The 69,920-nt window shown below is 47.7% G+C and overlaps 2 protein-coding genes and 1 non-coding gene across 6 annotated transcripts; 2 read left to right on the top strand and 1 right to left on the bottom strand.

Annotated features, from left to right (window-relative positions):
* The first annotated feature begins 855 nt into the window (after nt 1-855).
* WDR5 (WD repeat domain 5) lies at nt 856-15,213 on the top strand. Of its 4 annotated transcripts, XM_069873679.1 has the most exons (13): nt 1,100-1,321; nt 2,172-2,280; nt 3,602-3,675; nt 4,592-4,681; nt 5,314-5,403; nt 6,598-6,681; nt 7,773-7,828; nt 7,973-8,019; nt 10,703-10,778; nt 11,400-11,433; nt 12,197-12,271; nt 12,886-12,973; nt 14,106-15,213. In XM_069873679.1, the coding sequence occupies exons 1-13, from the start codon at nt 1,241-1,243 to the stop codon at nt 14,204-14,206; spliced, it is 1,005 nt and encodes a 334-aa protein (XP_069729780.1). In that variant the 5' UTR covers nt 1,100-1,240; the 3' UTR covers nt 14,207-15,213. The 4 variants fall into 4 exon arrangements, with proteins under 4 accessions (XP_069729782.1, XP_069729779.1, XP_069729780.1 ...); XM_069873678.1 differs by lacking the exon at nt 2,172-2,280 and having other exon boundaries at nt 858-1,321; XM_069873680.1 differs by lacking the exon at nt 2,172-2,280 and having other exon boundaries at nt 1,100-1,287; nt 3,600-3,675.
* A 1,643-nt stretch (nt 15,214-16,856) lies between these two features.
* LOC138729457 (U6atac minor spliceosomal RNA) lies at nt 16,857-16,984 on the bottom strand. The gene has a single exon (XR_011338894.1). It is a non-coding gene; the product is annotated as a U6atac minor spliceosomal RNA (small nuclear RNA).
* Nucleotides 16,985-19,562: 2,578 nt separating this feature from the next.
* On the top strand, nt 19,563-21,819 carry LOC138729315 (ly6/PLAUR domain-containing protein 1-like). The gene is made up of 3 exons (XM_069873416.1): nt 19,563-20,136; nt 21,324-21,464; nt 21,620-21,819. Exons 1-3 carry the CDS (start codon nt 20,061-20,063, stop codon nt 21,817-21,819), a joined length of 417 nt encoding a protein of 138 aa, XP_069729517.1. The 5' UTR covers nt 19,563-20,060.
* The last annotated feature ends 48,101 nt before the right edge of the window (nt 21,820-69,920 follow it).

The raw sequence follows: 69,920 nt of genomic DNA on the forward strand, positions 1-69,920 counted from the left end.
CTGGATGTCCCATCTCCACAGGTGTTCAAGGCCAGGTTGGATGGGGCCTTGAGCAATCTGATGCAGTAAGAGGTGTCCCCACCCGTGGCAGGGGGTGGAACTGGATGGGCTTTTGAGATCTGTTCCAATCCAAATCGTTCTGCAATTCTACAAAATAAATTTCATCTGCGTTAGGAAACTCTGATATCTTACTCTTTCCACCAGTGATTTATCCACCCTGTGGAGAGGGCTTGTTAAAGCAGACAAGCAGCTGGTAACACTTTGCTCCACACCCTTCCTTTCCCCTTCTGAGAAGGAGACGCTTAAAATGCCAGTAGGTAGTGGAAGTGCAAATGCTCTTGCTCCCAAATCTGCTGCCACCAGCAAAAAGAATGGCAGTGGTGGTGAGATATTGCGAGTGTCGTTTGAAGGCAAACCCGTGCAGTGTAAGCTGGAGGTTATTCTTTTATTAAGCTGAAATGTAGCTGAGCTGCAATGGAGATAGTTCTGTCTGCAGCATCAGCCTGGATTGCTGAATACTGGCACAGCGCTTTATCTGGTTTTGTTACAGAAAGCAAGTCTGGCGAGGCTCACACAAGGGCAGTGTTCAGTTGGGTAAAAGTCTCGGCAGAGATGGGTATGATTTGATACTCAAACCAGTCAGGAGAGAAATACGAGACTGAAATGCTTACATGCCGAGATTAAAGGAATCTAGTGGGGTTTTAAGCTTTGGAAATGCCTGTTATTTTTGTGTTCGTCGTGATCTTGTGTTCTGTACCTTAATAAATTGGGGGAAAAGGGCCTTGGGCTGTTCCTTCCACCTTCAGTACATAGTAAATATAACAATTTGTACAAAGTGCTTCTTAAAAATATTTTGGGGAATAGGATATGAAAACCCTGCCACAATTAAATGATTTATTTCTGTCCGGAATGGAGTGGAGAAAAGCTTTTGAAGAAGTGATAGAAGGCGATGGCTTGGGTTCTTGATCTTGCACATTAGGAGGATCTGAGGGCCAGAAATACTGCTGAGTTGCTGAACAGATAGAGAATGTAGGGTTTCTTACTAACCTGCAGTTAGGTTACTCTCATTCTTCTCACTGCTGAGAATCTTTTTTTTGACAGCTAATGAGAATATTTTGTTTCTCTTGCAGGTTTTCATTTCGGTGCGGGTCTCCTCTTGGTGGCAAGCGCTGCCTTTTGAAGCAGCACATTCATTCTCCCCCTTCAAGCACCATAAGTCTCGTTTGCCAGCCTCAGAACCATGGCAACAGAAGAAAAGAAGCCAGATGCAGAATCCACCAAAACACAATCTACTCCTTCCTCCTCAACCAATCAGAGCAAGGTGTGTGTGGGGCTCCGAACAATATCTGTGTAAATACACATGGCAGCTACCTGCATATTCAACAGGCAACCCGGAGTTAGAGGATTGAATTCTAATGTAGATTTAGAAGTTCTCCAGATTTCTGCTTCTGTTTTCTTGAGCTGAATGTGTGCCGAGGATTTTATGGGAGAAGCGGGTGGAATATGACCTCTTTTGTCATGCTGGGATTTTTTTGGTTTAGTGGAAATTCTTGCTAATGAAATACTTGTGTCACTTTGAGCATTAGCAAGGCAGTTTGTATCCTTGGGATGCCTCGAGGTGACTGAAGAGTTGGTGAACTTATGATTGTAGTTGTGAAGTCGGGAGGCAGTCATTATTCAGATTCTCTAAAGCCTGCAGATTCTCAAAGAGGATGTTTCCAAAAGTGAAGCCTTCTCAAAGGGTGGAAAGTGAAAAAATTGGGCTTTGGGAAATGTGAGGAATTGGCCTGTGATTTGATTCATGAGAAGAAAGAAAACTGCAAACACTTAAAAGCACTACACAGATCACTACCAAGAGTATTATTTTCATCTGCCAAGCACAGGATTACTTTCACCTGTTAGTGACTTGGGTGGAATTCATATCAAGGCTGAGTTTGGTGTTGTGCGTGCAACAGTGAGGCACTGCTGGTCCAGACAGCAAGGGTGGTTGTTTGTTTGTTTGCTTTGTAGTTTTGTTTTTTGAGTTTGGAATGGGGAAAAAAATGCTAGAATCTCTATTGGTGAACATCTATGCAGTCTGTCTCCATGTACTGGCCTGGTCTGATACAGAGCTTGTCACTGAGATACTAAATTTGGGATTCATTCAACTCATTGGTGTATTTTTCTTGCAGCCTGCGCCAGTAAAACCAAACTATGCTCTAAAGTTCACGTTAGCGGGGCACACGAAGGCAGTCTCATCAGTAAAGTTTAGTCCTAATGGAGAGTGGCTAGCCAGCTCTTGTAAGTATTGATATTTTTTATTTTCTCTAAAACATCCAAGTGTGGGTCATGGAGAACTGCCTGTCTTCAGTGGTACCTTCATCAGACAGAGAGGGGGATGTAGTGTTGTGTGTTTTCTTAAAAGGAGCAATACCAAAGCTGTCAGTCTTTCAGATATTCTGCTTTCAGCTTTTTAAGTTCTGTTACTTGGGACACTGAATCTTTTACGTGTTGTCGGGTTGGAGAGTCCTCATCAGTTCAGCTTTTTTTACTGAGCAAATGGGAGAAATCAAACGCAGGATTCTTGCTTTGTGCTTTGCTATATAGCTAAAGACATAGCTTAAGCTTTCAAATTAAACATTGTGTGCAGTGCCTGAAGGAAATAGCTCTGGGAAATAAAAGTAGTTTTGCGCTGCTAGACTGGACTGTGGAGTGTGGTGTGGAGGACTGGCCATGTGCTTCTGGTTGGTGTGTGATAGGTGTTTAATAAATCAGAGCCTTTGGTTACCCTAGTGAGATGGGCAGAAGGTTATTATAAACAGTGTTTCATTACTTGCTCTTTTAAGTGATAGATCGAATCCTCTTCCTGTCAGCTTTGGTATCTTTTTGGTAGTCAACACAGTTCAACAGCTTTCATTTGAAAATGCGTTCATGGACCCTCAATAATCCAGAGAGGATCCACGAATCGGGAAAGAGCAATTGAAAAGAATGTTGTTTGTAATGGTGAGGGACACTCAAACATCTTCTGGACTTGGGAATGACTTAGGTCTTTGGATTAACTGCAAATGGCATTAATAAGACCAGTGCAATGTGCCATGTATAAATCATTGTTATGTTTAAACGTACTCATGAAAGTCCCCTCCTCGCCCTGCCCAGATTTTCCAAGCTCTATCTCTGGCAAATATCAGCTTTTTTTCTCTGGCATGCTTCGCAAGTTAAAGGGAATAATAGTGTTTGCGTTTTTCCAGGCATTAATTCAGTCAAGCTTGTGGTGTCATTTTTGTTCTCTGTGGGCAAAAGCATTTCAGCATTCCTATGGAATGGTTCTACTTTTACCACTGGCAATCTAAAACAAAAGTAGAAATCCAAGTTGTTGTCAGGAAAGTCTAAAGCGGCTGGAGACTCTGCGTTCCAGGCAGTTTGTCTTCTCAGCTGCTGCAGCTTGGTGTGCATGAAACCCTTCTTTACCAATTCTATCTTGCCTTATACACCTAGGTCTGCTTGGGGAAGGAGAACTGCCCAGGGTTTGCAGACAGAGTTAACATGTATTTCTTTCCAACCTGAAGGGACAGCTGTGTCCGTAAGCGCCGTTAATCTCTTAACTGGCATGTTTCTTTTCCAGCTGCTGACAAACTCATTAAAATTTGGGGAGCATACGATGGCAAGTTTGAAAAAACAATATCTGGTCATAAACTGGTAAGTGTGAGGAGATTGCTGTGTGCTTGAATGCCAATCTTGGCATGAATTTTGCTTGCTTTTCCTCATTCAGAAATTTCCATTCTTGTTAGGCTTGTCTAGAAGGCTTGTGGTTTGGTTTTGTACTTCGTTTATACAGCCCTGCACATCAGCCTGGGACTGGAATTGCTGAAGTAATACCGAGTCAGGCTGGAAATAGGGGTGAAGCACAGGCTGCTAATGGAATACCTGTGTGCATGCTACCTAGCCATTTTCTTGAGTCCCCCCATTTCAGGAACACCAACCTCAGGCACGAGGCAGTGCATTCTTGGGTGAAAATCCCTGTAAGCTGTAACACCCTGTCCTTTTCCATCTTTCCTTTGTGTATGGGGCAGAATGGCTTGCCTTTTAAGGAGACTGAATTTTTCTTGTGGGTTTGCCTACATAAACATAACACTTATTCTGCAAAGTTCTAAAGAAAACACAAACTCCCAAGCCCTTTAGTTTTTTTGTTTGCTGAAGTTTCTTACATGCTGAAGTTTCATAAGCAAAAATGAAAAACCAAAAGAAAAGCCAGTAGAATCTTATTCTCCTCCAGCCTTTAGGGACTTGGACCATACAGAGCAAGCCATTTGTCATGAAGAAAAGCCACTTAATTGGATTAGTTTGTGCTGTTGATGAATTCCAAGAAAGGGTGTTGGTAGCCAAAGTTCGAGCCATGTGAACAAGCCGTTGACATTTTTGGAGTATATGGCTCAGCTTAAAATGAACAAGTGTCTAAGGAGCTCTTAACCCAGTCAAATCAGTGAATCCTCAACTCAGTGCAGAATTTTCTTTCAAGCTTTAGCTGTGAATATAATATGCCGTCTGTGTTTTGCGTTTTTCTGTGTCAGTGAAAAACCAGAGCTGAGTAGAGAATTGTTTTCCTTTGTTTTAGGGAATCTCTGATGTTGCTTGGTCATCAGATTCCAACCTTCTTGTCTCTGCCTCTGATGATAAAACTCTCAAAATATGGGATGTAAGCTCGGTAAGGGTGAAACTGTTCTTTACCTTCCTTCTCCCCAGCCCTGGCATCTTAACTTTTGTTTTTCCAAGAGGCAGCCTTGATGTGCTATGAGAGGAGGTAGAGTTTTAAGCACTGGCTTCTCTTTGGGTAATAGTCTTTCCTGTTTGTAATGAGCTGCTGGTTGAATGGGCTGTGAGGAGGAGTGAGTTCTGCTGTCTGCTCTTAAAAAGAAGGGGATGCTTATGGGTACCATGAAGAGTCTGGTTATATTCTGAGAGCGCTTAAGCCTTACGATGGCAATGCAACCGCAGGCTTCATTTCTGAAAGCAGCCTCTCAGATAAAACCTTTCTGTAACTACTTATCACAGTTTCACTTGTTTTTGCTTCTCTTCCCTTTCCTTTTCTGAGACTGCAATGAAAGCTGCATGATTTGGTTGAATTCTGATTAACTATATTAAACTGCTTGCTTCTCTTGAGTTGTGCAAAGGCTTTGCACCTTGGCTGCAGTCATTAAAAATATGGGATTTTTTTTTCTCTGGGGCTAGAGATGGTGGCTTTGTGCTCCACAGTGATTAACCTTAATGCAGCGCTTCTGAATGCATTTATGGCGCTGAAGGATGCTGTATATTCAACTGTGCTAATTCTTATTTCAGGGTAAGTGCTTAAAGACTTTGAAAGGGCACAGTAACTACGTTTTCTGCTGCAACTTCAACCCTCAGTCAAACCTCATCGTTTCTGGATCAGTAAGTGATTGGATTTTTTCTTTGTACAAAGTAAGCACTGCACACCCCTGTCGGCCAGCACTGAGGGGACAGGCCAGGTTCTTTTAGGGATCCTTGGCGGATTAATGACAGCTCTATATTGCAGTTACAAATAAAGCTTTATTTTCTTAGTAGGATATTATGGTTAGGATAGCACAGAATTTGATTAGGATTTCTACGGGCAGAATCAGTGTAGTAAAATTTATAGGTAGTATAATACAGGATATATAATACAACTTTACTTAAAGTCTCTAATCTGTTAGATTCTAACTTAACTCAAAGTGAGATTTCTAATCACCTGGACCCTCTGCAGATTGGGTCAGATCTCAGTACATGATTTGCTGACTTGAAAATCATATAACATAAAAGAACGAGTAACTCACCTGGTCATCGGAGGAAGCAGACAATGGTAGGGGCATCCCTGGCAGTGGGGGGGATCACGGTCTCCCTGTCCTGCATGAGTTCTTGTCCAAGTTCCCCACTCTGGACTTGTAACTGCTTGATTTTGTAGGCAGTGCTCTGTGTGCTGTTATGATTCCTTGTTCTGGGATGGAGTGCTCACCACCAGCAGATTGGCTGGGTGCCTGAGATTTCAAGGCCAGGGAGGAAGGGAGTAATCAGCCTGGCACCCACGAATCTTGAGGCTGATAGGGAGGGGAAGAAGAAATCTGTTTGGTTTGTCTACTAGGTTCTGAAGACCTTCAGGGCCTGATAATGAGGGAAAAGAAATTTGATCTTTGATGTCATTAAAAGTGACCTGCTCAGTCTCAAAGAATGACTGTTTACCTTATAAAGTGGTGTTTAGTTATGCTAACCATGTTACCAGGGGATGGGAGCAGGGGCTAGCAGTCACTTACCCTTTACCATTTTAATTCTGTCTTCCTCAACAAACACAGCTTGTAGTCAGGTGAACTGTGCGGTGCTGGTGCTGTCTTTGTGTGGGGCCACAGTCAAGCCCTTAACCCATCCCCAGCATGCAGATTTCCTGCATGGAGAGGAAGAGTTTAGGGAGCTGTTTTCCCAGCCTGTTATTTGTGTGGTGCTTGTGTCCTAGGCTTTCTGACGCAGCTGCAGTGCAGCTGGAGGAAGGCACGTGCATCTAGCCAAGTTATAACACCTTGCATGCCTCGAATAGGTCCATCATTAAACCACCTTGTGCATTTCTTCAATCTTCAGTTTGACGAAAGCGTGAGGATATGGGATGTGAAAACAGGGAAGTGCCTCAAGACGTTGCCTGCTCATTCTGACCCAGTTTCAGCCGTAAGTCCCTTCTGATAAGTGAATGCAGTAATGTGCTTATTTTGTTTAGCAGAGCTCCACTCCTGTCTCTGTAGAGGGGTGAGTTTGTGCCCTGACTCTTATCCCACCTTTGCACAGTGTAGTGGATGAGTCGTGGTTGATTTACCAGTGTCTCAATGAGAATGAAATGAACAGTGTTTTCTGTAAGATCGATACTTGTGGGTCTTTTCCAACCTTGTGATTCTGTGTTTTGATCTTGGGCGTTAATGTGGGGAGCAGTGAGGAGCACTGTGCCAGTTGTGCCTGAGTCTGGTGGTCTGGACATAGCACAAGTCTATGGTCACTCGAGGACAGGAGAACAGCCTTTGTGTCTGTTGCTTCTGTGTTCTGAGCTGTTACTAAACTCTAGAGCGAAGTAGTTCCATATTATGCTGTTACAAATCTCGTTCATTTAGTAGGTAAAAGGAGTTAGGAAAAAAGCAACATCCATTCAAATGAAGGAAAACCAGAAGCTGTTCAACCTTGTGTTTTGGAAATGAAGGAAACAAAACTTGAGCCTCAGATGTGCTAAAACATGGCTGTTGAAGCATTGTTCTGCCTTACGTAGAAGGTGCTTCGCTCTTACAATTGTATGTTATTAGTGATTATTCTTGAAAATAGTAGTATTTTGAGGGTTAGTTCAAGACAAAAATTGATCTTAAAACATGTATGTGGCTTCATATTCAAATTCCATACACTTAAGATTATAAACTACTTATCTCCAGATGTGATATTACTATTATTCGAGCAGCTAATGCTGTCTGGACAGAATATATGTGCTTGTGTGTTGTTCTTAGCTTCTGAAGAAACATATATTCCAGTTCCTGATGCTTGAATGATCAGCTGTAGTTCACATCCATTCCTCTTTATAACTGGCAGACTGGAGGAAAGAGTCTTGGTCTTGATCATGTTTCCCATCCAAACTCATACCTCTTGTTTGGATGTCGTGTTGTTTTTCTGCTTCTATCCACATGAATTGTGGTGGCAGTAATGGAAGATAAGTACTTTCAGGAAAGCTTGGAAGTTTGATCTTTGTCAGTAAAGTTATTTTCCCTTTCTGTAATATATTCCAGGTGCATTTTAATCGTGATGGATCCCTGATAGTGTCAAGTAGCTATGATGGACTCTGGTAAGTGATTATTTCTTGTCTGCAGCACTGTTCAAACCTTGTGCATTTACAAAATGACATTTTTTTTTAGGAAAGCTTGTATTTGTAGTATTAACATAGAAGCAAAGACTTGAATAGTAATGATTCTCCTTTGTTTTTTATTAGTCGAATCTGGGATACAGCATCAGGCCAGTGCTTGAAAACACTGATTGGTAAGTAGGACTACTTCTTGTTTGTGCTGATTTTTTGCTGTTAAGTTGTGACATAGATATTCTGCATCATTGCTGTGAACACTGGCTTCTGTAAGCACTCCTTTATCATCTTCCTACTGTTCTGTTAATGTACTGTTGCCCTCCTTCTGCATCTGAGCAGGCAGCAACCTGCATCTTGACAAGACTGCAGCTCTCCAGACGTGGTCTGCTGCTGGTAAAGCTAGCCTCTGCCTACCAAAGGTTTGTGTAGGTGCCTGAGCTGCCTTCCTGTGCTGCAAACATCATCTCAGTGCGGGTATTCGTCGTGGAGGCGCTCGTTAGCTGGAACATGCAGGAGTTGGAGGAGGGCAGCACCGTTAACTGGCAGTGGTGTGACTGAGGCAGAAGCAGCCAGGCTGTTCTCACCAACATTTGGAACCAGCAAGCGGTTTTCTCTACATCCAAATAAGAATCTGTACAGAGGGTGTGTAGGAGGTATGAGCGCTGATCCTTCTCTGGCTTGCCATTGGGGTGGTGGAGGAAGCACAAACCACCCCCCAGCAACTGTTCCCTCAAGCACGTACACTCCAGTTCCACGTGAATTCTGGGCTTCCTTGCTGGTAGCTGGCTTGTGGTGTCTCTCTCCAGGCTGAAACAGTGCCCGGGGGGTGGCAGCAGGATCACGAGCAGGCGGTAGGCGACAGTGTTCTCCTGGATGCTCCAGGTTTCATGGGTGCCATCCATCTCGGTGGCCGAGTGCATCTGTGGCATGGAAGTGCTCTTGCAGATCACTCTGCAGACACCCAGGAGGTCATCTACCAGTTGTTTCAGCATGTTGTGTGTGTTGGGCAGGTCCTGCATTGGTGAAAGGGTGGACACAGCCAAAGACCTCACACCACCATGTGCACTATTGAGGTCTTCCTCCTCCTTGTGGTCCTCTTTCTTGCTGATGGAGCCGTGCTGCTCGCTGCACCTATCAAAGTTATGTTTCATTTTTCTGACTAGCCAGCAGACCATAGTAAGCAGGACTAGGACTCCTGCAGCAATCCAAAGCTGATACACAGAAAGGAGCGAGGCTTCCTTTGCAGCCCTGATCCGTTCAATCTCCTCCATCAGCTCAATTATCTTCTGCTGATTCTCTTCATGCTGCTTCATCTGCTCAGCTGTGGTTGTATCAATGTGCTGATTGGGTTTCAGCCCATGCTGGGCAGCCAACACAGCCACGATGAGGGCAGTTATCAGAGACATGGCCTGGAGGAGGTGGGAAGAAATGGAGTTGAGTGGGATTTGTGAGCACTGCCTGCCGCATAACAGCATCCCATGGAGCCACTGGGCACCCACCGTATCCCCGCAGGCTCTCTGGGCACCTGCCACCCCTGGGAGCCCCAAACACCTCTGCCCCCAGCGCTGAGGGTGGCACTGTGCCCTGCCCAGAGGCTGTTCCTCTGGGTTAGAAACCCCTTGGACACCTGCCCTGTCCTAATCCATCCTAGCCCTCCCCTGGTGTGCTGCACTCACCGATGACTGAAGTTAAATGGCAGTGGGGCTTCCTGGTGGTGTCCTCGGTGACAGCCCCTGTTGTGATCTCGCCACAGCAGCACCATCTTTGAAGGATGGAGAACAGGAGAGGTGCCTAAGGACTGGAGCAAAACTAATATCACTCCAGTCTTCAAAAAGAAGGATGGAAACTACAGGTGGATGTCAAGTTAACCATGAGCCAGCAATGTGCCCTTGTGGCCAAGAAGCTGAAGGGGATCCTGGGGTTGCCTTAAGAAGAGTGTGGCCGGCAGGGTGAGGGAGGTTCTTCTCCCCCTCTGCTATGCCCTAACAAGACCCCATCTGGAAATCTGTGTCCAGTTCTGGGCTCCCTAGCTCAGAAAAGACAAGGAACAACTGGAGAGAGTCCAGCAGAAGCCACAAAGATGATGAGGTGACTGGAGCATCGCTCTCAGGAGGAGAGGCTGAATGAGGTCAAGTCTGTTTAGTCTGGAGAAGAGAAGACTGAGAGGGGATCTCATCAGTGCTGATGAATATCTGAAGGGTAGGGGCAAGAGGGTGCCAGACTCATCTCAACGTTGCCGAGCGACAGGACAAGGGGAGGGACTGTGGGCATAAACTGTAGCACGAGAAGTTCCATTCACTGCAACCAGTTGCCCAGGGAGAATGTGGAATCTCTTTTGGAGAAACTCAAAACCTGCTTGAGGTGACCCTCCTTTAGGAGGGTTGGGCTGGATGATCTCCAGAGGGTTCTTTCCACTCCCACCATCCTGTGAGTCTGTGATACACAAGCTGCCTTTTTACTGCAAGAGGCATGAAGGCATCTTGTGCCCATAGCTACTAAAAAGAAACTGCATGCTGGGTGTACGTTCCCTAGCCCTTCATATTCTTACAAAGCATTATCTGGCACTGCCGGCTGGTGGCCTGTGTTCTGATAGGATGATTTTTAAAAGGTCTTGCTTGGGTAAGTGTTGGTGCAAGGAAGGAAAATACAGTTGCAAAGGGTTATTTAAAACGTGTGTGAGAAAAATGCTTAATATCCTTTTTAAAATGACTGAAAACACTTTTCTTAGCCCTGGCTTTTTCTAGAAGTACCAAGGGACAACAAAACTGGAAGCTCATTGCAGTGGAATAATTAACAACAAATTATTGTCAATGAGACAATTCAACTGCACACTGCTTAACGTGGCTTTTGTTTTCCCCACAGATGATGATAACCCTCCAGTGTCATTTGTGAAGTTCTCCCCAAATGGCAAATACATTCTAGCTGCAACTTTGGACAAGTAAGTATTTAAACAAGAAAAGGCTTTGAAGTGTTTATAAGTAGCAGGTCACACTTTGCTGTCATTTAGCACTCATAGTAGTGATACCACATGAGTTCATACATGCTGTCAAACTTGAAAAGCCTGCAAGTTCAAAAATCAGGGTGCTGTGTGTGAATTTTGATCTGTATCGACTTTCAGCAGGATTTGATGTTGAAACAAGGGAAAGAGGGTAGTTTCTAGGGCCATCCCTGATGCTTGTGGTTTCTGACCCTGAGATAGGTGCTATCTAATGAAATCTGTAAGAGTCTTTTGGATGCGCTGGAAGTCAAGCGATGTCTGCCAAACCACCTTATCCTCTTACTGTAATTTGTCTGTTATCCTGCCCATCGTTTCCCTAGTGCTTGTCATTATTTATAAAGAAATGTGTGGGGAAATACTTAAATGAATCCTTTTTTATGCAGGAGAATATGAATGGTTTAGTAGTAAAATTGATACTTTGGGGTTAACTTGTACTGAAGCCAGGCTAAAGTGGTCTGCATAGACTTTAAGAAATCTGATATGGAGAAACTTTTTCTGCTGCTCATTGTCAGATGAAAAAACACCAAGAACTAAGGTCTTTGTTTTTCTGTTGTTTTCTAGCACTCTTAAACTTTGGGACTACAGCAAAGGAAAGGTAAAAACAATCCTGTCTCCCTTTGTAGACTTAACTAAACTTACAGGAAAATCTGGATTTCATACGTGCTTTTTAAACTTCCTTAACACTATGAATGCTATAGAAAAAAGAAGTGTTAGGACCCCTTTTTGAGGAGGACAAACTTTTAGCAGGACCTGTTGTAATAGGACAAGGGGTAGTGGTTTTAAACTAAAAGAGAGGAGATTAGACTAGATTGAAGGAAGAAATCTTTTACCCTGAGGATGGTGGAACACTAGCGCAGGTTGACCAGGGAGAGGTGGTCGATGCCCCATCACTGGAAACATTAAAGGTCAGGTTGGATGAGGCTCTGAGCAACCTGATTGAGTTGAAAGTATCCCTGCTTTCTGCAGGGGAGTTGGACTGGATAGGCTTTAAAGGCCCCTTCCTACCCAAACCATTCTGTGATTCCATGACTGAAGATGCCTTTGGACAATTAAAAAAAAGTGATTGGACTTTGAGATGTTAAGCAAACCTCTGTTTCTGCATTTTTCACTCTATGAATGACGCATTGCTGTTGCTCTCTTTGTCTGTGGTAATGTCACGAATTTAGGGCTTTGCTCTTTTCTTCCCTTCCAAATTGTTAAGTGTTCTAGGGCAGAGGTGATCTCTGTATCCTCTAGATAAGTTGGCAGGGTGGGAAACACAGGCAGATATATTTAGTCCTTTCTGCCAAGAGAGCTTGTCCTTGACTGAGAAAACCACCTCCCAGCTGTACTAACATCTTGTGGCTTTTCCCTTGCAGTGCCTGAAGACGTACACAGGGCACAAAAATGAGAAGTACTGCATATTTGCAAATTTCTCTGTTACTGGTGGAAAGGTTAGTGTTTATTTGAGCTACTTTTTACCCATGTACACTTTTTTTACTGCTTTTCTCTGTAGAAAAAAACAGTAGCTTGGGGATGGAAACCTTTGGCTGCTTCACTGGTGCTGCAGTGCTGTGGGAGAAGAGAGTGTCCTAGGAATCTCCCTCTGAGCACCTCTGGTGTCTCTCCAGGTGGGCCTGCTGTCCTGTGGCTGCACAAAACAACTTTCCTGCAGCAGGAGAGCAGCTGTGTGTGTATCAGTTCACCATCAGGCTGGGGCATTGTAGTTGAGATGACAGAAGAAATCAGCAGAGATTATGTCCTAACACAACTATCTTAGCAGTTTTGGTTCTGTTTGTTTTCCTCCGCTGGCAGGATGGAACAAAACTTTCTCCTGCCTGAGGCTGGGGGAGAATGAACCGCATCAAGCAGGTTTTTGATAGGAATGGTTGGACTTGATGATCCTGGGGGTCTTTTCCAACCTGGTGATTCTATGATTCTATGAAGCAGTCCTATCATGTTGAAAGTTCCCTTTCACACAATGGCAGTGAAATGTGTGCTAAGTAATAGCAGTTAGATACAGATGAGGAGAAAGATTACAATAATGGTGTTTTCTCTGCCTCTTCAGTGGATCGTGTCCGGTTCAGAAGACAACCTGGTTTACATTTGGAATCTTCAGACAAAAGAGATTGTACAGAAATTACAAGGACACACAGGTGTGGAAGAGGATTTTGTTTTCATTGATGATATATCCCTCATGCCAGCTTATATTGAGAGTTTAGCTTGAGTGTTTTCACTCTTATGTTTAGACTGTCATACTCATAAATTCTGGTCTGGCTGAAGCTTAATTTAACCCTAGGAGTTTGCTCCCTTTTATGAAGGGCTTGTTGTAGGCATTGCAAGTGCTTATTGTGTCACTGTGAGAACTGCGACATCAGCTTACAGAGGAGATTTCCTGAGTTCAGAACTGGTCGGGATATTTAAGTGACTCATAATGTTAGTGACTTTGAATTCCCCATCAACACCTTCCAAAGCTGCAGCTCATGGAAGGGTGAGGGCTGATGTGCTCCTGCTGTTGGAATGTGTCTGTCCTGATCTTGAAGGAAGAGCTGAGCATGTCTTAATGTCACCTGATGGGTCCTTCAGTCTGAATCCTACAAGAGAGCAGCGCCTTCGCTGTACCAACAGGAAGGAATTGTGATGTGAAATTTAAAACATGCTTATTCCTTTCCAGAACTGTTGGTTTGGATGTAAACTGGGGCAGTGGCAGCAGGTTTTAATTTCCTGGCTAGGGCGAGGCTCTGAAGATGGAAGTGCTATCTAGGCATTGGATAGGATGTTGGAAATACCTTACATGGAAAGAAAAATCTGACCTGTTTTTTTTATTAGCTGTCTCTGACATAATATGCCAAGAGTTTTGCCTGTGAAATAAGCAAGAACTAGAATCTGGAGAGTTCTCATATTTTGAAACCTGTCAAATGCTTGCCAACTGCTTACTCGTGAATCTTTTCTGCTAGTATTTCTTACAGAGAAGCAAGATATTTATGGGTAATATTTATGAATAATACTTAAAAAATAAGTGTTTTAGGGCAGAGGTGCTCTTTGCATCCTCTATATAAGCTGGCAGTATGGGAAACAGGCAGATATATTTAGTCTTTTCTGCCAAGAGACTTTATCCTTGAAAATTATTTATTAATGTGTTTGTAATTCTGGTACAATGAAAACAGTAACTTGGCACTGCTGTTTTAAATATGGTAGAAATACACATTTGTTTTCAGAAATGCCTTGTACGAACCAGATTTCATTGCTGCAAATAATGATATTTGCCTATCTTTTCTTTTTGTGTAGATGTTGTAATCTCAACAGCTTGTCACCCAACAGAAAACATCATTGCATCAGCGGCACTAGAAAATGACAAAACAATTAAACTGTGGAAGAGTGACTGTTAAACGTTCCAGGATCGCTTTAGAGACTGTCAGGAAAAAATGTTTTTAAAAAAATATTAAAAAAACCCACATGAGAATTAATAAATCCAGTTTGGCAGGAAACCTGAAGACTATTTGATAAAGTGGTTTCTGTTAGTCTTGGCCCAAAGAATACGTCTTAGCTCTTTGCTAGAGCCGGGCAACGTGGTGGGAAAAGAAAAAAAAAAAAAGATGCAGTGTCTCCTTTTCTTGCCTAATCTTTTGGCAGACAAATGGATCATTCTGACATCACGTTAGAAGTGTCAGTCTTGGCTTGGACGCCCCAAAGATCCCGTATTTGCTGGTGGCGTTACTTCTGGGCACTGTTGCTGCTTCAGGAAGAGCTGCCAGCCTGCATTGTAACAGTGAATTAAGTCACGAGCCTAGAGGTGTGTGGAAATTTCTTTTTTTTTTTTTTTTAAATGTCTAATTTTTAAATCTTCCCCCCCCTCCTGTAGGTTCTAGTCTTTTGGGAAGTTTCTGTATTGTTTTAACTAGGAGTACTGCATCTTTAAGGGTGCTTCGTTTTAAACACTCAGCTCAAACTTTGTGACCAAATAAAACCATGCGGTTCCAGATTTCCTTCTTCCTGCCCCTGACTTGACTCCTGTGGTGAAATCTCCTCCTACCTTCTGTATAGTTGCTTACCTCTTGTTACGTGTGTTTAATAGATGCTGTTCTAGAGCGAAGTTCCAGTTCTTCTGTTAACCATTAAAATGAATCCTGCTTGTAGTTGTTCTCAGCATACTTTAATTTTTTTCTCTTCTGGCTATAAAGCGAGTTCACAGAACACTGTAAAGTTATTTCAATGTAAAAAGGAAAAAACTCCAGAATTTTGTATCTTGAAAACCCATTGTATGAAACTGTATTGATAATGGCATGGCTCTGTATCTATTTCAGCGTTGATATTTCTTTCCCTTTTTGTCATACCCATGTGGTATTTACACATCCAAAAAAAGTACCATATGCCATAATAAAAAGGTGGGATTTTATGTGTATGCTTGTGGTAAGAGTGTACTACTGTGAAGTGTCTGTGTCCAAAGAAGCCTTCCTTAAAAATATTTTTGGAAGGAGCATTTACAAGGGCATGTAATGATAGGATGAGGGGGAATGGCTTTAAATCGGAAGTGGGATGATTTAGTTAGGAAGAAATTCTTGATGATGAGGGTGGAGAAGCACTGGCAGAGGTTACCCGGAGAAGCTGTGGCTGCCCCATCCCTGGAGGGCTTCAAGGCCAGGTTGGATGAGGCTTGGAGCCCCTGATCCAGTGGGAAGTGTCCCTGCCTGTGGCAGGGGTGGGACTGGATGGGCTTTGAGGTCCCTTCCAACCCAAACCATTCCATGATTCTGTGATTTCTGAAGTGGCTGTATTGAATGAGGAGGGGAGGAGGAAGAGAGGAACAGCAGCAGCGTGGTGCTTTGCATCTGTTGTCGAGCAAGAAGAGGAGTATCACTGAAATCTAAGTTTGTTTAAAGAAAGTAAAGAGGGTTGAACTGAAGGTGTCCTCAGCAGGGGCAACATTGGTGCAAACCCTCACAGAGCCCTTAAGCTAAGGGGAAAGGAATCCTGCCTGTGCAGCTCAGCTGATCCAGGAGTTGGCTTTTGTGCTTGATAAGAACAGTGGTGTGGCACAGGTTTTATTGCACTCGGAGGGTTCTACTTTTGTTTTCGTGCCCAGTGAAGCAAAAATCCATTTGTTTCACATCAATGTCATGTGCTTGATGATAACTGGAAATCAATTGCAGTACAAACCTCTTCTCAAGTGGCTGCTGGGAGGCTGCCTTGCCTCACCCTCCGTGCAGAAGGCAGCTGCAAGAGATGAGGTACAGCTTTTCTTGTTAAAATACAAAAACAGTTCTTGTTGAGCTGATGATAAAATGGCTATTAATAACATCACATTTTGAGGGTTTTCCATTGCCCCCAGGAAGGGACCCTGTGTCTCTAGACCTGGTGTCACTGCTGAAGTAATCAATTGCTTAACTTCATGATTTTTTTCACTCTTTTTCTTGCAGGCCAATGAAGCTTTTCAATGCAAGATGTGTCTGTGCTGCTTTAGCTCTGTGGAGGAGCTGGTGTGTTTCTCCATTTCCATGTAGATTCAATCATGTTTTTTGTAGCGTGGTGCTTTCCAGGTGGCTGTGTGAGTGGCTTTGCTTACCCAGCTTTCCCTGTTGTCTAAAGAGATGTGCTTCTGAAGGGAAACGATTTCCCTGCTGTCAGGAGGAAATCTCTTCAATAGGGGTATTTTCCTTGGAATTGAAAAGCCCTGATGGATCAAGGACCTTGTAGATGCTTTAAAGGAACTCCTAGTGCCCCACCTGGAAATGACACTGGGGCGTGAGCTCTGTGTCGCTGCAGTTACATCCAGCCTAGCAGATCTGTCGTGGGTTGTTGGCCAGGATTTGTTGATCTTGTAAAGCTCTGAACTGAAAACAGGGGTTTGTGGTGGCTCTATTTGCAGAGGATTGAGCTTTGTGCTGGGGCGTGTTGCAACCTGCTGAGGTGCAACAAGAGGTACAGAGCCCTGGGGCTCTGCCCTGCTGGGCATCTTCAGGCTGAGGGAAAAGGAGACTTTGTGTGATGAAAGGAATGAAGAGGCTCATTCTTTAGGGTTTTGATGAAAAAGGAAAAAAAAAAAAAACATGGTTAGATGCCACTAAGTAGGTGGCAGTGCCTTAACCGTATGCGTGTTGTATAGGCCACTAGGACCTCTTCCATCCTTATCAAGGGGAGTGCTAACCTTCTCTCCTTTCATACAACACGTCACAATGACTGCGCACTGGGCTATTTAAACCTCCACGAAGCATCTTTATTAATGTTACGGTGAGTAGTACTTTCTGCCTTCTCTTCCTCTATTTGGTATCTCTGTAGGATCCCCATGAAGGATTTTTATTCTAATTCCTGTGTTATTACTTAAAAATCCCGCAAACCCCTTTAAAACAGCACAGACGCGCCCTTTCTGCTGCCTCCTTAATGTATTCACCCCCCTCAGCCAATCAGAGCGCAGCGGCCGGGCGCGCGCTCCCGAGCAGCGTTCTGCACCCGCTTTGCCCAATGGCGGCGGCAGCGCCGGAGTCCGCGGGTTCGAATCCCGCCTCGGGTTGCGGTGGGGAGGGGGGTGGGTGCCTCCCCGTAGCGGGGAGCTCAGGAGAAGGATGTGCAGGAGAAACTGTTTAATTTGCGAAAGGTTTATCTGTCTTTCTGGGTATCCCGAAGGCTTGAGTGGGAACACAAGCTAAACTCATTTTTAGGGATGATCGCTAGCCAAATATTCCTCAGTCAAGAGAGGAAAAGTCATTTTCCAACACATTCCCGGTGCCCCTGGGCTGATAAATCCCTCTGGATGGCATCAGGGCTATCGACAAGTGAAAAGAAACCTGGGCTGGTTCCAGATGGGGAAGCGGTTGTAGAATTTGGGTTTTCTGTCCTCCTTTCTGAAGTTCTTCGCCTTCTGCGTCCCGAGTAAATGAACCTCAAACAGGCATCTGGCTAAACCAGCACCAGCAGCACCGCAAACTGGCCAGGAGGATGGATCCTGGGCTGCATCCATAGAACTGGGGCCAGCAGGGAGAGGGAGGGGGTTCAGCTCTGGTGAGGCCCCACCTGGAGCCCCGTATCCAGTTCTGGAATTCCCAGCATAAGAAGGACGCGGATCTGTTGCAGCGAATCCAGAGGAGGCCACAGAGATGATGTGAGGGCTGGAAAACCTCTGCTATAAGGCCAGGCTGAGAGAGTTGGGGTTGCTCGGCCTGGAGAAGAGAAGGCTGCAGGGAGACCTTAGAGCAGCTTTTAGTGCTGAAAGGGGCTCCAGGAAAGCTGGGGAGGGGATTTTTATCAGGGAGGGCAGGGCCAGGACAAGGGGGGTTGGTTTTAAGCTGAAAAAGGGGGTACTGAGATGAGATCTTGGGAAGAAATGCTTTCCTGTGAGGGCAGGGAGGCCCTGGCCCAGGTTGCCCAGAGAAGTGGTGGCTGCCTCATCCCTGGAGGGGTTCAAGGCCGGGTTTGAAGGGGCTTGGAGCCCCTGATCCAGTGGGAGGTGCCCCTGCCCAGGGCAGGGGTGGGACTGAATGGGCTTTAAGGTCTCTTCCTACCCAAACCAGTCCATGATTACCCAGCCCAGCATCCTGCTGCCAGTCCCACCCAGGACGGGGTTTGTGAGCTGTGCTGTCCCTTGGCCTCGCTGGTTTTTCCAGCAGTTCCTACTTGATTCCTGCTTGATTCCTGCTGGAAGGGCCAACTGGTGCTGCTTGTAGAGCAGCCCTTTTGCAGGGAGAAGCCGAAGCCCGGTGCTGCACGCAGAGGTGTTTAGCGCTAGGGACCATCTGCTGCATCGCCCGGCACAGCCCAGGCTGCTCCTGGCTGGCCCTTCCTGGCACCGATGATTTTATTAAGGAATTAAAGGTTTGTTTCCTCTCCTTATTGAATGCTCTGATTTATGCACGTGTTTAAATCAATCCTGTTTCCTGCTTTTTATCCTTTCTCCCTCAGGCTTTCGGGCTTTGCTGTCTTAGACATTTGTTATAATCACATTGTTTTGAGGCAAGCGAGACACTAGGGGGGGGTTAATTAATTTGAATAAATTAACTTCTTCACTTAGGCGCTTCTCCCAGGTGCTAATTGCCCTTCTGGAGCTGTAGATGCCCACACTTGGACAAGTTTGTGCTGCCTTCCAGTGAAATATTAGCGAGTCTATTTGCTGATGAAGATGCTGTGGGCAGGTGAGGTCCAAGCCCAGAGGGCTGGTGTGCTCAGGGTGGGGGATTTCAGGTGCTGCTACCAGGAGGTTGCTGGATGGGCTACATAAGCGGCTTATTTTGTCATTTTAATTTTTTAATCCCATGCATTCAGTCGCGCGCTCTTATTAGTAAGCATTAGCTCTCTAAGTCCCATTAGCTCCTCTGAGAGCTGGGGTTTTGCTTGTGGGGATGCCAGCGGGGGGCTGTGGGCCTGATCCTGAAACCGGTGACATCCGTGATGTCCCACATGGCTGTGGGTCTCGTCCTGACCCCACAGGGTCAGAGCCATCGCGGCTTAGTTCTTAAATCTGCTGTGCCCCTGGCCCCTTTCCCAAGCCCTGAGCATCTCCAGACAGGCTCCCTCCAGAGCTGCTGCAAACCCCTGTTTGGCCCCTCTCTGCTTTATTAAGGCAACTATTTTGTTGTATGCAAGCGCATATGTTATATTCAAACTCACTTCTTTCTCTTTCGGATTTTCTCTTTAACCCCAAGGCCATCTCTGTTAGAGAATCTCCAGCCTTGGGTTTAAAATCAATTGACTGCTTCTCTTTAATAAAATTATTCCTGCCCTCTTTAAATACCACGGTAGGTCCCTTCATGAAGATGAAGCAGCTCAGAGAGGAAAAAGAGGAGGAAAAAAAAAAAAAAGAGTAAAACCACACATCACCCCAAACCCCTTCTGCCTAATCCAACTGAATTAGAGGATTTCGAAGTGGATTTAAAACTAAATCTTGATTAGGGAGAATTTCTCTCCAAGAGCTGCTGCACGTAGTATTAATGGGAAGTGATCGTGGACAGAGGAAATAGGACAGAAATAACCGAGGGTAGCACATACGCACTCACGTCTGTGCGTGAACTGAAAGAATCGCTGAATTTCTCAAGAGGAAAAGGGAGAAATTAAGCATCGACACAAGACTGGGTGCCACAGGGCTGGCTGGAGAAGCAGGGAGCAGCCAGATCTTCGCTTTATTTTGGTGGAGGGGTTTGCAGGTGAGAAAGAAGCGGAGTGCACGGCCAAGGGGAAGAGCTGGGAGGAGAGACGGTCTCTGCCTGCTCCCCCAGACGCTGGTGTTCGTCCTCCAGGCTTCAGGAGCTGCCCCCCATGCTCTCAGGACGCATGCCTGGAGGTGCCCATGGGATCCTCTCTCTGATGACCGTGGTGTTTGTCCTCCCAGAGGGTAAGTGCTGCTGTACCCGCGGTGTGGAGCGTGCCCTGCGCTTTGGAGTTATGGTTGTTTGTATCCTCCCCAAACCCTGGCTGTTAAGGGATGGTTTTTCCTTGGGATGACTTTGAGGGCATTTCTGCCCCGAGTGATGTAGCTGCATCTTGCTGCGTGTTGCTGGTTTTAGGATGGAGCTAATGTCATCCTGTTTGGTACAAAATGAGGATATGTAGGTAAGGAGTGTGGGCCAGGAGCCGAGATCCCCTGGGCTCCAGTGGGCTCCCCTTCCCTGGTGTGGCTGGGGCAGGGACTCCCTTTGCCATGCTAGAAAACCCCCAAAAAGCCACCATGGGAGCAGATGAGGTTGGGTTTGGGGAGGGCTGAAGGTAACCACAACAGTAAGTGCAACCTGATTTCTGTTGCCGTGATCAATCAACATGCGTATCAGATGCTGTGCTTGCCTTAAACTCTGTGGATGATGTAAACAATGATCTTTTGAAGGCTTTTTTTTCTTTAAAGAACCCTGAGAAACAGTTTAATTCTCATTCTGGTTTAGGGCAAGCAATCCTTAGACGCAGCCACTGACCCTGCAGGGAAGGACAGAGCTGCTGCCAGTGTGTGAAGCTCTGGGAACACACACCAGTGCCTCTGTCCTGGGCTCACAGACGTGTTGGTTCTTGGTCCCTCTGAACAGGGATTTCCCTTCTGTTTCTGAATTGTTTTGCCCCTCTGATAGACCCTGCGACAAAAGCAGGATTGAATTCACGGCAAAACCCAAACCACACCGATAAAACCATCCCTCTGGTGTGAACGCCTCTAGCACAGGTGCAGCTGAAACTGGAGGAATTTGGTGAAACAGGTGAAAGCTGTTTCTGAGAGGGGCTGAGCCCTGGCTCTGCTGTGTCTGTGACTGGGAGGTTTCACCTGCTCTTTATAAACCTCCTTTCAAAGCTCTCTTGTTCCTACCATTTGATCCCAGCTCAAATCTCCGGCTAATCCCTGATTTCGCACTGACCTCTAGTGGGAGATGCTTCCTATTTTTTGGGCCCACTGGGTAAGCAAGCGGCAGTGGCTTCGGGCTCTGTCTCGGTGCTTAATATGACTTGGCAAGGCAGAGACAGCTCCAAAGCCATCATTAGGAAGGAGTTGAAGCATTTGCCTCCTGGAAAAATCCAACTGCCTTTCATATGATTCTTGTTTAGTGTCTGGACTCCAGTGTTACGGCTGCAACATCATCGTGGGCACCAAAAATGTGGACATGGGGTGCTCTAACCCAGAGGTGATCACCTGCTCCCACTCGCACCAGGGCTTCAAACAGCGGTTCTGCATTAAGACAGAGAGCGGTGAGTCTGCCTGGAGGGGCCAGGGTCACAGGGGGTGTCTGATCAAGCCCCAAAGTAAACCTTGCAGCCTCCTGGGCCTGGTGTAAGGCTGGCAGAGTGTCACCCTCCACCCTGGCTGTCACCTCCTGACATCCCACACTGTGCTTGCTTTGCAGTTGTCCTGGGCATCCTGCTGACCAGCGGCTGTGCCACCTCCCGTCACTGCCAGCAGCAGGAGCTGCCGGGCGTCCGCATCCACTGCTGCGACACAGACCTCTGCAACGGCTCCCCCAGAGCCCTCCGGCCACCCCCTGGCCTCGCTGGCTGCTGCCTCCTGCTGCCCTGCCTCCTTGTTGCTGCCCTGCTCCTCTCCTGATGGCCCAGGGATGGGGGGCTGTGGTACCCTTGGGGAGGGAGGGGGCAAGGATATCCCTGTCCCTGCTGTTCTGATGTGGAGGAAGCCCTACTCTCCTCTCTCCTTAATAAAAGGTGTTGAATACTTTATCCTGGACAGGTTTCAGTGATGCCCTGGTGGCATCTGAGCCACCTTCCAAGCAGAAGCACCTTGGGGCTGATACAAAACTTGTTCAGATTCGGAAGAATCAAAATAGATTCATAGAATAGTTTGGGTTGGAAGGGACCTTAAAGGTCATCTAGTTCCAACCCTCCTGCCATGGACAGGGACACCTCCCACTAGGTCAGGCTGCCCAAGCCCCATCCAACCTGGCCTTGAACACCTCCAGGGATGGGGCTGTCACAGCTTCCCTCGGCGACCTGTTCCAGTGTCTCACCACTCTCATGGTGAAGAAATTCTTCCTTATATCAAGCCTAAATCTTCCCCTCTCCAGTTTATACCTGTTCCCCCTCATCCTGTCACTACAAGCCTTTATGAACAGTCCCTCTCCAGCTTTCCTGTAGCCCCATCAGGTACTGGAAGGTCACTATAAGGTCTCCTCAGAGCCTTCTCTTCTCCAGGCTGAACAGCCCCAACTCTCTCAGCCTGTCCTCGGATGGGAGGTGCTCCAGCCCTCGGATCATCCTTGAACCCATTCCAGAAAAAAAGGAGAATCAGAAAACAAAAGGAAATCAGAAAACAAGTCCTGTGAAAATACAAACAGCAACCCCAACGTATTCCCCTTCTTTCCCCTTAAAATGCTCCCTATGATTTTCAGGGGAGCAAGAAACATTTCCTTGGCAGCTGGGGTCGTTCTTCCTACCGGTTATTCCCTGCATCCCGGGAGGATGGGAGGATGCTTGGGGGTTATTTCTCTGGACTCGGGGTACCAGGCACCCGGGGCGGGTCGAGCCCGGCTCTTCCCACGAGAGGGCATCCTCGGTCCTTGCTCCGCTTCCCGGGGAGCCCGGAGGATGCAGCAGCCCCGGGGCAGCATCCCCGGCGGGGTCCAAGGGATTTGGGGGGAGAGAGCAAGGTGCCCGCCTGAAAGAAACGGGTTTTTTTAGGCGTTATCCCAAGCGAAGAGGCCAAACGGAAGCTTTAACAGAAAACTCTTATCCCATACGCCTTGGAGCCTAAGTGGTTTGTTCAAGGTCATCGCTGGGGTTTGCAGCGGAGCTGGGAATTAAATGCGTGTGTCTCAAGATCCAGCCTTGTGCTTTTATCACCAGGGAAACAGCATAAACCTCACTGGTGAGAAATAAAAGAAATATTTTTATTCTATTTTGTTTTATCTTTAGATTCTATTTTTTTTCCTCTTTAGATAAAAGAAAAATAACGCAAAAGATCTTTTCCGTGAGAAACATCAGCTTTTGATGACATTTATTGGATGTGTGTCAGAAAACAAGTAAAAACTCTGCTAAAATTATTATCTGAGGCACCTTCCCAGCAGACGCACCTTGGGGCTGATACAAAATGTGTTGAGGTTCTGAAGATTCAAAATAAAAGGAAATCAGAAAACAAATCCTGTAAGAACAGCAACGTGAACCCATTCCCCCTCTTTCCCCTTAAAATGTTTCTTATGATTTTCAAGAGAGCAAGAAACATTTCCTTGGCAGCTGGGGTTGTTTTCGCTATGGGTTATTTCACTGCCTGGATGAGCGCTGTGCTGAGCTCTTGCAATAAAACCCTCCACGGACGGCATCAGCCTGTTTTGTTATAAATTCCCATTTATTGGCTAGGGATGGGGTCCCAGCAGAGGGGACAAAGCTGGTGGACGGGGGGGTCCTGGTGCGGCTTGGACCCCAAAGCCATCCAGCAGCATCTTGGGGAGAAGCGATGAGCGAGGAGCTCCCGTGGTCCCTTCCACCACGGTCCCCAGCCTGGATGCCTCCAAGTGGTGATGCTCTGGCCCCGCTCTGCCCCCCTAGCCCAGCTCGACTCATCCATCTTGCTCCGTGTAAGAGGCCTGTTGCAATTAAGTAGGCTGAAGTGCTCCTGAACTCTTTAACCTTTGCCCTGGGATTGCTCCTTTTGCCCTGGGGCTGTGGATCAGCTCCATTGCACTCTCCAAACAGCGCCTGCTACTTAGCTGACATTTCTTTCTCCTGCTGGATCCTATTAGCACCCTGAGGTTGAAAATGCTACTTTGGAGTGTTGTAAGGAATGTGATTTATATTGGAAAGTAGCGGCAATCTATCTTTCCCTATACACACACTGCACGCGAGGCTGGAGAGCTAAATCCACATCGCCTGAACAAACAGCAACGGGGATAATTGTGGAGGAGGCTTCAGACACCTAGCAGGGTGAAGACGCTCGGTGGGACCTCCCCGGCACTGGGGCCAAGGGATGCTGAGCTCCAGGAAACCTCCTCCCCATTGGGATCTCCTCCTTGCACCAGTGCAAACTGGGCACTGCTGGTTTCCAGGCAGTGCCGAAGACCTGGCTGGGAGCAACAGGCTGCCCCGGGGAGGTGGTTGAGTCACCTTCCCTGGAGGGGTTTAAGGCACGGGTGGACGGGGTGCTGAGGGACATGGTTTAGTGTTTGATAGGAATGGCTGGACTCGATGATCCGGTGGGTCTCTTCCAACCTGGTGATTCTATGATTCTGTGATTCTATACCTGAGTTGTTTGCATGGGCTCTGGTTGTTGGGTCCATCGTGTGCTTCTTCACCCTTTTCCTTGCCTGTTGGTCTCGTGTCAAGGGAAGACCAGAGCTGAGCAGAATTTCTGCTGGTTTGTCTTCATGGGAGTAGGTATCATAGATAACGGAATATGCATGTGAGGCAGATGAAAATAAGAATTGAATGGTGCCTGAAGGAGGGCTGATTAGCCTTTATCAGATATGACACACTAACCACTGAGGCTCCTTGCAGGAATACTGGGTTAAAATCTCTGCAGTGTCAAATTTCGTCCTCCTAAGCAAAGAGACACTTTCCATAGTGTTTATGTGAATCTTCTGGATAAGCCCTGGAGACTGAAACCTTCTCAGCTTCATGTGGGCATTAAAAGTCCCACCCACACGTTTAAAAAAAGCCCCAAATCCAGAAACGCAAAAGCTGACATTTACTCTAAAATGTCTTCTTCCTGCATGGCTGCGTGGCATCCCGTGTGAGCGGCGCTGCCGCCCTCCTCGCCGGAGCTGCCTGCGTTTTAGCAGGGCTGAGGGCATCCCCGTGGGCATTTGCATGAAGCTGGAAGCCAAGAGGTTATTTTGAACACACAAAAATGTGCGCACAAACTCACACACATGGACGCTAGAACAGCACTTTCTGGGAGAAAAACCAACTACCAAAAACCCCCAACCCTAAGCAGCCTCTGTGTCAAAAGCCCTTTTATAAAAGCCTCAGTAGCTGAAGAATTGCCATTGTTTCAGTCTCCAGTGAGTGCTAGTTTTAAAATATTTCCAGCTCAGAGCAGGCTTTGACATTCTGCCCAGACCCAGGAGAGGGAACAAACATGAGTTCAGAAATGTTTCTACAAGGCACAGATCCTTCTTCTTTTTGGAGAATTCATTCAGCATCTTGTGTCCTGTGGCTACCCTCCCCTACAATAGAGAAAACACCCCAAAACACCCCCAAAAGTAGGGATATAGGGACCTCTCAGGGACTACCTGTAAGGCAGGGAGAGTTGGCCTGGTCTCCACCCTTTGCTTTTTCTGCTGGTTACTCAGCCTTCCCTTTGTGAACAGCAAAATCATTCTTCACCCCAGAACTCCAGGCTGCTCTTGCTCAAATGCTGATGGATGCGCAGGCTTAACTCCCCACCCTGCTGGATGTGGGTGGATGGTCCAAAAGCACAGGCTTCAGACTCTGGAAACCAAAGGAAGCAGAAAGTCTGCAGTATTAATCCCCCTTCACTTTTTTTTTATATGTTTTACAGTGATCCTGGATGAGGCAGAGTGCGAATACAAGAGGAGGAAGCTCTCAATGCTTCACTCTCTCCATCCCTGCATAAAGGAAGGGCATGTGAGGGATGGACCATGGCACTTGCACCCACTGCAGCACTTGGTGATGGGAGCTGGGGTGGGAGGCTGTCCCTGGAACTTGACTTGCTGGGGAGTCACAGCACAGCTCTTTGGCCAGTATTTGTGTTTTCTCACTCTTTCTCTTTCCGTAATGTGAAAGGAGGAGGACAGAAGCTGAGCTGTACTCAGCTATGCTTCTGCAGACCAAGGTCATCCCCACCTTCCTGCAAACAACTTTTTGGCAGAAAACGCATGGAAAACTGTCAGAAATCTGCAGGCAATTGGGAACAATCCAGCTTCTCCAGGGTCTGCTGGGTCTGCATGGAGCACCGATGCCCAGGGCTACCTCGAGCGCTGCTGAGAGGCTGCGTGCTCCAAAGAGCGTGAGCAAACGGGTGCTTATCTCTGCTGTGAGCACACCTCACATTGGATAAAGGACAGTGTTTACCCAGGAACAATGTAGGGTTAAAATTTAGTAAGTCCTTGTGAAACTCTTTACAGCGAGACAGTGAGGACAAATAAACATCTCTTAAAATCCAGTCAGTATTCAGGCTTGCTGTTCAATTCATTCTCCGGAAATGCACGTTGTTTATAGCCGTTCATTGCAGGAGCTCGGAACAGCAGGGGTTTGATCCACTCCAAATTTCAGGCAAAATAATGTGATCCTCGTTCTTCTCTTGTTTGTTCCTAGGAGGGAACACAAGGTCAAATTTTCAGCTAGTGCAAAGTTTGCTTTAAACTACTGAATATTTTTTATTTGAGAAAATTTCTTCTCTGCTTGCTCTCTCTCTTTTACTGCGCCTCCTCCTTCCTCCAGCAAGCAAGCCCAGGAGGAGCCTAAATTCCCAGAGGATTTGGGTTTCCTCCTTGAGTGATAAAGGCTTCCGTGGGAGTGGAATCAAAGCTGGGTGGCCAAAATCAGAGGTCCCAGGGCTGAAGGTTAGGATGTTGTTCTCTTATCTCTTCCCCTCCCATGGAGAGACAAGCATGAGAGCAACCACGTATGGGACATCCAGCTCTCTCTTCCCCTAGGGCTGCCCAGGCTGTCTCAGCAAAGAAATCCTCCTTCTCTGGGAGCTGGGTCAGCCCCATCCATTTTAAGCAGCCGAAAGGGAGCAGTGCCAGCCGTATTGACAGAAAAAACATGAACTGGGTCATGTTGCCCATTCCCCTCGCAGCACAGAGCTCTCCTCATGCACGGACAAACAGGGAGCGTGTTGCTCAGGGGGATGCATGGGGCACAGCTTCCATAGTGGTCCAGGAGATGCACACATGGTTGCTTGCCTCAAATGAGCCCAAAGCCTCAAAGAAATGTTCTTCTCTAGGACGAGAGCCAAGGCTGCCCTCTGCCAAGGGCTGAGCATCAGGAGGGTTGAATGGAGGGAGAAGGGGGAAATCCTTGTTCATTTTAACAACCTCTTATCAGAGCTGGAGCCAGCGATGTTGCTGACCTACATACAGCCCTGAACACAATTGATCCATTGGCAAGAAGGCAAACGTGGGGGTGGGGGAGGACTTGCCCCACTGTACCCAGCTGGCATCTCTCCCCGTTCAGCCGGGAGCTGGTGGCACCATGTCCACGTCGTGGTGTCTAACCACAGGGACATGTACACAACAGCAGCTTGAATCCTATGCTGGGCACCGTGTTCATTCCACAGCCCCAGCATCCCTGTCCTGAACCCTCCGTGCCTGACAGCCCCAGTGCAGGACAACCTGGACCCATGGACACATACTTTGAGATGTTCTCCTGCCGCAGACTTCCCTTTTGTGTAAGTAGCTTCTGGCAGGCAGAGGCACTGGTTTGTACGTGCCTCTGGGACACCTTTAAGTAATGCACACAAGGTTTTGGCTGCTGCCAAGTCAAAAGGTGTTCTCTTTGGCTCAGCAGCTAGAGTCACATCTCCTTACAGAGCCTGCTAATGGATCGTCAGTGGATCTGAGTGTCCCTCCTCTCCGCTTGTCTAGTTTATCCAGCCTTGCAACACACCCTGAAACCTTTCCCTTCGACTCTGTTGTTTTAGCATCTTACACCCTCGAGCCACTCTTGCTGACCTCACAGGTTCTGCTGCAACGGATGGATGGATATTTCTGGCATAGTTCACTCTTTTCTGTCCTTCAGCAGAGGTGGTTGGTAGGTTGGCAGGAATATGATGGCAAACAGGGGAGGAAAGGGAAGACACTATGGTGCTACGTGGGTTCCATCTCTTACGCTCTGAGTTTCCAAATGTTCACTAACTTAGAGTTAGAGGGAGTAAAAATTAAACCATCTGGTGACACATTGGGCCTAATCCTGTAGTGTGCCTCTCCCTGGGCATGTGGACACAAATTCACTTGCCTGACCGCTGGTGGCATTAGCCAGAGACTGTTGATGTGGGGGAGGATGGATGAAGACTTGGAGTGAGAGACTGTGGTGTGGGCAGCAGCGTGGAGGAGGACAATGGGAGGTGGATGATGGACAAGAGGATGTGTCCTCCCAGTGGCTAACTCCTCTGTGACAAAACCTGAGTCTTCTGGGTGTTGGTGTCATGTTCCTCCCCTTGGATAATATCTTCTCTATTGGACCTGTGTTAGTGCTACCTACACGGAGCAGCAGACTTTATCTGTGACAGTAATTACAGAGCTCATTAAGCAGAGCAAACCGAACCCTGGTATGGAATAACAAAAAAATAAGGCAAGTTAAAAGGTGGGCAGAGTCTGGCATCGCCTCTTCCCGGCGGTGTCGCTTTGCTCCCAGGAAAACGCTGTGCCAAGTTTCAGTTTTACACGGCAGGAATGAATCACGGCAAATTGCTAACGGAGTCTCTGCCACCATCAAACACCAACTGCTTCGGTATAAAGGGAAAGCGCTGCTGGCCCCCGCTCCTGCCGTCTGAGCACAAGGCTGCTAATTAGTAAATAAGGGATAATCCGATCAATTAAATGCTCAGCCTGGAGGCTGGAGAGGAGGGCACGCCTCTGCCAGCGAGGTGGCGGGGAAGGGATGGCTGTGTGGGGTCGGGGCAGGGCTCGGGGCAGCTCTGGGGGCGCGGGGGCTGGTGGGGATCTTGGCCACCAGATCCTCCTTGAAACCAAGCAAGTGATGCCTGTCTCCCTGAACACTCCTCCCTCTCCAGTGAATATGTGATTAATTGGGATGCAGTGAATCTGGATATGTGTCCTGCGTCCCCCGAGGTGCGCAGGTGCCATGCTGGGGGTGGTTATTATGAGGCAGAGGTGGGTTTTTGTGCTCTGAGTGCATGGGCAGGCTCTATCCCTCCTCCAGCCATCCCTCCAGGGCTAGAGGAGCTGGAGCCTGGCCAGACCGTGCCCTGTCCTCACCTCTAAGTGATCCCAGTGTCACCACAGCGGGTAAATAGCGGCTTCCCGCACCCGTGGGTTGTGGCACCTCTTCGGCGAGCAAGGCACAGCAAGCTGCATCAACCACTGACTGCTTCCAGACTTGCACATCCAACCTCAGGAGAGCAGCAAAAGGAAATTAAATGCTCACTTGATGATGGAAAGCAGGGCTTTCTGGGGCTTTGCAGCAGCCTGGGCAGCTCACCTGTGGAGCCCAGGGCAGGGCAAACTGGCTGTGGGTCCTGCTTCTGCCACTGTCCCTGTGCCCTGTCCCACCAGATCCTCCGTACATAGTTTTTTTTTGGAGCATCCCTTATTGCTTCCCCTCAGCCAGTTTAGGCACTATTAAAACATCTTCCACCAGCACCGCTTTCAATTACATGTTTTTAAAAAGTCATTAAAGAGAATTCCCTATGAAATTATTTTGTTTTCCCGCCTCTCCTCCCCTGCCTTCCCTCCCCTTCATCTGCTTCCAAACTAATGAGATTAATTGAAAACTGCAAACATCTTCCAAGGGCCCAAGGCAAATGCAATGTCAAGCAAATGTAACTCTTCCCAAGCTGCGCTGGATGGCATCAACCCTCCCTCCTGGGTCCCTCCTGAGAAGGGGCTGCATTTTTGCAGTCTCAGAAGGTGCTCAGGTTTTGAACCCTTTGATATTTTTTTTCCCCTCTTCCTTTGGGGCAGGAAAAAAGAAAGTGCCTGAGGAATGAGAGCTGTCAGATGTAATAATGTGAGATCTTACTTTTGGCTGGCAGGCAGAGGGGAGGTCTCTGGCATGAGGCGTTAACTGGGGAAGTTGAAACAGGGAAGCGGGGAGGGATATTAGAAAAGTTATTCTGCTTTCTCTCAGCCCCACAGGTAGGAAAAGAAAAATACAGCCCCCCCCCCCAAACCCAAGAACCCACAAACCAGATGTGACAATAGCCTTATTCACCTCCCAGACTTTTATCTGCTCCCAGTGTTTGATTCCTCCATCCTGGCGCTGGGTTAGTCAATAGAACAAATCACCGGCGTCGCACCTCTCCTGGCCCTCACGGGCTCCTCCAGGATTGATTAAAGCAAACAGCCATTTGCAGGGCTGCACGCCTCGGAACACACACACTTTTTCAGGCTGCTTTGCTACCGCCCGCTCAGGATAAATTAAGGAGACGGAACAATACAAGAGATTTGTTACTCGATGGAGAAACCGCTCAGTGTCACGTTCCCTCCAGTGCTGCTTTGAGCAGTGCAAAGGAAAACCTCAAATAAAGCCCCAAGCACTGCTGGATTACATGAGATCATACTTTTATACGTACATAAACACACAGTGGTGAGGAAGACGGTCTCAATAATTTTGGAATTGTAGAAAACAGATTTATTTGCATAGAACACCCCTAAAGCCCATTTAGTGCAAATACACGGGTACTAATGATGACAGAGATAATTAAGGCCGCAGAATGGACTTGCTCCTTTGCCATGATGACTTTAGCCTCCTCTACAGCTCATATGTGCTGCCAGCCTCTCCTCGCAAGGATGGATTTTGGTGGGTCCACAGGGAAGATGCGGTGAGATGCCCATGGAATCACAGAATCACTAAGTTGGAAAAGACCTTTGAGATCATCAAGTCCAACCACACCTGTCCACTACAAAATCATATCCCTAAGCACTTCATCTACCTGTCTTTTAAACAACTCTAGGGATGGGGACTCAATCACCTCCCTGGGCAGCCTCTGCCAGTGCTCGATAACACTTTTGGTGAAGAATTTTTTCCTAAGGTCCAATCTGAACCTCCTCTAGTGCACCTTGAGGTGATGGAGGGTCTGGTGAGTCACTCCCTTGTAAAAGCTCGGGGTGCCTGGGACTGGATTGTGCACAGAGAGCACTGAGCATCACACCGACCAGGCGCCAGCACAGGCAGGGGACCAGGGGGTGACCAACCCTGCTGCTGATGCAACAGCCAGGCCAACAAGGACTGCAGCAGAACCAGTCTCCGGCACCCTCTGACAAGTTAAAGACCTCCAGTTTATTAAAGATACATTCCTACGTTAATAAAAGATGCGTTGTCTGGTGGTGGAGAGGCTGCAGGATGTTATGGTTGGAATGTTCCCTGGGCCTTGTGTAATTAAAAGCCCCACCAGCTGTGGATCTGCGAGAAGCTCTTCCCGCCCCCCCTCTGGCCCCAGACAGACAGACTTGATGTTTTCTGTGATCTCCATGATGTCACCAGCTCCGCTTTGATGTGTGCGACCGAGGAACCACTGAGGCTCACGACTCTGGGGGGATATTTGTCTAAGTATTGCTCATTAGATGACCCAATAGGATGGAGGCAAGATTAATTGCAGAAGGGAAGAGACCGATCCCTGCATCCATATTCATTAGCACATTAAGGCTCAGTGGCCGTTCTGGCGAGGCAAACGCAAAAATAATAATAGGGCAGAGCCACTTCCCTGAAGATTTCAATAATAGGACAAAAGGATGGATTGTTTTCCCCATTTCATGTGGGGAGGATGGAGACGAAGAGCTATCATAGGCCTGCCTTAACATAATAAAGGAGACTATCCCACAGTGTGCGCAGAGCCAGATCCAGAGCAGATCCCTCCTCATTCTCCTCTCATGCTTTCACATTTATATAACACGATGAAACCACAAATTTGCAGTGGTTTCCTGACGCAAGTTCTCTTGGACTGGCTGGTGGCGGCCAGAGCTACTTAGGGCAATGATGCTGAATGGTGCCGTAGTTGGCAGTGATGGACCAGCCCCTGCTGAGTCTTCTGACCCTGCAGCGCACAAACCAACCTCCTAAAAACATTGGATAACACTTCGTTCCTATTCTAACACCCTCGCTCCTATCACCACATGCTGGAAACAAAAGGCTCTCCAGTGGCACAGCTCAGATGCTCGCCGGGATGCTGGCCCTTCTCTAGAGACCAGGATTTTCCAGAGACAGAAAAAGGTGGAGGCAAAATCCTGCTGCTCGTTCTAAAAGCAGAAAGGGACATGTTTTATGCAAGCCCTCTCAGGGCTCGGGGAGTCTGCAGAGGACAGCTGGAGCCCACCTTTCCACCACGGCTTGGTAGACTGTGAGGCTGGTTGCTGCTGAGTTGTTATTCTGGGTTAGACAAAAAATAGCAGAGAGGGCACAGCACTCGTCGTAGGAACACTACGTCCCCTCTGCTCACACCCTGCCTTCTTGCTGGGGCAAATACCTGTCCCAAGCCTTCAAATGAACATTTCTGCAGGTATTTACCCCGCGAGCAGCCCAGAACTGGATTAAGATAAGCTGAGCGCTGGGACGATGTGGAAATGCCTGTCAGGCTGACAAACCTGCAGGGCAAATTAAGCAATCATGTTCCCAGGACATACATAAAAATAAGTAAAAAACACTATTAATCCATAGCAACAAAAGGAGATAGCATGGCAACAGCAGCAACTGCTGCAAAACAAAACAGTAACAAGAAGAGGAGGGGGGAAGAGAAAATAAAGCCCTGCCCTGTCCTGTTCTTAAGGTAAAGCGGGATGTCACATCCCAGGTGGGTGGGAGGACATGGACCGGGGGCTGATGTGAGGGGCTGGCTGCGTGGTCCTGGGCACAGCTTCGCTTGGCTCCTGGGGTCCCACAGGATTGCTGGGTGCCTGGTTTGGCCCCTGGAGCAGGGAAGGGCTGCAGTGAGACGGTGGCCGTGGCACAGGGGGAAAATGGATCTGTCAGAGCGAGTCCACAAGGGGCCATGAAGATAACCCAAAGGCTGGAGCAGCTCTGCTATAAGGACAGGCTGGGAGAGTTGGGGTTGCTCGGACTGGAGAAGAGAAGGGTCCAGAGAGACCTTAGAGCAGCTTCCAGGACTGAAAGGGGCATCAGGAAAGCTGGGGAGGGGCTCTTGATCAGGGAGTGCAGGGATAGGATAAGGGGAGATTGAGATGAGATTTTAGGAAGAAATGTTTTCCTGTGAGGGTGGGGAGACCCAGGTTGCTCCAAGAAGCCGTGTCTGCCCCATCCCTGGAGGAATTCCAGGCCAGGCTGGATGGGGCTTGGAGCCCCTGATCCAGTGGGAGGTGTTCCTGCCCATGGCAGGGGGTTGGAACTGGGTGAGTTTTAAATTCCCTTCCAACCCAAACCACTCTGTGATTTCCTGGACTGTCCTCAGGACAGGCCTGATCACTGTGGTGCTCTGGAGGCTTCTGAGCCCGCGCTCAGGGTGACAAAGGCTGCTGCTGATCACTAGCAGAGCAGGGCTGGGAGCTGAAGGTGCCAAGCCCATCGCGTTCCTCCTACCCCCCAAATGCTATTGAGAAAATTAAAGCAAAAAATGTCCAGCATAGGAGAATCAGTCCTCAATAATGGCTCACAACCACTTTACAGAGATGAGCTGCTCATGGCTGTTGGCACTGTAGAGGAAAAGGAGCCTTTTACCCCTTAGGACTGATGTGCCATGGACCTGCTGGGTTAAATAACTGAGCCCAGGAGTGGAGCTGCTCCTGGGGCAGCCCTGCTGCACTCGCACCCCCCAAAAATGATGCCTTCAGCTCCAACAAGAGCAACTCCTCCTCCAAGAAACAAAACTGGGATAATCTCAACATCAAAACAAGGCTCAAACCCTGTTTCGAACCCAGGTAATGCTCTGATGCGGGTGCGTAGGAAGAGCGTGATGGAAATAAGCCCTAATGGGTGTTAATTTGAAGTGGCAAGTCTGTGAGTCAGCCAGGGGGTGCAGGTGGAGGAGTGGGCAGGCGGCATGATGCAGGGATGAGAAACGTTGCTGCTCCTGCTGCGTGTTGAAAGGGTTTATGTACGTTTCTGGTATGGCAGGACAGGCTGAGAGCACCACGGTGATGTTAGGAGGGCTTGGGATTTGTAAGGAGAAAGGGAACTGCACGGAGAGTAGAGAGAGGTGATTGCATAAAGCTGAGTTACAGGCAATTTGGCTTTATCAGAACCCGCGTTCAATGGATTGTTGTTAAAAGGAGGATATTTTCCATGCTGTGAGAGCCAAAGTAAATACAGTGAAACTTAATTAAATGCTTGCCTGCTAAAATAATAATTTTCTTATGAATTGAGGAAGGTAAAGTACAATGAGAGATGGATCTGATAAAGGAACAATGATTCTCCACCGTGCCTGGCAGACGTGCGCAGGTAAAGAGCGCAACAAAGCAGGTTTTTTTTTGGTTGGGAAGGTTCTCCACTTTTTTTTCTGATACAGATCCATGAGTAGGACGCCCTCCTGTGCCTGTCTCCATCACAAAACCTGGATACACCCTTCAGTGCTGCTCTACACAGTCAGCTCAAGGAATGCTGTTGTCTGAATTACTGGAAGGGAGTGGAAGTAGTAATGCTTGTCTAAAGGAAAGAGAAGGAAAAGGGGAAAGAAAACCTATGAATAACTGCAATGTTAATTCTCCTCTTGCTTGCTGGTGCTGGGGAGCTGGGAAGCACCTCATATGGTGCGTCTGTGGCCACTTCTGCACTCCAAGAACTTGCTCACTAGGTCCCTGGACTGAAAAAAGTCAGTTGGAAGAAAGCCCTTCCAACTAAGAAGCGAGTGGTAATATCATCATCATCCAAGGAACCCAGGAGAATCATTTCAAGAGGCAAAGCTGGAAGAAAAAGAAAAAAAGGTCTTGAACCGCGCACCTGCTGGACCTGCTGTGTGTGGGGCATGCCTTGCGCGCGCGTGTGCACCCGTGCGGCACAGCTGGAGCCCTTGCTCCCAGGTCTGCAATAATTCCAGACGCAGAGGTCAGGCAGAAATTTCTTTGGAAAGCTTCTCTCTAAATGTTATTTCCATTTAGAAAGAAAAAAATTATGAGGAATAGCTGGCTTTTACCTTTAAAGGGCTCCTCACTGGCAGGGCTGCTCCTGGCTCACCCTGATCTGCCATTGCTCCTTGGAGACCTGGGGCTTCAGCATCTTTTAGCACCCTGGAAAGAGATGCTTTCCAGCTCTCTCTGAGATGTGATGGGATTCAAGGCATCAATGTAACGTAGCAAAATAGGGAGGATTAGAAGCTCTTGGGGGCTTTTCTCTTTTTTTGGTGGTTGGCTTCATCTCGGCACCGCTGGCTCCAGTGCATTTGACTTTTTGGGTTTGGCTTTGGCTTCGTGGGTTTGATGCTTTTATATTTATATCATGGGGGAAGGGTTAGGCTAAAACCCTGTTTTTCCTATATTTTAACATATGTGATCTTTAAAAAAAGTCTGTGTTTCAAGCCTCCTCCAACTGCAGTTATTCTTTCTCTTTCTCTCTCAACCTGCTCCTCAGAAACTTAAAGACTGAATTTGGACCCCACATTATTTGGCATTGACTCTTTTAGGTACGTTGAACATTACTTCATGGCTGAAATTACAGAAATAAACCCGCTAATAGAAACTAGTAACTTTTACCTTCTTTGTCTTTCTATGGGAGTCAGGAATGGCTTAGTCTGTTCGATAATTATACTGTATGCATGGCAAAGAAAGTTCTTGACTTCTGCCATTCCCAGCCCTTCCCCAGTGAAGGAAAAAAAAAACAAAGTTAGCAATAAATTTAAAACAGTTTTATTTACCTTGAACTACTCAGCCAAGAATGCACATTATTTAGGGACTGGAATAAAAAGCCATTCACTCTAGTTCAATTGGCCATTTAGTTCAATTTGTGTGTGTTACTGCAGGTAATTACTATGGTAATAATGTACTGTAATCTGCGCTGATTTGGAACTTGTCCTGTTTCTGTATTAATAATAAGTGCCATATATGTACTAATTACCAGTTTGTTACCATGGTTATTTGCGTAGATGCCATGTTAATGATACCCTGGAAACATAAAGCAATCACATTTTTGAATTAAATCTTTGTGGTCTCTTTAGTGCTAAAAGCCCAATTCACATAAAATAATGATGAAGAAAATGAGATCATCGGCGCTGCCTTGCCAGCAAGCTGATTAGCCGCGCCGCATAAATATACGATTTTACCATACTGAAAAATTAGAGCCTCCAAAACATTTTCCATGGTTGCTAAGTAACTTCCCAAAGATTACATCACTTACAGGAATACATGGTGCCAAATCTGTCATGCACACGTATTTATAGAGCATACAGTGTCGGGAACGGGTGCTCGGTGGCGAGGGCTCCGGTGCTGCCCTAGGTGGAAGCTGCTGGGTCCCCGCCAGCAGAGAGGGGTAAATAAACAGGCATCCCTCCCCCTTCCCAACAAACTCACACACACGGCTCTCACTCCTTGGAAGGAGCCAGGAGTCAATCCAAAGACATCTATTTTTCAGGATTATTTAAAGCCGAAAGGGACGTCTGCTATCCCTCCTCTACAATAATTTCAAGTCCTGTGCTGGCTTGCAGCTCTTCTCCCTTTTAAGTTGAACCAAACAGCACATTTTGGGGGATGATTTGTTGGAAATGTGTACTGGAAGGGACAGGGCTGGCTACTGCTGCCTCCTCATCTGAGCAAGCACTTCTGTGCATCATCTCATGCTGGGTGAGCGCTTGGGCAAGGCTGATGTGTCCAGGTTTTGCTGTGGGACGATGAGGAGCATTTGTCCCCGCACAGGTTCTCCCAGCACTCTGCCACTCAATTTGTTCTGCAAACAACCTGCTATTCCCACGCAGCAGCTACCTTGCTGGCCATACTGGATCTCCATTACACTTTAAAAATAGTTTATTGGCAACAAAACCAACCCCTTTTCCCTGATCGCACAGTAAACAATGGGTCCTTCCTACCCTAAAATTAATGGCAATTCTTTAACCAGATGACACTGGTGCATGGTGTGGGAAAGCTGGAACAGTGAAGCTGTGGGGCCCTGCAGGCAGCAATAATGAAGGCAGGGAAGTGGTGGGGTCTCCTTCCCCCAGGGATTAAAGAAACCTGTAGATGTGGCACTTTGGGATACGGTTTAGCAGGCATGGTGGGGTTGGGCTGACAGTTGGACTGGCTGGACTTAAAGGTCTTTTCCAACCTTAATGATTCTATGAATCTATGAAACCTGTATGTCCCAAACTGACTGTATAGTCTGATCTATTACCTTGCAAGTCCACCAGGAACAAGACCCAGAGGCTGCAGGAGGCAGCCCAGGTCTTCTAAAGGATGGTTCTGGGGCTCTCCTCCTCTCCTCTCCTCTCTTGCCCACAGGGTTTGTCCAGGAGATGAACAAGGAGGTGGGAAAAAGCATCCTGCTTGAGACAAAGATGTGTCCTCCCCAACGTGCACCTGTGAGGACCCACAACCACCTCAACACCAGCCAAATGAGCTGGGAAAATCACAATATCAATTTGCTGAGTGAAATTGCCTGATCCTCAGCATGCCATAGAGGGCCTGGCTGAGGCACCTGCTGGAAGACGCCCCTGGCTTTCACCCAGTGAGATGCTGCTGGACCACAGCCACAGTGGGAACAGTTTCTCTCCATTATCTTCCCTCTGCTTTGGCCCAAGACCATCGTAGTGTTCCACTCCCTGCTCCTGCAAAACCCAGTCCCATGCAGAGGGTGCCATGTCATTTGAAAAGCTATTTAGTGCTCTTTACTATCTGATCATTATTTTTCCACTGAAGCCTGAGATAAGCGAAGCATAAATCAAACCAGAACAGGAGCCTCTTGGAGCAGGTAGAGGATGGAAAAAATTTTAATCAGCGAATTGGGCAAGAAAAGCCAAAAGAGGGAGAGGGAGGGAGAAAGGGGGATGGTGAGGAACAAAGAAAGCAAGAGAAACACCACTTGTTGTTTGTGGCATCAAGACAAATGTTTCCAAAGCCGCATTTTCCACATGACTCCCAATAAAAGCTCTTGGTTTGATTATTAATCACAGGGCGGCCTCCATCCACCACTCCATGCCTCTGTGCCTCCCGAGCTGTTTGATGTGCTACCCTCCCCTCTCCCATTCCACATCTCCCTCACCAGGCAGCTCGGACAGGGGAAAGCCCGGGAAGTTATTCCAGTAAAGAAAACAATCAAATAAATAGAAGAGGAAATAAATAAGACTATCAGGAAAGCTTCTCCTGTGCTGGTTGGATCCCTGCCTCTTGAGGCTTCTGGAGAGCTGCTGACACTGGGAGTGTCTTCTGAAATGGATGGACTTTGCCTCTTGCCTCATACATCTGTTTAATGACCTCTCCTTACAGGCACTTGACATGTGATTTATGGGATATAAATTTTACCTCTCTGCTTTGGTGTTGCAATCTCTAAGTTCTGCAAGGTGAGAGCACCTCACCCTGCAGAGATGCCGTGCTGGCTCCCTTGCCCTCCTACTTGCCAAACTTTCTTCCTCTGTCCTTTCCTTTAAGAAACCAAAAAAAAAACCCCAACAATGTAGAAAAAACAACAGACCTTTAAAAAAATGTGTTTTTTCCTCTTTAAAAGCAAACTGCTGCTGACGCAGCCTTTGCAGCGTTCAAGGCTGATGGTGCTTTTCAGAACAAGAAAACAGCAGCATCCCAGCTGATTTCCTGCAAATGGCAAAAAAAAAATAAATTATATATATAAATAAATAAGCCCTTAATTCTTTTACTGGCATCTGTAGCCTCTAATTCATAAATTCATCAGGACTTTCCCAGGATGTCAGTTTTGGCAAATGAGCCCTGAGTTGCTTCATGCTAATGGAGTGGTGGGCTGCCTGACCTCAGGAAATAGAGAGGCCAAACATGAAAAAACAGAGCCGGGTTCAAGGCTGGGGCTGTGAACCCCAGATTTGAGGGTGAGGTCGGGAAAGGGTCAGGCGAGCATTGTGTGCACGCGAGGGAGAAACGCTGGTTTCTATTTAAAACCTTTCATGCCGCTGCCAGAGAGCTCTCGCCATTGTGTGCGGGAGCAGCCCGGCTATTGAGAAACACGCCTCGAAGATCCTGACCGCGGGAATGGGAAAAGATTGGAAACAGTCACTCTTACGTGTTACAAGCCAAACCCTCCCCTACCTTGGGAAGAAAGGGAGGGCGAGATCTGCCTGGCTCTTTTCAGCAGCTAACGCAGATGGATTTGCTTTGGCGTTTAAGGGTGATGGATGTGCCAGGTGCTATTCATTAGAAATGATTTGCTGGGGCCAGCGTAGCTCGCCTGCCCATTAGGACGCATTTACTTCACAGGTTAGTAATGATGGGTGCGCTTAATAGTTTCTAAGTATCAGAGGGCATTAAAAAGCCCTGGAAGAGAAGGCTATCAATATTTACAGCTTCAATTTGTTGAGGGAGGAAACCAGTGCGTGTGCCTGGAAGGGGTGTCCGCCCCGAGTCCCTCCTTGCCGGCGGTGGGTGTTGGCACAGGGGAGCCTGGAGTGGAGCGAGGAGGAATGGTTGGGAATCCACTTGTGCTTTGTCCTTAGTGCATCCAAGTAATGTGGCTTGGATTGTTTGGCTCCAGAGGGGATAATCCAAGGCCCAGCACCAAATGTGGGTGCACACTGAAGTCAGAGCCCGCGGCAAAGCCCAGCAGCCCCAGGTCCAGCCTTGGGAAGGGGCAGTCCTGTTGAGGCTGGCTCTGTGAGCATCATGGACCATGATCAGAGGAGACGGAAGGTCATTCACTGACGGATGATTATGGCTATTACATCCCAATTCTCTTCCCTTGCCCTCCCCCCATCCTAGGACTTGCTTGGAGCGAGATCCCGTTAACAACCCTCTGCTGATGGGCAGCCATTTACTTAAGTCCCAATTTTTCATTAAAATAGCACATATGGCTATCAAGCATCGCAAGGTCACAGGGCTGCGTTGTCTCAGCTTAATATGATGCTATTAAGGCTGGACTATAATGTCCCAGATACAGCAAGTTCAGCAGCACAAGATCAAGCATTGGGGAAGACTGCAATTTTCTCCTATCCTCCTGCTATGATCTTATCAAAGCCTGAATGATCTCTATATACGAAATCACACAGGAGAGCATTAAATATCATGAAAAGCTCTGCTTCCACTGGCCTGTGGGGAGGCTGGGTTCACCGCCTGTCTCCCTTTGTGTCCCTGCCTGCTCTCTCCGGCAGGGAACAGGGTGACATCGGCTGGAGCGATTCAAGCATCCAGGCTGAGAAATGGGTATGAGTTTACATTTTATCTTTGCCATTGGATTCAAACCCACATGATTTTGAGTCTAATTTTTTGCACAGCTCGGATTCTTGCTGCTGCATCTCAGCTGTCCCTGTGGCTACCACCCTGGCCTGGGACTCTTGGAGTGGTGGCCATCACCATCAGCAAGACTCAGTAAACCCTTTATTTCTCCCTCAACTAAACTAGACAAGAATATTTCTTTTCTCCCAGCCTTTATCTTCCTATCTGAGCTACAAGTGCCTGCACGCAGCCCCTTTATCTTACATGTTCTTGTACAGTTCCTAGCACAGCAGTGCCCTGCTGTCTGTACTTGATGAAGGCTGACTAACCATTATGGAACAGAGACACAGGTAGGAAAAGGCAGACTGGGAGCTTTCTGGTGGCTTTATTAAGTCATACAAAGCTATGGCACTTATTGACTCACTGGCACTGATACAACGTGGTGCCCAAATGGAAAGCTTTCACGGTAAGAAGAAAGCACGTAAATACGAGCAAGTTGATTGCACGCCAGCCCTGCCAAGGAGGAAACTTCTCTTGCAGTATTTCCATGGGTTTGCAGAGCAAACAAACACGTTTCATCTCAGGAGCACAGAGGCACGCCAAGCATCCTTACAGCCTGTACCAGGGTGTGCGCTAAGTGAGCATCCGCAGAGGCAGTGGGGAGGACCTGCAGGGCAGGAACGTGGTGGCTGCTCCCAGCAGATGTGTGGGTGACGCTGTGCACGCACAGCCGGGCTGTGGTCCAGCCACACCAGGTCGGTGCCTCCTTGTGGCTCTGTGCACCCCAGGAGAGCTGGAGGACTCGGGAGGGCTGCAGAGGGAAGGGGCCTGCTTGCAAAACAGCCCGACCAACTCACCAAAAAAGGAAAACAGATGCAAAACACAAGCTTTTCTGCCATTATTTCCCATTTGAGTCAGAAGAGCTTTAAAGATAATGAGTTAATTGAGCAATGGAAGCCATCTCCCTATAGCTATGTGTCAGCTCCTATTAGCTGCTCGGTAACATTAACTGAGAATACACAGATACTCTCTGGAGATATTGATCATTTATTTACCAAGCCCTGTGCTTCCCCTTCGCCGTCGGTGGGCAGGGATCGCGGGTGGTGGGTAGCCTCTCCATCACGCCATGCAGGGCACCGCAGACAGCCGTCAGCTGCAATTGTTTTCTAGTGAAAATAGATGTTCAGTATTGATCTCTTTCCTCCAGTGGAGTCCGGGGGGCCTTCTCCTTAGTTACTCTAATAAAACACAACTAATTAAATTTGTCCCTTGCTTTTTCAATATTGCATTATCCTAATTACTAATTAAGGGGACCACATGGAAGGGATAGGCATTATTCCCTGCAAAAGATCCCCTAATGGCCTAAATGACATCTCAGGGAAGGAGGAAATCTTTCAGCAAAGGCCAGGACTGAAGCTTGGGAAGGGATCCCTGGGGGCAACTTAACCAGAGGCTCTTTAACTCTTCAGCCGCTGCCCTGGTATTTGCTGAATCATGGAGTAGCTGGGAAAGAACCCGTGCAAATCTGCCTTGCACATGGGAAGCAGCTGACAGGCGGGGAAGCTGCATGCTTCTGTGCCAGGAGAAAATGGGGAGAAATTAAAAGGAATGGGGCCATCTGTGCATGGCACCATCTGCCTGGGAAGGCACGGAAGGGGAAAGCGAAGGGAATGACTCTTTGAGACAAGTGGGTTGCCCACTCGTGTCCTCCCACGCAGCCACGCAGCCTGCCTGACCACAGCATCCAACTCGTATGGGGTCATTTCAGAGCTGGGGCTTGTCAGGGTGGGACGAGCCCTTTCAAGCCTGTACACAGCATCCTGCTTTGCCAAGTCCATGCCAAAACAGTTTTCTCGTGTTTAGAGAGGCAATTAAATGCACACAATTATAGAGAAGCCTTTTTGGGGGACCACTGGCAACAGGAGGAGAGCTTGCCATTCTGTGCTCCAGGAGGATCTGCTCATCACCAGTGACTCTGGGTAATGAAGCACTGGGTGATGTGCTGAGCAATGGACACCAGGTAAGACCTCCAGGCTTAAACCAGACCTCCAGGCTTTCAGCAGCCCTGCTTCGGTACTCAGACCAAGTTAAGCTGACTTCTACATAAGGACCTTTGAATAAATCCCAAACTTCCTTTAATACATCCCCATGGACCAAAGATCCCAGAGTGGGAGCCCATGCTAGGCAGTGCTGACCCTCTTCCCACTGGAGAAGCCATCTCTCGAGTTCACTAACATTTTCGTTTCATTTGCTGTGTGAATTGCTGCTCATGCTCTGGCTGTTCTGGCTTCATAAGTCACTGGTTCATTTCTCTTATGGCTCTTTTAGAAACATATTTTTCCGCTTAAATATGTGGCCAGAAAGTGTGAACTGAGATTTATGTTGAAAAGAATTCAGAAAGAGTAGGAAATCAGCGCTTGTTGGAGGAAAAAAATACTACTTTGGACATTACAGAGAGCCTCCCAGCTCTGGGATTTAGGGAGATTTATTCTTCCAAAGATCTAGGCATTTACCAGGGCCAGCTTTACTGCCCAGCACAGCAATGATGCTCAGCTTTGGGATGAGCTTTTCACCTCTAGGCAGCCACTTGGGAGGTGAAGAATCGCCAGCATTTGACATGTGGAGAAACTGAGGCACTGCCACACCTTTTACCAAGAGAGAGATTGTTAGAGGTCAAATGCCCTCCAGATCCTCCCTCTTTCCCTTTTCATGATGATTTGCTTGTTGCTTTACGTAGCACTGTTACAAACAAGGAACCATAGCATTAACTGAAATTTAAAGACTCCGGACAATATTGATGTCTATGATTTAGCATCCTTTTGGTTTCTATTTTGCCCACAAGTGAAACTGATCATGGGTCCATTTTGGATTATTTTCTCTCTCTCTTCCTTGAAGTGATTGAAATCTTAATAATGAAGGATCATATCGACTCCCAAGTTTTAAGCAATAAACATATAAACAGAATGAAGGGAAGCAGAATGCTCATGTCTCTCAACAGTGAAAATTGTTCCATTTTATTTTGCTGTAGCAGATGTTAAGTTTCCAATAATAAAATAAAATAAAAAATCTAAGGGAGACATTTAGCAAAGTATAGCTTTACACGCCAGAGTTATCACTCCAATTTCAACTGGGACCATAAAGTTTTATGAGCTATTAAATTGTCCTAAACCTCCTTTAACACACTAGCTCTAATGTTGGAGATTAACCATTTAGAAAAAGGAGGTTACCTTAGCAGAGATCAAGCCATTTTCCTGCACTCTTATTCAGTCAATAACACTTTTCTATGGCAGAGCCATTTGCTGGAGTGCATGCCTGGTAATTAGCCCGCATGCCCTGCAGGTAATGCAGCCACGGTAGATGCAATCCCTCCCACAGCGAGAGGAGCGTCAGCAGCACCAGAAAGGATGCTCAGGAGAGCAGAGCTCTGGGCTGGAGACAAGAATCATAGAATCACAGAATGGTTTGGGTTGAAAGGGATCTTAAAACTCATCCAGTTCCAACACCCCCTGCCATGGGCAGGAACACCTCCCACTGGGCTCCAAGCCCCATCCAACCTTCAACACCTCTAGGGATGGGGCAGCCACCACTTCTGCAGGCAACCTGGGCCAGGGCCTCCTCATCCTCATGGGAAAACATTTCTTCCTAAAACCTCATCTCAATCCCCCCTCATCCTATCCCTGCAATCCCTGATCAAGAGCCCCTCTCCAGCTTTCCTGCAGCCCTTTCAGCACTGGAAGCTGCTCTAAGTTCTCCCTGGAGCCTTCTCTTCTCCAGGCTGAACAACTCCAACTGTCAGCCTGTCCTCATAGCAGAGGTTTTCCAGACCTCAGATCATCTCTGTGGCCTCCTTTGGACTTGCTGCAACAGATCCGTGTCCTTCTTACATTGGGGATTCCAGAACTGAATGCAGGATTCCAGGTTGTGCCTCAAGAGAGCAGAGTATAGGGATAAACTGTTGGTTTTACTGCTTCGGACACAGCCCAGGAAAAGGAGAGAAAATCTCAGCTCCTTGTCTGGGTGCAGTTTTAATTCTCCCATCTCCTCACCCATTCAACAAGGATGATCTTGGTTTCTCTTTTCCCTGTTTCCTTTTTCTTTGGGTGACAAATGCATCCGAACGTGGCCTTTGACTGTGTTTTATTATGTTACAGAAGAGACCCTTTCTCTTAGCTTGAATCCCCTGGATGCTAGAGTGAAAGCGGTCTGTACATGACCCAGGAAAAGGTTAACAGGCATTTCAATTTGCACTTGCAGCGCTCTTTCCAGAGGAGAAACTTAAAAACACTCCAGCCATATCCATGGAGTGTCAAGACACCCTTTAGAAGCCCAGTATTATTTTATTGATTTTTACGCAGGTGCAAACCCAGGAGTGGAGATGGCCTTGATCCACAAAAATATCTTCAGCACGTTGGAGGGGACTTGTGGGACTTTGCCAATTGTAATTTGCAGAAGTGCCACCCTTCTTCTCCCTGTTGACGTGGTGACTCTCTGGGCGTTGAACCTCTGAAAGTGTCGTCATTTCTGCTGTAAGGCAGTCCAGCTGCCTGCCTTTTTTTGGTCTGGCCATACCTGGAAACATCTGTCTCGAGAGAGCTGAGCAGCGTGGGTCTGTCTCATGCTGACAACTTGCAGGGATCTGGCATCTCTCCTAAAATTTCTGCTATAGCTCGTTTTCCACCATAAGCTCTGGATGGTCTCCTGCTTGGCTGGCTTAGAGCTGAGTTCAGGGGTGCATCCTGTTTTTAAGACAGATAATCGCATCTCCACTTTCCCCTGGACTTATCTTGAACATTTTGGGGCCATGTGGGAAGGAAAAAGCAGAAGTGGGACCCCAGGAGTGCTTAGTGAACACAGCCCTGATGCACAGGGAAGAACCAGGCTGGACCCTCCTGTGGAGCTGGGTTAACGTGCACAGAACAACTGGACAGCAAGGCGCTGGGCAGAGGGCGGCTCCTTCCCGGGAGGAGTTTTGAAAGAAAGCATAACCCCTGCTCTATTTTTGAAAGAAATGTCTCAGAGGCCTTCTCCTGCATCCTGCACATCGCCACTGCCAGGGCTCCGCTGCAGCGCGGGGTGGCTTGGCAGCCCTCAGGGGTGGGAAATGTCTCCTCCCAAAAGCCTGATTCCCATTTCCCCTCTGATAAGATCAGCAAAAAACTAGTTTTCCCCCTACATTTTTTTGAAGGCATTTCCTATTTTGAGTCATTATTGATGGTTTCCCCTAGCTGAGGGCTTAGGGCAGGCATCTCTCAGGGCCGGGGTGGGATGTCTTCCCCATGCACACAGGCTTATAAAGATGCATTAGGAGGTGCTTCAAAGCCTCTGGTGTCCGTGAAGGGAGCAAGCCAGACCCCACCAGCAGTTTTCTCTGTTATAGCACAGCCTGTATGCCAGGTTTTGCTGCTCTGAAGGGTCTTTGCTTTCTTCTCAGCCATCTGTTGTGGTTAAAATCCTAACTGGGACTTCAAATTCATGTGTAGATGGAGCAAGAATCCAGCATGCCAGCTTGTTCTGGGGAGAAAGGAGGAGGCTTATCCTGCTACGATCCTTCATCACACTTTGAGGATGTGGTTCCCAAGGTTCATGTGCATTGCAGCCTGGTTCTTTTTGATTAAAAAGGTGCATTCTGCCATCTGAGATGCCTCGGACATCAGCAGAAACTGCATTAAGAGCAGCCATTTAGTACAACAGGCCTCAGGCTTCAGAAATGCTCTGACTAAGGCTGTTTTCACTGGTACAAATGCGTCCTGTGTCCCATATCACAGAGAAACAAGGTTTAACTGATGCAAACTTGAAGACTAACAGGACTGTCCATCAACAATTAACTGGAGGTTGAAACTTTTGGAGCCGTATCTTCTTCTGCAACTCAGGAAGAGCTCAGAGGGAAAAAAAAAAAATCACACTGCATGCAGTAGACATTTTGATTGAGCAAGTTTTAAGACTGAGCCAGAAAGATTTCCTAACACCTCTTCCCTCCCCACACTCCCCAGATAACAAACATTCAGAGCTGCTGACAGAAAAACCCTCTTTCTCACTCATCCCAACTGGAGATGGCCAGCCTGGAGTCAGATGGGGATTCAGGGGCCTCAGCCTGAAGGCTGCGAGTTCCCCTCTCCAATCTTTAATTGTCCTCAACTTCTACTGAGAAGAGGGGCACCCTAAAAATGCTACATACCCTAACAAGGCTTGAGTGTACAGTTTTCTTCTTCCAGCCCTGCTTCTCGAGTTAAAGTAGCCCTGGTAGAACAATCCTGTTCCCTGCTGATCCTTACAAGAGCTCTCAGCATCTTACCAGAAGGCAATCCCCAGCTGGAGCAGGGCATGGTCCTATACAGCATCCTCAATCTCCCCATCTTGCTCTGCTGGGCCTCCCATCTCCACACGGGTGTGTTTTCCTCACCCAAACAGGCTTTTGGTCAGAGAGAGTAAAAGACCCTACACCCCAGGAGGTGCTTTGTTGCTCAGTTTTAATAATTAGAGGGAGGAAAAGAAATGTAAGGCCCTGATCAAACCAGAGACCTGTCAGCATTTCCAAGCCATTCATCTGCCTTTCTTAGTTCCTTTGCTTTCCTTCTAATGTATGTAGATGGAGAATGTAAATACCATCGTGAGAAAACTGACCTTTTGGCTGAATGTCACCAAGTTCTGCAGCAGTGGGAGTGTTTGCATTCAGTCGTTAGCTTTAGCCTGTACAATTATTTATATACATCTCTGGAAGACTCGACAGGATGACTCAAAAATGGTTGTGACCTTGATTCTGGTGGTTTGATGGGCTGCAGTCCTTAAATATTGTGCTGCTAATGCCAATGTCAACCTTTCAAATTAGCAGTCCTTAACCTGGGTCTACCACTCTTCCAGAAAAGCCATTGTTCAATAGCTGAGAAAACCAACCAGTAGTGTGAGATGACACCTCTAGGAATGGAGTCATCTAAACTCCGTTACTAACTTGATATCTTATATTGGAAACCTCAAATATAAGGTATTAAGCTTGACATTCCTAAGGGACCTTGTTTCCACAGCTTCTGATTGATGAAGGCAACTTCAAAGAAACTCCAAATCATCCCACTTTGGTGCTGATGAGCTGGGTATGACCGCACGCCGTGCTGCTGGTGCTGCTCTGGAGTGACGGACCTTTTTTTCATAGAAATTCAGCCCAAAAATGCAGCTTTGGTGGCATTTTGAAAAACCTTGGCTACTCTGCCTATGCCTGCAGGAATCTTGCAGTGATTTCTTAGCCCTTGACTCCCTAGGAGGGTGTTTGAAGGCTGAGTTGGAGTCTTCTCAAACTCTTTTCCTGTATGGATTTCATGCTGGTTGAAGAAAAAATCTTCTCTGCACGACATTACAGGCAAGCAGTCTGCCTGGCTGCTAGGCTCCCTCGCTCTGAATACTAACGCTTTGCTTTTGTGCTCATTCACTTCTTGTTGAAGCTCTGTTGAATTTCATTCCAGTAGACAGTCTTACATCCTCTAGATGATGTTAAAATCCATCTCTGCCATTCTCAAGGTGGTCGGTTTAGCGTGCTGGGCTGAGCCACGTGTGTAGGGAGCGGCTTATGGCACGAAAACCCAGGAGGGAGTTTGGGGTGAACTATAGAGGACCAGAGATGGAGCCGGGAGTCATCCGAGCTGGGCTCCAGCGGCTCAGCCACCCCGAGTTTCCCACTCCATCCTGCGAGACTCCAGCCTGCCACCACCATTTTGACATCTAGCACCTTCAAACCCTTTCCTCATCCTTTTCAGCCTTATTTTACATGCCACAGCTATCCTGTCGCCTGCATCTTGGTGATGTTTCTCAGAGAAATTAGGGCAACTCCTATACAGGATTTTTTATTAGGATTGCCAGACTCTTTCAGCACTTTTAGAAAGGGCTTGAAAAAAGGCCAAGTTGTTTCTCCTTCTTCTGTTTCTTTTCCTCCACCTCCTCCCTCCCTACCCCCCCCGCCTTTGCTGTCTGCGGATGCTTTGGGATGAATTAATTTAGACGTGTGGTTTTGAATGTTTTTGGCTCCTGGTTATCGAGCCATTCAGCAGTTCTGGGAGCCTCCCCCATCGGCTGTTATTGAACCAGACAGAGAGGGGCGGAGGAGATGGCAGCAGCCTGATTTGTTGGCTTGTTAGTTCTGCTCCTGCGAACCGTCCATCGTCTCATGTTTCTGAAGGCTGACAACGAGAGACAGCAGCAAAAATACTCCTCTTGGCCTGGCTGCGGAGAGATGCCCCTGCATGGGATCATTGCTGGCATCATGATGGAAACAAAAATGGGTGGCTTCCCTCTGTTTTCTCCCCAGCTCCCCATCCCTCAGTCAGGCTGTCACCCCATCTCTGCTCTAGGATCCCTGTCAGGGTCTCGGAGAGGTATTTTCAGCCCCAAGGGAGGCAGAGCTGACTGAGCAACAGCAATATGCCCACGGAGAAGACCTTCTCTCCAGTTCCTGCTTGCATCCTGGGCTGGCTTTGATTTCTCCTCCTTGGGGAGGCTCATGCTCTGCCGTAAATCCTTGCAAGGAGCCTTGGTCCAAGGGCAGCGCTGCCTTCTCTCCCAACCCCATGGTGACCTCTGTGCTGGAACAGGGCTTGGTGGGCACTGGTGCTGTCAGCAGAGCTGGGCTCACCGCTGCTAAAAGACTTACAAGCTGCAGGCTGGCTCTCCTGGAGCCTCCCGTAATGTAAGCAGAAGCAGTGATAACCACTAAATCTTTCTGAGAAGAACTTCCTACTGGTGCTGCGCTGGGGGGTAGTGCTGAGACCCTTTCATCGTAGGGAGGATTGTTAGAATTCATTATTTTCTCCATTTTTTATTTAAATTTTAAAAGCCCACCTGAAACTCTCATTATTCCCTGTCAAGACTCTTTGAGTGTGCTTCTGCTCTGCCTTCATGCTAGGCTAATATCTAAGAAAAATATTATCTCTCTGCTTGGCTTACTGCCATCCTGGCCGTGTTTGTATTTCAGTGGTGGATGAAGCCGTTCCAGTTTATTTATGTAGCTGGTAAAGCCGCCCTCCAGCTGGGAGACGCGGCAGGACTCCCTTTGCTCTGAACTCAGTGCCCAAGTACGTTGGACCATGGTGGAAATCCTGTACGGCTTTAAACCATCACCATGGTCATGCCATGGCTCTTCACCAGGCAGAGCTCTCTTCCTGGAACTCTACTTAGACATCTGTATGTTAAACAGCAAAGAAAAAATACATGGCCCTAATTTGTGCCATTCATAGGGTGGTATCGGGAACCGGTAGAAAGTCTTTGGGTGCAGAATTTCCTGGTTTTCATGTGTTTCACCCATCTTACTCATTAGGTACCAGATTAAAATGTCAGAGGTGCAAACAGACACTTTGAGGGGCTGCAGTGGTCTTTGGAGCCTTTGTTTTGGGAATATAAGCTCGGATCCAGCCAGTTTTTGAAGATGTAACAGTGATTAAAATCTTCCTGGGATTTACCACCTCTTCCCTGATGGGAATACAGCTGGGGCTGGACTGGGAGCTTGCCACTCCAACAGCCCCTGCAAGGCTTTTTTCCAATGGATCTCTTTGGAAGAAGGTTAACACATCCCCAAAAAGGGACTTCTGGCCCCAACCTGTACCAAGGCATGACTTGTGTCAGTGTGAGCCCATTTATCCGCATCACTGCATCCCAATGTGCTCGAGAGTGTGCACCACCCTTTCCTGCGAGCTCAAATCACTCCAGGCCATGATTAAGAGAGCAACACTACTCTAGATTAAGCTTTTTTCTTGCCAGCATTACCGTCTGGGCTGTCTGCTACCCGAGCTGAGTCAGACAGGCACTGCCAGGGCTGTTTCTCGCAGATCTCTGGCCACTGGCCCAGGAGAAGCCACGACCACACAAGGAAGCTAACACGAGGTAATCTAGGGTGTGAATTTATGGCTCAGCAACTGCTCCCTGGCTGTGGTCTAAATGCATGTTTACCCCATGGTGAATGCAAAGAACTCCATATGGGGAAGAGCTGCCCATGGGAAAGGAGCAAGGACACAGCCTGAGCAAACCTTGCAAACCTACACCCCAGTGCAGCCTGCAGCAACGAGCTCGTGTGGCCATACACAGGCAGGGCTTGCACAGGGAATTGTCCCAAAACATTTGCAGCAGGAAAACACTGCTCAAAGTGCTCTTCTGGTAAAATCACTTTGCTCACAAGGCCACGAGAGCTGGGACTGGAGGATGCTTTAATGCACTCATCTTCCATAGAGCACTTGATGCATCTCCTTCATGTGAAAGGGGGAAGAATAGAGAAGAATGTGTGCGGGCAGAGGAGAGTGGTGCCAGCACCGTTGAGTGTCTGAGGTGGATGGCAGCGAGGCACTCTGTGAGCAGCCTTTCTCCAGCTGGGTCCCTCTTTTGCAATTCCAGCGTCTTCTTTCTCAGCAATTTATATTGACAGAGTCTTTCAAAACACTTTAGGGTTGTTTACAACATTAAGCAAGAACATTTTGTCTCATGTCCTCTTCATTCTTAAAGACGATCCTCTCCTTCGTCCGTCTCCCTGCTCCCTTTGGCCCCTTGCTCTCTGCAAACCTGATGGGCTAGGAAGGAGCCTGCAAATCTACTTGATGTGATGTTCCTTCCTCTCTAATTACTAATTAACTTTTCCAGTCAGGCAAAAAAGCACTTTTTCCATGGCAGAACCCCCCTGCACATGAAGCGCTTGGTCCTGTTTGCATGTTATTGCACAGAGTGTGGTTGTGGAGTGCTGGGAGCCAATATGACGCAAACTCTGCAGTGAGAAATGTGCCAGGCTGGGTTCTGCTCCAGCATCCCCACATCGTCGTCTGAAATGGTGGCCACCCTCTGCCAGGGCAGCTCTGATGTTCTCTCTTCAAGCACTGAGTGCATACATGATGCTGGAGCCCAGCAAGAGCTCAGCCTGCAGCAAGCCCTCCCATCTCCATCCCTCCTGATTTCTGCAGCTATTTGAAGTCGTCTGGCCCATCTGGATGTCCCTCGTTCCTTGTCACATTGTCCTAACAGCACTGGGAAGATGATTCTTTTATGAAGCCTATGTCCAGTCCTGATCCATCCCATCAGCAATGACGGCTTTAAAACCTTTTAAAAGTCTTCTTCAGCCTTGAAGAACAGCCCTTTTGAAACCACTTTAACATAGGGAAATGAAGTAAAGGATTTGGATTCCCTGGATAGACAAATCCCTTTTGCAAAACCAGCTGCTCCTGAAGCTTGCAAGCAAAATACCAGCCAAACCTGGCAGCCGCGCCCCAGGCAGCTTTAATGCATCCAGCACAGAGGGAAAAGAGAGCAGCACGATCCCCGGGCAGGACTTTCTGGCAAGTCTGGTGAAATGTGTGCTCAAGCCTGCATCTCTGTGCTCTCACTGCCTCTGTCCTACTCCAGTTAGATTAAAGCTTATACATGTTTAACTACCTATGCCCCAATAATCCTCCCATTTGCACTTACCTAAGAAGGCTGGAGTGCCCTATTATTTTAGTCTGCTGTTTTACATGCTCTTGGCTTTGATTAAAACTTTTCATCTTTCAGACAGACGTCAAAGTGGAACCCTGAGTTTTCCAGCACTGCACCAGGGCTTGGGGTGTTCTCATTGCTTCCTTATGATAAGCAGATGAGCTGCCCCGTTTTCAAAGCAGTGGGGAGGGAGCACTGTGCCCCAGCAGGCAGAGAGACAGGAATGGGGACTTTTCACCAAAGTCTTCCTCCTCCTGCCCTGCTCTTCTCTACCCGTTCTACCTCCTTTCTTCCTACCCTGCTCCAAGGGGTTGCCCAGATGCCTGAGCCCATCCACTAAACCTGTTCTCATTGAACACCATGCCAAGGAGGAGATTTAGTGAGCTCAGGATGAGAGCATGGAACTCCTCTTTAGCTTTCTAATCACAGATTTTGGCTTGGCTTTCAGCCACTTGATGCAACCAATAGTCTCGTATCCGTAAACCTGTGGAGGACTTGGCAAGATGTAGGTCTGGCCCTGTGGGTTTTTTTCATCCATGAAGCCATGGACTGGTGCTGTTCCTTCCTCCCCCTGTTCTTTAGGACAACAGTCACAACAGCATTCACCCAAATTAATTCCCATCTTGCCTCCATCCCTGTTCCCCTGCAGATAAAGTCATCTGGAGGGACAGGTAAGAAACATTTCCAGGCTCATTTGTTGCTGTGTCCCTTCATAAATTGCTCTGCGGGGCTAATCAACCCTGTGGCTGCTGGGAAACTCATTTAAATACGTTAAGAGAGAAAATGGGGGTGTGCGTCTCAAGGAGGCTCCCCGACACATGGCATCTGACTGATGAGAGAGTCTGTCAGGAGCAGCCTGCGTGGTGGATGCTCCCTGCGATGATAACTGTTCAAAGTGGATGAGCTTTCTGTCAACAACTTAATAATCTGCGTCTGCCACCATCCCGTGTCAGCCAACACTCCTGTAATGAATTGTTGATAAGGAGGAGGTTAGACTGGGGAAAATGGGCTGTTTTGTCAGCACAATGTTCTTGTCAACAAAAAGGCTCTGCAAAAGCTTGCTGGTTCCTTTGTAGCTCGCCTGGGGGTATCCACCGGCCCCCCAGCCCCGTTGGTCCCAAAGCTTCTGACAGCGACTGCAGCAGCAGAAGTGGCAAAAGAAACTGCTCCAGTAAGCAGATGTGGTTGAGCTTCCTCCTACCCGAGTAATTAGCCTGGTTTTCATCCTGACGCTTTTCTATCTCTTCCCCACATCTTTATTTTTTAAACTTCTTGTTCTTGTACATATGCAATTTCTTACTCCCCACTCCCCCATGAATTCACTCCACGCTGAAACTCAGCTGCAGCTTTGTGGTGAGGAGTCGTGCAGCTGAGCTACTGTTGTGCAGAGAACTTTCCCTTTTTCCCTCAAAATCAGTGAGAATAGAAGGAGAGAAGACCCACGACACGGAACATCTTCCCCAGGCCAGGTTCTAATTCTGCCTCTGGATGAGTGAGGGAAAACCTTGGGGGTGAAGAGGGTGGAGGAGACTGCTGCCCTCCAGCAGTGCCCCGTCCTGCAGTTCTTCTTCACCCTGGATTCATCCCAGTTCCACCACAGATGAGGGAGAACAGTTTTAAGCTGAAAGAAGGGAGATTTAAATTAGGTAATATGAAGAAACTCTTTACTGTGAAGGTGATGAGGCTCTGGCCCAGGCTGCTCAGAGAAGTCAGAGATGCCCCATCCCTGGAGGTGTTAAAGTCCAGGTTGGATGCTTTAAGCAACCTGATCCAGTGGGAGGTGTCCCTGCTTATGGCAGAGGGGATGGAACTGGATGATCTTGAAGATCTCTTCCGACTCAAGCCGTTCTGTGATTCTGTGATGGTCCCATCACCCAACTCACACTGTGGGGGTGGATGCATTGCAGAACCCAGATCCAGAGACTGGCAGGAGACCAGGCTGTCCTCATTGCACAACAGGAGCCGTTCCATAGGCTTCGTCTGGAGGAAAAAAGAAGGAATTAGCGCTTGGGGAGCAAATTCCTCTGGCTGCTTGAGGCCAGGGCTCAGCCCTCTGGAATGTCAGAGTGATAACACGGCACGAGAACGGATGTTTAAAGGGGCTATGGATGCAAACAGCAACCCCATGACCTGGCCCAAGCCACAGCCCAGAACTTGCAGCCTTAAGCTGCTGTTGCAACCGAGAGTAGCTGGTTGCAAAGACAAACACCCAGGGCTCCATTCCTTGGCTGGTGAAGGCTGACAGTTGCTTCACAATTAATGATGCTTCCTCTGGTTTGTATGAGCTGAGGATCCAGCCCACTGTGTGCAAAATCAGCCGCTCATTAGCGTTGCCTGCAATCCCTCAGTGCAGGGGGAAATCAAAGCAGTTGCCAAATTGCCACCTGGAGCAAATTTTTTACAATTGAATTACAATTGGCTGGAGACAGCAGAAGTTTTTCATTCATATGAACTGTGTAACAAAGCGCTCGGAGGCTGCTGCTGCACCGGGTTTCATACTCGGGTACAACCCAACTCCCTGCGTGCAGCAGCATCTTCGGCGTCTCCATCAGCCCGTTGGCACCACGAGCCTCCAGCTGCAGCGTGTGGTGCGACAAGATGCAGAATGCGGGCTCTTGCCTTGTCATCAACCTACACTTTGCAAGAAAGCTGGGTTAGAAGCTTCAGCCAGTGCCCTGAGCATCCAACTTCTGTCTATCCTATCACAGACTGACATGCCACGTTATGCTATCACACGTTTGTTAGCAATGACACTTCTATTATGCACTACAATTTCTGATGTGCCATCAAATAATGTAAAAAACTACCGAATTGAAACATCCCCTAAAATAAAATTTAGATCTCTTACTTTTTATTTAGGAAAATATTCCAGACTCCGGTTTTTGATGACTTTTTTTTTCACTTTTATTTCCCTAACTGATATTCTAATGATTAGAGAACTGGAAGAATTTTCCCTGAAGTACATGAACATGTTCAAGGTGAAATCAACGTGGCCTTTGAGGGGACCCCAGCAAGGACCATCCCATCATGAAACCACCAGGACACGTGCTGGGTGTTTTACAGCTTTCTTCAAGCAATGCTGCTATTGGGTTTGGAGCTAATTAGCTTAAAGCTAGCCTGGATATGTCTACACGTGATGCAATCAGAGTGCTGACTGCAGGGAGATCTGTCACTTTTCACTGGGAAGTTTTTGATGTGTTGATGACAGAAAACATTTGTGAGCAGATTTGAAATGTAGGCAACGAACGCCCACAAAGCCCAACCTCTACGAAAATTTCTCTTTGTAAGAAACATACTGATGTTGACATTTTTTCATGTATAAATTCTTGTTTTTCTAAAGAACTGTCGTGGGATATTGGTTTGAATCAGACATTTGATAGCCATAGGTATCAAATCCCAACTCATTTGGTAAATTCACCTTCAGCCACAGCCACTCAAGCACTCAGTCAGAAAAGTCTGCTAGAACAGCATGGAAAATCAAAGTCATTTTTGCCTGGCTCAGAAAGAAATATCTTGCAAGCTGCCAACATCTGCTTTCATCCTGCTCTTCTGGAAGTGCTGAGGGGAGTGGGGAAAAGGCAAGGAGAAGACGAGCGTGTGATGTGGGAGCAATCATGCTGACGGACCCCAAGAAAAAAAATCATCACCTTTCAGAGTAAATCATCTGGAGTTTATTCTCAGTCCCTAGGTGAGACCGAGTCATCTTTGCAGTGCAATATCCAGGTAGCCAGCGCAGAGCGTGGGGCGTACGGTCACCCCAGTCTGCTCCAGGCTGTCAGGCTCGGGGCAGGGGCAGGCGATCACAAGCAATAGCAGAGGAACATTTCTAGAAGCTCCCGCCCCCTGTCCTAGGACAAGTAATGGGCGAAGGATGGCAGCAATATGAAGTGAACAGTCCCAATTGTTTGATATCATCTGGTTTCACCCCTGGGCATGTCCTAGCTCTGTGCCACAGCTGGGTTTCTTGGCGTGATGGTTTCTGTACTGAGCCCATGTCCTCCTTTCTCCCCTTCTGTCTCCGCATCACAATGTCCTGCTTGGCCGATTTTGTGCTCAGAAGCAACTTTGCTGGTTTAAATGCTGGCAGCTGGCAACATTTTCCCTTGGAGTCAAATAGCAAAGTGTCTGGTCTCCCAAGCCAGCCTGGGAAGGTTGGCTTCGCTGGTCCAAGCACAAGTATTTCTGGCAGGGCATGCTCGCTGCAAGAGTTTGGAGCTGATCTCACTCATTTCCTCAGTTTTAAGGAAATGCAAAGAGATTTTCAGTGGATTCTCCATAACCTCATTCTGAAGATGAGTATTGCTTAAGCAGAATAGAGCTCAAGTTCTCAAGTGCTCTCCAAAATCACGAGGCACTTCTGATGTCACCGTGGGATCAGGAGCTACTCCACCATTGTTAGGCATGAGCCACTAACTCAAAACCACCAACACCATCAGACGCCCGTCCTTATTTACACGACTTCAACTTCTGCGGAGGCTGGGAGTCATTCATTTCCTGAATGGCTCCCTTTAATGGAAAACACGATATTTTGGGAAAGACTCCGGGCCAAGATGAGCATAAAACTCTCCAAGTCTTTTCTCCAGGTGAAGAAATGTTATCTTCACATCCTGTTTCCGGAAAAGGTTTAGGGATCCGAGCAGGTACCCACATCCTGTTTCATTGGGAGTTGAATGTTTAACTCCACTAGACTCCTTTGGAAAGCCAAGTTTAAACCCGCTCTTCACTTCAGGTGTGTCCTTTGGTCTCGCGGAAGCCAGCAGGACTTCTGTACACTGCTTAAAGTTTAACTGACAGTTGCATGAGCAGCTGCACCAAAATCCAAACATTCAGCACCAGCTCTTGGGCCAAAAGTAGCTCTGCTTTTAATATCATCTGCCTTTGCACTGGCACTTTCCTGGAGAAGAGGAGCTGAGGGGAGACCTGAAAGGAGGTTGTGGAGAGGAGGGAGCTGGGCTCTTCTCCCAAGGGACAGGGGACAGGACGAGAGGGAATGGCCTCAAGCTCCACCAGGGGAGGTTCAGGCTGGACATTAGGAAAAAAATCTTCATGGAAAGGGTCATTGGGCACTGGCAGAGGCTGCCCAGGGAGGGGGTTGAGACACATTCCCTGGAGGTGTTTAAGGGACGGGTGGATGAGGTGCTGAGGGACATGGTTTAGTGTTTGATAGGAATGGTTGGACTCAATGGTCTGGTGGGTCTTTTCCAACCTGGTGATTCTATGATTCTACAACTTGTGAATTTATAGAAGTCAGAGCACTCTGCAAAGATCTCATCATCAATGTTGACTTCTCATAGGTGGGAAAACATGAGCTGCAAAGGGTTACCTGGAATGGTCCTGCAAGGTGGTGGGAAGGGCCATCCCCACGTTCTAGCCCAGGGCTCAGCCTCCTGAGGGCAAGTCACCTCTCTTCTGGAGGGGCTGAGGTGGGACTGCCACACTAATCCAGGGATTAATCCAGGCAACGTCAGTGTAATGGCAGTTTCTGTGCAGGCAGCTTTGGAGCTGTGGAAGGACCAGCAGAAGAAGCTCTCAGAAATGAATGTGTTCACACGTCAGGGCAGTTCTCCCTCCGTACTGTGTTGAGTACCAAAATGGGAGCCTTTTTGCCGAGTCTGGGGGAGGGAGGAGGACTAAGCCTGAAATGTATCTTTAACCTGATTTCAGCACAGCTCTTTCCTTTCAGACTGCTTTAAGATAATATTTTCCTCCTTTTTTTATCCTTTTCTTTGCAGCGGGAAGGCAGCCAAAGGAGGACTGAGCAGTTTCTGTGTGCATGGATCCAGCTCATTTCCAGGCAGGAGCCAGCCAGGGAGCGAGGAATAAACCCATGTACAAGCGAGGCACATATTTCCCAACCAAATCCCAGACTCATTTCCCAGCCCTAGCCCAATATTTGCACTTTGCCTCTGGAAAGAGAGGACTTTGCCCCTTCCAGAGGACCAGATCCACCTGGGTATCTGGAAGAGCTTCTCCAGACTAATTTCCAGCACCTGAAATGGTGTAAATTAGGAACGTGACTCTATTGGAGGAGGAGCAGAAGAGCCAGGAGGTAAAGATTAAAATAAACCCCTAATTTGCTGCATCTTTTTTTTTCTTCTCAGAGTGGAAGCATCACGCCCAGAAGCTGGTTTTCCTGAGGATCACTTACAAATCTTCGGTTTTTAAAGAAGTAAGCTTAAACTTTTCCCCATTTTGGTACCTCGTCCCTCTTGGCCAGCCACTTCGGGCAAATTTCACCTTCTCTGAGCAGTGGCTCCCCATGATGGCACGTATTTTTTTCTGAATATATTAATTTTGAAATCTGCCTCTTTAATGCAAAACCTTCTTGCTGCTCTGAAATAAAACAGGGCTGTAGTGTCCCCAGCTTGGACTGGCTTGTCCCTGGCTTTACAGATGGGGTTATTGCTCTCTTGGCAGGAGTTACGTAGAAGCAGGTTTTGCAGATTTCAGAGTGAAGCTTGTTCTTGGCATTGCTAGGACGTTGCTTGTGTCCAAATATCTCTAAGCTCTTCATAACCATTTAGATCAACCATTACACAGCGGGTTGTAGATCTGAACTTGGGATTGAAGAGGCCACCAAACCTCTTGGGACCCAGTGGTGGGTCTGATGCCATGAGTGAAGTCCTGTTGCATTTCTGGGCTGTGAGTAGGTTCTGAAGAGCAATCAGATAGTCCTCTTCTTTCATTTATACCTGAGGTCATCCCAGTACCAGCTACATTACAGGAAGGTGGGAAAGGGACCAGGAAATTTATTTCAGAGGTGTTGATGTGAGTGGTTGAATGATCAAAATTTGGGAATTGATGCTGAAACAGGCAGGCGTGTTCTGGAAACAGTCTGCTTTGGGTTTCCATTGAGAGGCCACGCTTTGGAGCCTGTTTGTGCAGCCTGGCACCAACCTGAGTCAGTCTTGGAAGTGGCAGCGCGTGTCCTCCTGCTTCCTCGCTCACACACGCAGGTGGACGTGGGGGAAACCTCCTGCACAGCAGGGAAAGTAGGCGGCACAGCCATGAAATGCTTCAACACAGACATCTGTTGAAGAGCGTGCGTGACAAAATCTTGCACCAATACAAACCGTCCTGCAGAGAAATGAAAAACAGAAATAGAAAACCCTTCTATGACTCAAGATGTGTGTGTTAGCCAGAGCCGCTGAGCTGCTGTGACTGGGCTCAGTCTCCGAGTCGGGATTGCTGCACCCACAGGAGAAAAAGCCTTTGACAACAGCAGGTGGGAGATGTTTCTCCATGCGCCACTGTTTGTTTTGATGCTTCTGTACAGCCTCCCTGTGGGAGCTCCGGCTTGGTTTTACAGTCGTAAGTGGGATGAAGAGTAGCGCTAACAAGGGCTTTTACAGCTTCTCCGTGGCTCTTCAGGCCTTGTTTGCTCAAGGGTCCTGAGGCATTTGATGATCATCTTTAGTCTCTACTCTCTCTGGAGTCCTGATTCTATAGATATTTCAATTATAATTACAGCGCTATTGGAAAGGCCTTCTGGCATCCCTGATTACAAACAAACCTGACCCCTCTAGGAAGACTAAATCCAGAATTTCACAATTAAGGTCTTGAGGACAAGGGCTTGGAAAAGAGAAGAAAATGACCCTGCCTCACAGGAAAGGCTGAAACAGGGCAGACTCCTTCGCCAGGATGAAAATCACAGTCCCCGGAATTCTTTTCCTGAAGGGAAAATTCAACATTTCCTTTGTTTCAGTCTTCAGAGAACATCTTGCTTTGACACAGCGTGGCAGCCTAGGACCATGACAATCAAATCAATATGCTTCCAAGCCATCTAGTTATCTCTTCCAGCATCAAAATAAGCAGAAGTTGGTCCTTCTCCACAACATAGTTTTGTGTTTCAGTAGGAAGCCACATGGCCATGCAGGCAGGACTTCTGATGAACTGATCTGCCACAGCAACATCCCCAGGAGCACTCATGGAATGGTTCTTACTCTTTTACCTCTATCTTTGCAGATGAAGCTGTCCTGACATCCATACCACGATGACCAGAAGGAGATGGGGATTTTCTTACGCTTAGATCCCCTAATAATTGCTCCTGGGAGGATTTTGGTCTTTGCTCTGCCTGTAAGGCAAACCTGTTCAGCTTCCCTAGAATTGCAGCTTCCTTGAAATAGATTACAAAGAGCCATTGTGTGTCCTGCCCAGGGCATGCCTCACGCTCCCAGCAGCGAGCTCAGTCATCATTGGAAGAGGCACCTCTTGCCCACTTAGCTGGGAGATAAAGGCTGATTTGTCTTGAGTGGGAGGCAAGCACGGGGCGTGCTGCTGCCAGGTTTTGTGGTACGCGGTCGCCTGCTTTGGCTGCTGCTGCTGGGCTGGGCAAGCAAGGATGCAGAGCTCCCTGGGATGGTGGAGGCTACAAAGTGAGGATGCCAAGGTCCCTCCTCCTCACCTCCCTGCTGCTCTCCCTCTAAAGATGCTGCATTTAAAGCTGCCTATCAAGTGGGGATCAATGCGATGTGCCACAGCCACTGAGCTGGCTGGAACAGTGCAAGCCTGTGCTCTCTGGGGGGAACGCAGCCCCCCTGGGGGCTCAGACTGTGGGTGCATTCATGGATTAGGGCCCAGCAGATGCAAAGGAAAGTATTCCTCCTCCTCACCTCGCCTCACCTGGGGATGAAAACCATGGACCCCCTCCTTCCCTCCGAGCTCTGTTTCTGTTTTCGTTTTCTTGCCTCCCCCAGCTCTCTCCATCCCAGCCCTCCTCGGCTGTTTTTCCCGCAGCCTGATGCTGTGAGTGGGTTCAGAAACATCCCCTCCAGCTGGGCAAGCCCCAGCGGCTCTGAACTCCCTGGGTTTGCCCGTGGGCTGAAGGCTGGGCACGGGCACCACAGAGCCAAAAAATGCAGCAGGGGTTGCTCTAGGTGGATTCTTTTCTCTCAGTCCTGGGTTCAACATGGAGCAAAACCTCAGTCTGAATCCAGCAGGTAAAATCCAGTCACGAATGGCTGCAAATACTGGCTTTGCATCCTTTGTAGGGTGTTTTTTGCTGCCTGTACTCACTTTGTGTGAGCCTCCTGGCATCCATCTCCTGTTAAATCAGCCAGTTATCCCAGTGCCTTTGCCTCTCTGGGCCTGGTGGGAATTGGCTGCTGGATCCTGGTCCATTTTCTGTCTCCACGCCTTTCTCTTTTCACTTGAAAATGATGAGTGAGTGGGTACCAGATCTTGCCAGACAACGTCCAGCAGCCTCCAGTGTCAAAGGTTGCCCTGGGGCAGAATCAGGGTGAATCAGTCTCTGGGGACACTTGCTCACAAACCAGGAGACATCAGGTTTTAACCCCAGCATCTCAGCCTCCTCTTCCATCCCCACCATCAGCTCAGCTAGGCTGGGGGCGCCGCAAAGGAAGGAAAACCAAGAAAGCTTTAGTGTAGGCACTTGTGCTTCAGCGGACAACCCACAACTGGCTGATGGTTCTGCAGGCTGGGGACAACATCCCATCCTCTCCCAGGTGACACGAGGCTACTTGCATGCAGAGCTGGCCCCGTCCTCACTCTCTGCTCTGGTTGATGGTAGATGCTAGTCAAAAATATGTGCTTCCAGGGCGACACGGCAGATGTTGTGCTCCTGACAGATTATTGCATGCCTGGAGTGCTGCTGTAATGCTGGAGGTTTGGAGGCTAAGTGACTATAACCAGCTGAGCAGATTAATAACCCTACAGACATGCGCTGCCTGCAGTGTGGTTTTCCTGCCTTACCAATGCAAAACTCAGAGTAAAGACGCGAGGCAGAGTGGCAGGGAGGACCTTCCCCAGGACCCCAGATCCCACTTACAGATTGCTGTTGTCTGCATTGTGGTCCCTGCTAGAGAACTTGCCCTGTCGCTACACTAGATGCTGAGCAGAGAGGAAAATATCAGCAAGAGCTAGATTGCCATCAGGCAAGAAAGGACACAAGGTGATGCGGAGGATGAGAGTAAGAGCTGTGTGGTGGGTGAAGCACCCTGCAAGTCACACGGAGCTGCTGGCAGCTGTGTGGGGGCAGATGCTCGGCAGGCTGGGTTTGTTAGTGGCTTAGCGCCACGCTGACCACAGCCACAGGTTGCAGCATGAAGCCAAGGCTGGCTCAAGCCTGTAAAGAATATCTGCTTGCAAAATACCCAAGGGGGACACCTGACAGAGAAGGCAGACCAGCCTTGCAGCCTGCCCTGTGCACCGCTGCGCCGTGGAGCTTTTGAGGGAGCTGCCAACATCCAGTGCATGAAAGCTCTTTTGCTGCCGCGTTAGACTTCTCTCTGGATGTCTGTCCCACTTTGATCTTCTGGCTGCTTGAAGTGCTCCACAGTGCCTGTGCCCTTTGCCCGCTGACGGTGTAGCACCGGACTTCACTCCAAGGACACTGCTGCCAGTGAGGTGATGCGAACTTGGGCTTGTGCAAACAGCCAGAGGCACAGAGCTTGGCGTGTTCCCCCTCGCGTGTTGCCCACTGACCAGGCTGCCCCAGGGCAGAGGAATAGCTGGTCATCTCCAACCTGCAGACTGCATCGTCATGGCCCAGGAAGGAGCTGTGGTTTATAATTGGATTGCAGCTACTGTGGAAGAGTTTCTTGAATAGTTTCCTGATGTTGAGTTGCTCCTGGCAGAGTTCAGAGGGAAAGAAACTTCCAGGGCTGGTGGGAGACCTGGAGCTCATTTCAAAAGGGCATTGTTGAGTCCTTTCGGTCAAAAAAAGAAAGGTAGCTGTCCTGCCACCAGTCCTTGAGGGAGAAAGACCCCGTGTTATAATGCAACGTAGAACTGGAGCAAACTCTTTTCAGTCCTGGTGGGTTGAAACAGAAAAAAAGACGACTATGTGGGTCCTCCAAATAAACAGTGCACATGTGCTGCCATACCAGAGGGAGTATGTGTCTCTGATTTACATGCAGTCTGGGAAGTGCCACATCCGCCTTATGTTTGAAATATTTCAGCTCTCCAAGGCCTGACTTTAACCCCTGCCCTCTCCTCCCTCCTTCCTCTTCCAGCATCACTGCTCTTGCTCTTCGTGTGAGATCGCAAGAAGAGCTTGATGCTGGAAGAAGCACAAGGAAGCTGATGGAGCGGAGGGACTCCCAGTTTGTGCAGGCGTGTGTCACCTTGCTCAGGCATGTCCCAACAAAGATCCAAGACAAAGGAAACCAGAGCAACCAGGCAAGACTTCCAAACCACTGCTGCTCTACTCTGACCTACCCAGTTGGCCAACTTCTTAAGGACTGTGCATGCACACAGGGAGATATTGTTATTTGTTGGATAAACCCTCAGAGCAGTGATGTGTAGAGATGATTTAAGAGTAATTTTTTTTCTGTCAGCATGGAGTCCAGCAAGTATTACCTCTGGTTTGTGGGACAGTGAAGGATATGGCACAGGAGGGGGAAGTAAACGCAGCTATTGCTAGTGATTGTTGTGTGCTTTTCCTCTGTGTGCTTCCAGAAAGATCTTCAGCCTGGAAAAGGATGTCAAGACAGGAAGGATATTGGCTTGGTTTCGGCTGTCATACAAATAGCTGAAGTGACCTTTCTCTAGCAAAACACCAACTATCATAGTATGGATGTGTTTGAAAGGGTTGTCAGCTCTGGAAGGCTGCAGCCATTTCACAAGCAGGAGATGCAAAGATAGATAAACATATAGTTAGATAGACAGTGTGTGGTGTGGAGAGAGAAACAGATAAATGCAGCCTTCACAAAACCTTGTTTTAACTGCTCTCACTGATAATGTAGATTTTGTAGGTTGGATGCCTCTGTAAGGGGATTTCATGTGTCTTCTCACCATTCCTGAGAGTGGCAGTATTTGCACAGTGTTAATATCTGTGGCCTGATTGGGTTCTTCTTTTCATGCATAGCTCCCATCTGGATGGGGAAACTGAGGCACATAGCAGCAAAGTAACTTCTGAATGTCCCACGGTGTGCAGAAAGCAAAGCCAGTCATTGCAGAACCCAGAGCTCAGCCCTCTCCTCCCTTCTAACTGTTGCCCCTTGCTGTGTTGCCTGTTATGATCCCCATCACATGTCTAGGAAGATGTCACCTCCTTTAAAGCGTGGTGAACACCCCCACCTTCGGGAGCCTGCGTACATGCATGAGTTATGCAAGAAGAGCTGAGAGTCATGAGGTGGGAGCTGGGCATCTTCTAGGAAAAGCTAGGCAGAAACCACAGAGGCTGTTCCCTTGCAGACTTGAGCCATTATCCCCCCAACCCCAGAAACGACTGCTTTGCACATGCTGAGCCCTCATAAGGTTGAGCTTTGCTCCCACACATCATCGTTACAGAACTGCTTCTTGCACACCCTCTGGGTTGCTCCCAGAAATGTGTCTTGGCACGAAGACAACCATGGGATCATTGTTGCCTCATCGCTCTTTTCACCCCTGCAGCTTCCCTGGCTTAACAACTCCTCTCTGCATGGCCATCCTAAGCTTCTTGGTCAGTTTTAGCTCAAACCAAACATCATCCAGTAAATAAAAATACTATGTCCTCTTTGGAGTGAAGTAGAACTTTCCTGCCAGCTGCAACCACTCTGACTTCAAGGCAAAAAAATCCAATCCATGGCTCCAGGTTCTTCCCACCAAAGAACAGGCACTCTTGGCTCCAAGTGCAAATTTTAGGACGTTGTTCTCGCTCTTCTGGACTGAATTAATCCCCAGAACATTGCAAAATCAGTAGTAAAATGGTGTTGGAAGAAGATGGTTTGAGGTCGCTGTTGAGGGAGACTGTGTTCCGTTGCAGCTGAAGTTTCAGTGATGCAAATGGTAACTTGGGTAATTCATCCCTTCCTCATACCCAGGAGAGGTGAAACTAAGGGAGAAAAACCTCTCTAACTCATGGGACAGCATTGCATTAGAGTGATTTTTCTAGGTGAGACTGTATCTACAGGCTGGACCAAACAGTAGACTAGCCCGGTAAATAATTACCTTATTCTGAGCTGGTCCATGGATAGGTAGCAAAGATTGTCGGAAACACACCAAAAATGCCAAAACCCAAGGAATATTTCCTATCTGCATCCTCCTGGCCCAGCCCTGCTCTCAGCAAGAGATTGTCTTTGTTTACAGGCCAGCCAACAGCAGTTGTGTGTGCTCTATAAACATCAAATGGAAGAGATGCTTTTAATGTAATTATAATCTAAGCATAAAATATGTCACTTCTGTAGGATTTTGTTGTCTGGTGCGTAATTACTTTATGGCACTATAAAAGTATATTACATTATGATGACTTGCTGTGCTTTGCTCAAATAATTTATAGCACAGTAATAGCGTGGAACAATATTCAAGACCATTGTATCCAGTCTAGCATATAAATAAAAATAGTGGAAAAGAATGATCTTGGTTAAACGCTCATTTAATTATTTGGCAGTCTTGGCTAAGTTTTTTTCAATCCCAGTTTTATTCCCACACCCTCACCAGATTATGTTCAAAATGTCTGGAGGAAGACTTCGTAAAGCTCAAAGAAAGTAGAGTTATGTATGGATTTTTACATGCTGTGACGTCCAAATAATTTGGAAGAAGAGCAGCTTTTGCTGCAGGCTGCGTGGAATTGGAAAAAATGTTGAAAACCTCTTCATTTCAAACCCACCGAAACATTTACCAGCTTAAAAATACCAACCTCCTCCCTTCTGATTTTGAGGTTCTTAGCACTGATGCCCTGGAAACAAAACTTTGGTGACTTTCAAAGCATGATGTTGATTCAGAAACCCAACCCCCTTTCACCTCAAAAACAGAGAAATGAAACCTTTCTTCTTTGCCTCTCAGTATCCCTTCCCCAGGCGTCTGCTTTGACCACAAGTGGCAAAATGTTTCCTGCAGACCTGTCCCCTTCTCTTCCTTGAGACCTCTGCTCCCCGACAAGCCTTCCGGGCACACCAGGAGGCTGTTTTGGAGCATTTATACAGGAGTATGGAGGGGTTCCCTACATCCTTGGAGGGATGAGCTCCTGGACATGAGCTAAGACCATTTTATTTATTACTTGCCAGCTCTATCTTAGGCTGCATCCAAAGCAGTGGAACCAGCAGGGTGAGGGAGGGGATTGTGTCCCTCTTCTCTACTTTTGTGAGAACCCACCTGGAGCCCTGTGTTCAGTTCTGGAGTCCTCAGCGCAGGAAGGACATGGATCTGTTGGAACAAGTCCAGAGGAGGCCACGAAGATGATTCAAAGGCTGGTGCACCTCCCATACAAGGACAGGCTGAGACCATTGGAGTTGTTCAGCCTGGAGAAGAGAAGGGTCCAGGGAGACCTTAGAGCAGCTTCTCTTACTGAAAGGGGCTCCAGGAAAGCTGGGGAGGGGTTCTTGATCAGGGAGCGCAGGGACAGGATGAGGGGGAATGATTTTCAGCTGAAAGAGGGGAGATTGGGATGAGATCTTCAGAAGAAATGTTCTCCTGTGAGGGTGGGGAGGCTCTGGCCCTGTTTGCCCAGAGAAGTGCTGGCTGCCCCATCCCTGGAGGTGTTCAAGGCCAGGTTGGATATGATTTGTATTTTAGTGCTATATTTAGCAAGAAAACTATGGGCGGAGCAGGGAGGAAATACCAGGCAGGAAAACTCCAGGAAGAGCATCCTCGTTAGCAGAGGTTAAAGCTGAATTTACAGATCGTGAAGGATTGGGAAGACTGACTGATGTCATAGAGCTCACTGGCAGAAAGTAATAATCTTTTTAATCTCTGTGTTTACCTCTGAGTGTGTGCGTGTGCATGCCTGTGGGAAGCTGTTTTGGCTTTGTGGAGAAGGATAACTTGTGCCTCTGCTGCGGGAAGGTCACCCTCCACTTTAGCTGTCGGTTTGCACAGTGCAGAGTTAGGATGGGCTCAGCCAAAGTCCTAGGACTTCTCTGTGCCTGTAAAGGAGCAGGGGGGTTTGAAGACAAGGATGGGGGTGCGTGGGCCTCTGAAGTGCTTTGTCCTTGCTCTCTAGACCAGCCCACATCTCTGCTTGATGCCAGACGATGATGGTGTGGGTGGAAATGATGGTCACCAGGAACAACCATTGCATGGGTGGACAAGGTGCTGAGGGACATGGTTTAGTGTTTGATAGGAATGGTTGGACTAGATGATCCAGTGGGTCTCTTCCAACCTGGTGATTCTATGATTCTATGACTCGAGCTGGGCAGGTTCGCAGGCAGCTTCCCAAAGCTGCTCCAGTGAGAGACCAAATGGATCTGGGACCTTGGAACATGAGCATCCTCAGTGAGGGAAAAGGGCAAAGCCACATGGAGGTGCTCACCCAGTAGGATCTTCACCACAAGGTCCCTCCTCCACCTCCCCCTTCCCCTTCTCCTAGGTTTGCAGTGGGAGATGGGCCGAGGATCTAAAAATAGTGGTGGGCTCTGTGTATGCATCTTCAGCAAAGAGACTCATAAATGCAGCCAGGACTGAAAATCAATTCTTTAAAGCTGAAATCAATAACAATAACTAATATTAATAGTGATTATCCTTTCTTTATTGCACTTTGCAGTTGGAAATGAATTGTTTTTAAGGATTAGCGGCAGCTGAACTCTGTAATGCAATGTAAGACTGAAGATTTACTATGAAAACACAGCTTATGAAGAAAGACCCATTACCGCTGATGGAATACGCTTTGGAAATAGCCTCGGTGACGGCTGCCACCGAGCACACGGAGCCTCAAAACCTGAAGTCGGCAGCGGGTTTCGATTTCTGGCAGGAGACAGGGATTTTTGGTCTCTAACCCTGTCTGGTTTTCTCACAGTCTGACTTTTTAGTTCCCAGACATCCCAAATGCGTTTTCATTTTTGGTACCTTTTATCTGAAACAGCTTCAGACATGCAAAACTCGAGGAGGAGGGGAGAAAGAAAGGGAAGTATATTAAGCCAGTCACATATATCTATATATATATATCTGAGTCAGCCATACACATATGAGACAGCAGTGTCTAGAGCTATCTGCTGCGTGTGTCAGAGTTTCCAAAAAGCAGAGCATATTAGGTGTGTGCTGAGCACTTCAGGAAAGTCTGGTCTCGAGCATTCCCACGGGAGTCCCCCAGCACTGAAGCACTTCTGCAAACAACCTGCTCTGACAATCTGGTTTCAAGCCTGAGTGAAAGTCCTTTCTTAGAGGAGAGGCAGCACACCTGGAGGCACGGAGCTCAATTCTCATGTCTCTGCTCTTCTGCTCGTGGGCCAGAAGCTTCTTGCTTCTGTCTCTCATCTCCAGATAGAAGTGGGAGTGGCAGATATCTCAGATGTCGAGAATAGATTTTGATTTATTTGAATTTCTTTAGTATTACTTGTGCTTTCTAGGGTGGTTCTCCTGCAGGAGGTAGACAGAGACCAGACCTGGTGAGATGGGACGCAAGGAACCACCCAGCAGAGCTGAGGGGATCATGAGCCAGGATTATAGAATCATAGAATCATTTGGTTGGAAAAGACCTTTGAGATCATAGAATCACCAGGTTGGAAAAGACCCACCAGATCATCAAGTCCAACCATTCCTATCAAATACTAAACCATGTCCCTCAAATCATTGAGTCCAACTGATGGGACAACCCATCAAGTCCTGATGATGGGTATCTCCATTGCCAAAAGTCTGTTTGCTACCCCAGAGGGTTGTTACTTGTGAGAAAGCGGTGACTATCTCTTCCCATGCTCTTCCTGACATAAGAGCTCTTGGCATTTTCCCATTGTATCTGAAGACCAGGAGACCTTCTTGTGTGTGAAGACCAGAAGAGCAGCCATCTGGTAGGCATGGGGCTGGTCGTGGCACTCAGATTGCACTTGACCTCAGTTTTTCCTAGGAGGAGGTCTTGTTTGTTGTGAGGGACTGATGCCAAAGGCACAGTGGCCGTGGGACAACTGGAGCTGGGTGCAGAGATGGGGCTTTAACGTGGTTCATTGAACACGGGAGATGAAGTGTAGCACCCTGCCTCTATGGGATTTCCTGGCAAGGTAGCCATCAGCAATGTACCCATCATCCTAGCCTGGAGAAAGTCTTGAAGGTGAAGGACTCCATCTATCTCCTTGACGTATGTCTGTTTTCCACAAATGGCATTTCTGTTTATGAAAAATAGACCCTAAAAATTTCCCAGAACTACCTAGCTCCAGGTATGGCATTTTCTCAACCACAAAACTCATGGGGGACAGTTGAGGCTGACGCAGAAATCCAGAAAAATACAGCAGATAAAATCCTGACTCTGTTGGAGTTGATGGCCAATCTCCTGTTGAGATCAAGTGAGACAGGATTCTACCTGGAGGAAGAGATGCTGCTTAGCATCTCTTCCTCCAGCATGTGGGATCCTGAGGCCATTCTAGTGCAGAACTCCAGCACCTTTGATTCTGGGGCCTTACTCACTTTTGTTTTTACCACTATGAAGTTTTTTACTATTAGCTAAATTGTAGAGACAAGAAGAATGAAAGCCTTCTGCAAACAGCAACAGATAGTGGCAGCTGGCATGAGCAGCCCGATTGTATCATATTATTGATCACTGTTAAAGAGGTTGACATTGTTCACCTGGGAAGATTCTTTTATTTTTATTGAAAAAAATGGCCTTTTCTCCAGAAAAAAACTTGGGCACTTGTCTCCATTTTATCTCTGCCATTTAAATTCATGGTTACCTTCCAATTTTATAGAAGCTTTCAACACATTTGTGCTAACGATTTTGCAAATCTGTGTTTGATTCAGAAAATGTGCTTTCCAGGCAAATAGAGCAATGGCCATCTTCAATATGAGGATAACTTGGATAGCTCAATATTTTCCCCAAAGTTGTTTTTTTCCCCCTCATTCATGACTTAACTAGCCTTTCCACCGAGACCTTTCAGCCACCTAAGAAACAGAAGCACTGGGAGCTTTCCCAGCTGGGTTGAGCAGTGATCAAGCTTCCTTATGTTGGTGCCAGGCTGGAAAGATTGATTAGTGTTTCACTGAGCCTGGCATGTGGTGTGCAGATGTCTCCAGACTGGCTCAGCTTTGAACTTGCTTGAACAATTCCATTTTTTCAGTTGTGCATCATTGCTAATTTCCTCCGACTCATCTTCTGTGGGTGGGGGTCTGGAAAGCAGCTTCTTTTTCCCAGCTCAGAGCAAACAGCTCTCCCTGGACTTCAGGAAAGGAATCATAGAACCATAGAATTATTGAATGGTTTGAGTCTGAAGGGACCATAAAGATCACCCAGTTTCAACCTCCCTGCCATGGGCAGGGACACCTCCCACTGGATCAGGAGCTCCAAGCCCCATCCAACCTGGCCTGGAACCCCTCCAGGGATGGGGCAGCCAGCACTTCTCTGGGCAACCTGGCCCAGGGCCTCCCTGCCTTCACAGGAAAACATTTCTTCCTAAGATCTCATCTCAGTCTCCCCTCTTTCAGCTGAAAACCATTCCCCCTCATCCTGTCCCTGCACTCCCTGATCAAGAGCCCCTCCCCAGCTTTCCTGGAGCCCCTTTCAGTCCTG

The sequence above is a fragment of the Phaenicophaeus curvirostris genome, chromosome 20 (genome assembly GCF_032191515.1).
Source record: "Phaenicophaeus curvirostris isolate KB17595 chromosome 20, BPBGC_Pcur_1.0, whole genome shotgun sequence".
Taxonomy (NCBI): domain Eukaryota; kingdom Metazoa; phylum Chordata; class Aves; order Cuculiformes; family Cuculidae; genus Phaenicophaeus; species Phaenicophaeus curvirostris.

Coding starts and splice junctions, on each gene's coding strand:
- LOC138729315 (XM_069873416.1), top strand. CDS start 20,061: ATGCTCTCAGGACGCATGCCTGGAGGTGCCCATGGGATCCTCTCTCTG. Junction 20,137..21,323: donor GGTGTTTGTCCTCCCAGAGG/GTAAGTGCTGCT, acceptor ATTCTTGTTTAG/TGTCTGGACTCCAGTGTTAC. Junction 21,465..21,619: donor CTGCATTAAGACAGAGAGCG/GTGAGTCTGCCT, acceptor CTTGCTTTGCAG/TTGTCCTGGGCATCCTGCTG.
- WDR5 (XM_069873678.1), top strand. CDS start 1,105: ATGAGAATATTTTGTTTCTCTTGCAGGTTTTCATTTCGGTGCGGGTCT. Junction 1,322..3,601: donor CCTCAACCAATCAGAGCAAG/GTGTGTGTGGGG, acceptor TTTCTTTTCCAG/CTGCTGACAAACTCATTAAA. Junction 12,272..12,885: donor TCTCTGTTACTGGTGGAAAG/GTTAGTGTTTAT, acceptor CTGCCTCTTCAG/TGGATCGTGTCCGGTTCAGA.